The sequence below is a fragment of the Dermacentor silvarum genome, chromosome 11 (genome assembly GCF_013339745.2).
Source record: "Dermacentor silvarum isolate Dsil-2018 chromosome 11, BIME_Dsil_1.4, whole genome shotgun sequence".
Lineage (NCBI taxonomy): Eukaryota > Metazoa > Arthropoda > Arachnida > Ixodida > Ixodidae > Dermacentor > Dermacentor silvarum.
This window is the reverse complement of record NC_051164.1, coordinates 61,417,518-61,489,606: the sequence shown is the minus strand read 5'-3', so window position 1 is coordinate 61,489,606 and position 72,089 is coordinate 61,417,518. Positions and strand designations below refer to the sequence as shown.

The 72,089-nt window shown below is 47.8% G+C and overlaps 1 protein-coding gene across 1 annotated transcript; it reads right to left on the bottom strand.

Moving 5' to 3' along the window:
* Positions 1–16,309: 16,309 nt before the first annotated feature.
* On the bottom strand, positions 16,310–71,060 carry LOC119433507 (vasculin). Its single transcript, XM_037700746.2, has 13 exons — positions 70,870–71,060; positions 64,621–65,297; positions 54,502–54,609; positions 47,904–48,027; positions 47,207–47,397; positions 44,829–44,954; positions 41,137–41,203; positions 37,541–37,669; positions 31,581–31,726; positions 27,149–27,328; positions 21,901–22,025; positions 20,242–20,344; positions 16,310–17,969 (listed from the first exon to the last, which is right to left on the bottom strand). The coding sequence occupies exons 3-13, from the start codon at positions 54,574–54,576 to the stop codon at positions 17,763–17,765; spliced, it is 1,473 nt and encodes a 490-aa protein (XP_037556674.1). The 5' UTR covers positions 54,577–54,609; positions 64,621–65,297; positions 70,870–71,060; the 3' UTR covers positions 16,310–17,762.
* Positions 71,061–72,089: the final 1,029 nt, after the last annotated feature.

The following is a 72,089-nucleotide window of genomic DNA, read 5'->3' as shown; positions in this document are numbered from 1 at the left end:
CACGCCGATTCGTGATTACCGATTCATATTTTGCCATGTCAACGCCAGACATGTGCACAGCTGCAGCTTTGCGCAGACGTCTCGCACAGACATGGTAGATGCGATATCTACTTCAACTAAAACTTAAACCTCTATCAGAACGAAATATGTTGGCCGTATTGCATATAGTATGCCTGGAAGTGCTGCAACACTGATTTGCTTTTGCGATTGGTATATTAAGTACGAAAAAAGCCTTAAATGAACCGCCGACCGGGATGTTGTACGGGCTGTTACTGCCGATTTTGACAGCCGTTTCTTATTCTTCGCGCAAAGGTAATGCAATATTTGCATAGCTCGACAATGCTTTTCAATCGACACGTATGTTTAGTCACATATTTCCTTCAGAGAAGCGGTCGGCTAATGCGGCTGGCAGCCTTCGGCGACACCACATATAGGTATGTTTATAACGCGTCATATCGGCGCTCATCGCTTGTTGTGCTGACACTGTAGACACGAAAGAATAGCCTGTTTAAAAACACCGATAGGAAAGCTGAACTACAGAGTGATTTATTCTCGTAAGACTTGTCGGTTCCTGAGCCCAGACGGGCCGATAGGGTGTAGACGGACTCAGCGGGTACGGCAGGCCTAACGATCTCGGCGCGGGTACCTGATGAATGCGAAAAGGTTTCTATTTTAGCTTCAGAACCTTTTAACTATTATTTTTAGTACACTATAGAGAAAGTGGAAGCGCACGAATCGCCTCAGCTTTGTTGTCGGTGCGATAATATATGTCAGCGGCAGGCTTCCTGAGGTCCGTTCAAACGCGTCTTAACAGCTGCTGGGTTTCGTGTCGTCTGCACAACACTGCGACAACTCGCAGTCATCGGTTGCGTACAAACTACTAGAAAACGAGGCGTTATCTGCGTTTGAGTTTTTTCGTTCACGAGTACAGCTATCCGCACAGTCAAAAGGGAAATGCACAAAGCGAAAGTGATCTTCAGTGTCACATATGGATGGGCCGCTCATCCCTCTTTATTCCAACCTGCAACACCGCCGACATGAAACAGGCATTTATGACCCCAAATTATAGCGCTACTTAGGACAGGAGTCTGTCTTTTGGACAGGACATGCCCAAAAAAGTGTATCAAACATTTAATATTGAACAGCGCCTATACTCCGGCAGTGCGGCACAAACGAAACCAGCGCCGTCTCCAGTACGAGCCAGCGAACTGCAGCGACAACCAGCGCGTGCACAGCGCACACCAGTGCGCCCCAGCGTCATAGCAGTGAAACCAGCGTCTCGACCAGTGCGACCCAGCCAGAGGGGTGAATCTTAGCAGACGCTCAGTCGACGCTCGCGCCAAGGCTAGGGAGCCTCCAACGCGGTACATGGAGGCTCCCTAGCCAAGGCGCACTTCGGTTAGGCCCTAGCGGATGGATGACGGTACTACGGTGGCGAAAAAAAAAAAGAAAAACGGCGCGATCTTATTCTACCCTCCCCCTTTCGCTATAGCACTTTTTTTTACTTTTTTTGTGCTAACGTTATTCCGCTCGTTTCTCCTTTCCCTCGTGACTTTTCTATCCCTCTCCCATGCCTCGCTTCACCCTCCCCTCATGCCCTCACCCAATGCTCTTTTCTTTTTTCTTTAGCTGTCCGCGGAGCGCAGCAGTGTTGCCAGGTCCGACGAGGCGGCGTAGCCAAAAGCTAGAGAAGTTGTAGCCCAAATGTAGCCAAACACAAAAAAGTGAAAAAAAATTTCGTACCCAAATATAGCCATTCTTATTTGCAGTTTCATTTGTGTATACATTTTAACATTCGACGACGGCAATGATTTTTTGCCCAACCCGTCGTAACAAAATGTCCGTGCCGCCATGACGGTCGGCCCTGGACATCAACAACAGCGACATCACGCTTGCACAGAACACTTTTCGGTTGGGTCCGGAAGCAGCGAATAGCTGCAGAGGGCGAAATCGGTGCTTTTATTTTATGACAGATAGTACTAAGTTATTATTTTTAGTTATTTACAGTATCATTAACTACGGACTCTGCTTTTTATCTGTTGTGAACGCTAAATATAGTTTAGCATCATTGATCTTTCACGTCATCTCTGCCTACGGCGTAGAAGTTCAGCTGTCCAACGATATGCGACGTGCACATGGCTTCTTTTTTTTATAAGCTAAAACAAGTATTTCGCGCTATGATGCCTCGTATTATTTGTCTCATCTTGTTCTCTCTTTTTTTTTTCAATTAGCTTGGCCCGAGTTAGATGGTACATTCTTTATAATAAATACTGCGCATTTACATCAACCTGGCCGCCATCTTAGGTATCTAACACGGCAAGAACATGCCGTGCTAGCCCCAAAGAGCTATGCGGGTGTTAGCGTTGGGCCATGCAGGAGTGAAGAGTTTTAGAATAGGCGTCTTGCGTTTGCGGATAGCGTGTTGCGCTTGCAGCGTCAAAGAAAAGCTGTTATAAATATTAAAATAAAATGTGTCATTTTATGATAAGAAGAGTAATTTAGATTTTCGTGTTTTCGCGTTTAATTACAATTTATAACTTATTCTATTAGCAGCAAGCAACTTGTTGTGCTTAGTTTTGAGTAAAGTATAAACCGCATTCACGCGATCTTGCGCGCGACAGCGACAAGCGACGCGATGGAGATAGCTGTCGCGGTCGCTCGTCGCCTACAAGTCGTACGCATACGAGAGACGACTTTGAGCGACGTCTCCCCGGTGTTGCCGGTATGAGGGCAGCAAATACTCGCCGAAACTGGCATGACGCTTGCTTTATTAATTTAAGTTGATGTGTTTTAGTGTAAAGAGCAGCATAAATATTTCTAAAGGTCTTGCACTACGTTATTATCCTTGCACGTATCAAAATCTAGTCATTTGTTCGTTCCGTGCGACAATCGATAGTGCTTGACTGATGTATATCCAGTTCCGGCTTCGCGCTATTGGCTAGTCGCTCATAGCACTTCCGGGCGACGAGCGACGAATTCTAGATTTCTAGAACCGAGCGATTGAGCGAAAGGACCGAGCGATCTGTTCGCGCGACGGCCCGTTTCGTCGCTCGAAGCCGTCGCTCGTCGCCGTCGCGCACAAAATCGCGTGAATGCGGTTTGCGCTTAAACAACTTTAGGTACCTTCACCAGGCCAAGTTGACCCGTGTTAGGCCTACGAGCCATGAAATCGACAATTGAATTTGGAATCAGCGGCGTCTAATGAATCACTCTTCATTACACATGTCAGTTGAGAGAAAGCGATAACTGCAGTCACTTCTCCTAGCTTACTAACTTCACGCGTTACCACGAATCGAGCCCAGTTTGGTGCTAGGTTAGAACTGTCGCTTCGATGGGTGCCGCCATGTTTGTTGACGAAAGCGTTTGGGGCAGCTTTTGGGGCCCCAGCTAAATCGATGAAATAGCGTGCCCAACACAAAACCCAAGCATAGTTCGCGTCTTGCGCAGGCGCAGTGGCTTCGACGCAATTTCTTTGTGACCCCAAAACGTTTGAGGCCCCTATTCTAAAACTCTCTAATAATTGTTAGGGTTTTACGGGCCAAAACCACGATATGACTGGGAGGCATGACGTAGTGGAGGACTCCGGAATAATTTTGGCCACCTCGGGTTCTTTAACGTACACCTAAATCTAAGCACATGAGTGTTCCTGCATTTCGCCTCGATCGAAATGTGGCCGCCGTGGTCGGGAATCAATCCCGCGTCCTCGAGCCAGCAGCGCGACACCTCACAAGCTACGCTAGCACGGTGGGTGAAGCCCATGTGACGTGGTGCACTGATGTCATCGTGGCAAACATGTTTCGATATTAGCAGAACGAGTATCTGCATCCGCGACGTTAGGGGCAAACCAGCTAGAAGTAAAAGCACCAGAACCCACATTGGGCTCGGGGTCTTGCTTCCATTCTTTTTTATACGTTCTCGCATACTTGGCCCACTTCCCCATGCTTGGATTCTCCTCTCTGAGGAGGATCCTATCTTATGTCCAACCTATCGAAATGAATCTCGAATATAAGCACGAACAAAAATTCATCTAGCAGGAGAAGGAAAATCGCAGTAAAGCTTCGCGCGAGAAACGTGGAGTAGGTCGAAAGCTGTACCCGGCATGATACTTCACCCTGAAGACATGGCCATGAACACACTGGAGCGTGTCATCCACCCGTGCTTCCCTTCTTTCCTGTCGGCGCCACGATCGCCCGACGGCCCCGACCCTATGTTATTGCTCTCCCTTCCTGAGCATAGCCATTTCAGTACAGTGTACTGTGAAAAACCCGCTACTCCCAGGTTCATCCCGATGCTCAGGGATCGGGTACATAACGTTCAAGCGGGGTGTAAGTTTAATTGCATCAAAGATCAAAGCCACTTGCTCAGACAACGGCGCAGAGAGGGAAGGGAAGGAGAGTGGGGGTCATTTCGCGCACGCACACACGCACAGCCACGCGGCCGGCTCAGCCAGCTAAAACATAGCCTTCGAAATTTGCTTCTATACGATCAGACCAACCTCTGGAGCGTGGATTATCTACCTAATAAGGAGCGAAACAATTAACCTAATCTAGGCACCTCACTGCAAAAACCAATGGGGTTGCCTTTTAATATATGTACATTATTTAATTTAATAAACGTCCTTCTCTCTCTCTCTGGAGCGTGGATTAGGGCGCCACTTATAGCCCAAACAAAGCCAAGTCGCAGATTTTCAGTAGCCCAAATATAGCCACATAGCCAACTCGTCCAAGTCGACGCCAAAACTTTTGTCCTGTAGCCCAATTTGGCTATATATAGCCAAACCTGGCAACACTGCCAACGAAACCAACCGCAATCGTCACCGCCTCTGTACATCTCTGCAAGCATGCATGACCGCTTTGTGACTGCCGCGCGCTCTCTCTCTCTCTTTTTCTTTTTTTTCGCGGCGGGCGTTATCAGACGCACCGCCAGACCGAAGCGCGCGCTCCGCGCTCCTCTCCTGTCCGGCCGTGCCATTCGTGCATTCGTGCTGCGTGCTTGTGCGCAGTGGATTCTTTTTGCGTTTTCATGCACGCAGTCGCGTTCATTCATACAATCAAGCAAGCATATGCCCAAATTGTACTAAAAAAAAATAATTCGACTTACAACACAACAGTTCTTTCGACACTTATTGTGTTCGTTTGCGAAAATCAGAATTGGAGCAGACAGTGCAACACACTATATGATGGAACAAAACGCGGATGATGTTTCATGTACGCACATGTTAAAAACATGTATTGTAATTGCCCTAATGGCCAATGCGCAGAATAGCTTCTCACGGCCTGCTTCTCGCTCGGTCCATAAAATCCACCTCCGTGAAGTGCGCCGAGCATATTCTGCGGTTGTTGACCTTGTCTCTGGGCAAACCCATTAGGTCATCCTAATGGGTTTCCAGCGCAGGTTAAAAACGCTTCCATCCTGAAGAACAGTGAAGATCTTAAATTATAACATCGCAGTTGGAACATACAAAACTGAGCTCGTTTCGCGTCGCCGCAGAGTACTAGTTGTGATATGTCAACCTTAATACTCAGAAACGCTTTTTTAAACGATGGCGACCAATTAGCTAGAAATAAGTGCAAATCGCACACCTACACTCGTGTTCCTTGCGATACGCACAGGTGGTACTATATTTATAAGGATCTTTATGTTCGCTGCTTATTGACATAACGATTTACTGCATCGTTGCGGTGTTTTCAAATCAGCTAGCTGCTGCCTCACCACCGAACAGCCATGTAGTACGACTGCGCACAATTACTATTACAAATAAAAACTGGAAGTAAACTGCACAGTGCTCACCTGTTGTCTTTAGGGATGCGGTAGAACTTCACGTCGCATGGCTCCCTTCGTCTTGATGTGTTTGCACACCATTGAAACACACACGAACAGCGACAGCTGCGAGACATTGCGGGGAAAAGCCGACAAACGTGCAACGGCAGGGTACCACACGGCCCACACTGCTAGCGCGGAAGGCGAAAACCGCAAAACTGACCGCATAATGCCAGGGGGGGGGGGGGGGGGGGGGGAATGCTGCCGTTTTGACCGTTATCAGCACGGCCGACGACGAGCGCGGGCCGCGCCGCCGATAGTTGAAGGCAAGAGAGAAACGACAAAGTTGAGAGAGGGTTGACAAGAAAAAAGAAGGAAAAGCTATTTTGCTTTCGCATCCATCTCATGGATGGCGCTGCAATTCGCGTGGACAAAAAACCAGCGGAGTTATCCAGCGATCTCAGCGTGCGCCAGCGTCCACAGTGCCATCCAGTGTCAGAAAACGCGCTGGTTACACACTGGAAGGCACTGGAAGCCGCTGGTTTTTGCAATAGAGAAGCTACGTCCAAACGGCGCGAGCAGCGTATATGGTGCTTGCTGTAAAAGCGGGGCTAAATATGTATTCCAAGCTATCCATACTTTCCGCTCGTGAATTGAATCAGGATTATCGTGTTTTGCTCTTCGTTCTTTATTTGGCCAATATTTTGAAGCAGCAGCTTGTCACGTTTCTGATACAGTAAAGTTCCTATAGGTGCGGTCACTATTTGATTACTTTCTGCCTAATCGCCCGCGGGTGTGCTCAATTCCGTTAAATTTGTTCTTGCTGCGCACAAGGCTTGAAACGTAGCTGTTCTGTACATTGCAATACCTTGTAGCAAAGACTTATTATCGCTAGTAACTCGCTCACTCTTGTGGACCGTCACGAAACATTCGGCTTCGACCATTCGTGCGCTGTCGGTGTAGTACCGTCACTTAAGGCCCGTTTATGGTCCGACGTTATCGGCGCGCGGGCCAGCGTCGTTCGCGGCCAGCCACGCTACGCCGGTTGCGCTGCGCCAGCCGAAACGCCATCCGTGCCGTCGGCTGTTATCTTCGGAGCATGCGCAGAATGATCCTAAGCCCGCGCTCCGCTTTGAACGGCTGTCTGCGACCATCGGCGAAGCGGCGTGGGCGCCTTTATTTCTTCGCGCGAAATGCATTGTTGGTTGGCCCAGTCGGCGCGACCAAGGCGCGAACGGGTCAGGATCGCCGGGCGCGTCGGAAGCCGCCGGTTATGTCGGCTGCGCCGTTGCGCTCGAGGTTCGTTTTCGCCAACGTGACAGTGTTGCCAGGTCGGACGAGGCGGTGTAGCCCAAAGTTAGAGAAAGTGTGGCCCAAATGTAGCCGTAAAAAGAGAGCAAAATATTTCGTAGCCAAATATAGCCATTTTTATTTGCAGTTTAATTTGTATATAAATTTTTATAATCAACTACGGCAATCCTTTTTTGCACAACCCGTTGTAACCAAATGTCCTTGTCACCGTGACAGTCACGGAATACTCTTTTTTTGGTTGGCCCCGGAAGCGAATCCAGCGAATCGCTGCAGAGGGCGAAATCATAGTGTATTTTTTTATGACAGATACTACTAAGTTACTATATTTAGTTATATACAGTAATAATCCCTACGAACTCCGCTTTTTAGCTTACGTGGACGCAAAATTATGTTCAGCATCATTGAGCACTCACGTGACATCCCTGCCTACGGCACAGAAAAACTTCAACTGTCCAGCGGTCTGCGACGGTGACGCGCCCACGGCTTCTTTTTTATGAGCCACAACCAGTGTTTCGCGCTATGATATATCGCGTTATTTGTCTCATCGTCCTATCTTGTTTACTTGTTAATTAGCTTGGCCAGGGTTACCGGGAACACACGCTATATAGCTTCCATTTACATCAACCTGGCCGCCATTTTAGCTCTCTAGCACGTCAAGAACATGCGTTAAAAAGAAGTGAAAGACAACAGATGCCACTCTGTGTAAGCGAAGCTTTAAACGGTTGCTGCGCAAACGGGCCGGCACTCCAGTGTAAGAAGCGCGCAGTCGTTTGCAAGCGACGAGCACGTCCCTAACGTAACTCTCTCGAAATGGCAAAAGCCGCGACGGCTCACAAAGGGCAAAGGTAAGCGACAGCAGTGGTAAAACTGTGAAAACCGGTTACTGTTGAAAAGCAAATCATGTTGATATACATACCTCACCTGTTGAGCTAACACACCGGGTGATGTTCATGTGACGTGGCGCACTGATGGCATCGTGGCAAACATGTTTCAATATTAGCACAATAAGTACTTGCATTTGTCTCGTTAAGGGTAAACTATATGTAAGTAAACGCACCAGGACCCACTTTGGGATCGGGGTCTTTCTCCCATTCTTTTTTTATACTTTCTCGCATACTTGACCCACTTTCCCATGGTTAGATTCTCCTCTCGGAGGAGGATTCGATCTTAAGTCTAACCTATGGAAATGAACCTCTAATGTAAGCACTATAAATGTTTTGATCGGGCTCGGGCGGGCAGCTCAACGTAAAAACGGGCCCGGGCCGGGCCCGGGCTGAAAAAATCGGCCCATGCAGTGCTCTAGTAAGCACTAATAAAAACTCATCTCGCAGAAAAAGGAAAATTGCAGTAAAGCTTAGCGTGAGAAACGTGCAGCAGGTCGAAAGCTGTGCCCGGCGCGATAGTTCACCAAAAAGCCATGGCCATGAACACACCGCAGCGTTTCATCTACACGTCATTCTTTCATGTCGGCCGGCACCACGATCGCCCGACCCTATTTTATTGCTATCTGAGCATAGCGATGTTAGTACGGTGTACTGTGAAAAACCCTCTACTCCCAGGATCATCCCGATGCCCTGGGATCGGGTGTCTCACAGTGAAGCGCGATGTAAGTTTAAGTACATCACAGACCAAAGCCACCAGCTCAGACAACGGCGCAGAGAATGGAGGGGGAGGGGCGTGGAGGGCATTTCGCGCACGCACACACGCACAGGCACGCTGCCGGCTGAGCCAGCTAAAACATAGCCTTCGAGATTTGTTTCTACTCGATCAGATCCACTCTGGAGCGTTGATTAGGGCGCCACTTATAGCCCAAACAAAGCCAAGTTGCAGATTTTCAGTAGCCCAAATATAGCCACATAGCCAACTCGTCCAAGTAGACGCCAAAATTTGTTTTCCGTAGCCCAATTTGGCTATATATAGCCAAAGTGCTAGATGAGTGGTAGATGAAAGAGTAGAGGGGTATCTGTTTAACGACTGGTACTCACTTTTGCCGACGTACCGGGGTTGAAGCCATTTCTTTGAAGGTTAGCAATACAACGCTGTCGGATGAGCAAATTTCTGTATCCTCGAGGAAAGCCGTACATCTCGAATTGCCGGAAACACGTACGGACAGTTGCAGCAGCGGTCCGCGAACTTGGCCACACATATTCATTATACTCCTTGATGTGCCAGTCACTATTTTTGCAGCCAACTACTGCACACGTCTTCAGTCCACATGATTCAATCCAGCATGATCGGAGCACAGTGCGTTAGCGATAACTTAGTTGCATTTCCGTCAGCTGATCGCCCTAATCAAGGTAGAAGCGGTAATGGTTTCGTATTCGTGCGCGGTCGCTGAGGCGACGTACGCCCCGCCGCCGAAAGCGCCATCTCGTTTCTCTAAACAAACTGCTCCGCGAAAAGGGTCAATATGCGCAAGTGCGCCGACGTACATGTATGTGCTATGACGTCATACTCAGTGACACGTGATTTCAAGAATTATTCGAGGCAACAGCAGGTTATTTGTTTGATCTATTGTTTCAGTAGACGAATTAAACTTTAGAGAAATAATAAAACCTACAAGTCTGCGTATCATTGTTTTACTTCGAACCGTAGCAAGAGATGTACTTCCGCTTCGTCTGCTTGTTCCCGTCGTCATGCAGTAACGCGCGCTCAGAGCGAAACTGTCATTTTCTACCGTGTTCCAGCGCGCGATCATGCTCTGTGATCCGCTTGCGTTTGCCTTAGTGTTCGTGTAGCACTGACAGTCGTTCTCGTGCAAAGCTCGCAAAATCGTGCGCTGCACGAAATGAGGCAAACGCAACAGCTCGCGCGCGCGACCGTCCTAGCGGAAGTGCACCGCGCAGCACAAAAGCGAAAGACAAAAGAAAAAAAAAGGCGGGGCCCGTGACGTATGCGTCACGCGACCCTTGAGCTCCGGTATGGGAGAACGCAGGGAAGGAATTTCGCGTGCGGAGGATGGACGGGGCAAATGGAGAGAGTGTCCATGATGGCGATGACGCCTGCCTCCTGAAATCATGGGTTCGCGGCACTGAAATATTTCTATCTCGGCTATTAATGAACCAACTTGAAAAATTATTGCGGTAGAACGCTCCCTAGAGGGCACGTAACAACTACCAGCGTATAACCAAAATTTGCTATGTAGCCTAGTGAGCGACCCTTTAAGGTGACCTACCATTCTGAAGGCGCGTTATTTTCCTGACTCGAATGTGGAGCGCCTTGTAATATCCGGCTCGGAGGACTGAATCTAACACCCGAATTTGTCATTAAAGTTGGCAACAAAAAAAAAAAATGTCGTCGTTGGATGGAACATATGTGACGGGAGCTTTCCGCAAAGAAACTGCCGCAAAAGGCCAATCAGTGGGAATTATTATTCAGACTCTGAAGAGGGACGAACTTGGAGTCGAAAGCGAGTGTTATCACGAACAAAGAAAAGTATAAAAAAAAGGAAGCTCGTACGCGCTGTGAAGACTTTGGTATGGCAGTCCTTGTGATATTCGGTTTGTTACTATAGGGCCTTCCTACGTGACCGAATGTGATCTACTACGTCACAGTCGGTTTCGTGACAACTCTCACAGGCCACAGAAGTCGCGTTTGGCATAGTTTCATACAATAATTACTAGAGGGAACCATGGGGCTTCGATCGTTCGGCCACCATGCGAATGATGGGAAGTACTACATGAATTCGTCTGACAGTCGTGCTTGTGGATTCAGACGCTCCTGTGGCTTTGTTTATTGTACGCTTTTTATCTGCCTTCATTGTCCTAAATTTCAGAGCAATGTAGTATATCCTTTTATAAGTACAGAACACTCTGCGAACACACACAATTGTTACTGATTCCAGCGTTTCAGCCTGTCGAGGTGGCCATATGGAAACGCGCCAAGCCTCTCAACGCGCCGACTTGCCCGCGAAATATTCATGAGGGCGTTCTATGCCGCTTATCGATGCATGCGTCCGTGGCATAATGGTTTCACTATCGGGCTTCTGTACTAGAAGTCCTGTGTCCGAATCCTGCCATCGGACAGTTCTAATGACGTTTATTTATTTATTACACAGTACTATATATATGTTGAAAACAAGTTTACAAAGTCACGAAGCCGATTGCAGCTCCCGTTTCAGGGGCTTTAAGCTCCCGTCGACACTAGCGCCAGAGTTCACACCACGGCGCTGCGTCACGAAAATGCGGTGGCGCTGACGTCGGAAGTGACTTTCGCACGGTAGGCACTCCGCCACCGAGTCTACCTCAGCAGCCATTTGGTTTCGCGGGTGCATGTGCGGTCCTTATTATTGCGATATCAATTATATGGACACTCCAAGCGGATTTCTGCCGTTGGCATCGCCGTGAGGTTCCGTATAGCGCGCGAAGGACGCGCGCTTTCACGGAGAGCGAACGCACGGCTACGGTGGCACGGCGGAGAGCAGACGCGACGTCTTCCGTCCTGCGAAGGGCCGTGGGGGGATGGGACGGAGGGAGGGGAGGCGACGTTTAGCTGCGGCACCAAATTCGTATCTTGCGACCGGGCGCAAGGGGAACTGGCAACTCAATCTCCCACGCGAAAGGCGGAAAGGTAGCGTGGGAGGGAGGGGGTGTGGCTTCTACTCTGCCACCAACTGCGTACTTGTACTTTGCGCGGCTACGGGCTGTCGCGGACGCGCGCAGCGCATCTTGAAAGCGATCTCCACACGGGTCTGACCTTTGTATGCGCTGTGCTTTTACCGCTCAGTTTCCGTTGAAGCCATAGACCGCACGAACATTTGCTCGCTGCTGCTCCTGCGCTTGCTCACGCCAGCGTTTTGATAGTGGTTGTCTGCGGTCGTCGAGTGGGATCGTCGAGTGTTTGCTTGTGCGCGCTGACACCATGCTTGTTAATTCAGTTAGCAAGCGAATGTGTCCAAGTTTATGCAGCCGATAAAACTACTATCCTTACTCCGTATAGCTCTCTACTAATTTGCAATCGCAATTGATGCTTCGCCTTTCGGGCGAAACTGCGTCTTTTTTTATGGTTTTTAAACGAAGGAAACACAGTATGCCGACGAGCTCAATTGCGCCAAAATTCGCAAGAGGCTCAATTTTTCATAGGCTTCCAGTTGAAGAAACCCGTAGCTAGCAATGGGCCGCCGTGATAAAAAGCGAAAGTTGGATTCTGATACTAGATCATCGATTATGCGCCAAACATTTCGCAACAGTTACGCTTTGTTATCTTTGCGTGACGTGCATTAGCCGACGTGAGATCGTTAATAGCGTGTCACAGTGGCGCATCGACTGGGGGGGGGGGGGGGGGGGGGCTTTCGGATGTTGTAACCCCCCCCCCCCTGAGGCCGAGTTAACCCCCCTCCGCACGCGTCCAGCCCCACCAGTCCAACGTGTACAATCGGCGTCAAATGAAAGCCGAACAGCGGAGCGCGTGCCACAGCATTAGAAACAGCATAGTGCGCGCCGTCCAGTCATCAGCGCAGACAGGCCCACACATCCGGTTTGGTAGTACAGCGCCACCCCACTGAAGTGCGATTTTTTTTTTTTTTTTTTTTTTGCCCGTGTTCCCGCTCGGATTTTGAAAGGAAGAAAAAAAAAGAAAACAGAAGCGAAAATTTAGCAACACTCAGAAGCTCAGGTTTCGCTTCTGTTTTCTTTTTTCTTCTTCCTTTCAAAAATCCGAGTGGGAACGCAGGCAAAAAAAAAAAAAATCGCACTTCAGTGGGGTGGCGCTGTGCTACCAAACCGGATGTGTGGGCCTGTCTGCGGCGCGCACTATCCTGTTTGCGGCGCGCACTGGACGGCGCGCACTATCCTGTTTCTGATGCTTGTGGCACGCGCTCCGCTGTTCGGCTTTCATTTGACGCCGATTGTACCTTCAGTGCTCTGTTCACATTGTCATTACAATTCAGGAGGTGGCTTGAGGTCGAATTTTCCCGATTAACAAAAACACTCTATCACTGTCTTGTATTTATTCATTCACTCTTAAATTACTTTCAGTAAAACACTTAAGAAATAAACATCGTCATCATCCTCGGTGTCATTATATTATTATAATTATTAGGCATTTTATTTGCTGTTGGATTCCTCTGGCTAAAGCAAGGAAATTGCATATTCAGGGGTGGGACTGGCCAAAGTCATTTCAGAGGAATTTATGGAGCAAGTAAAATTGCATTTTGGAGCAGTTTGGAGCAAATTTTCATTTTGGAGCACCTTGGAGCATACTAAATTTCATTTTGGAGCAATTAGGAGCAGATACAATATCATTCTGAAGCAGTTTGGAGCAGGCCAATCTTAATTTTGGTGGAATAATAGATTGTGGAATATGGCAACGCTCTCCTGAAAACCCCAAAACACTAGTGACACTATGATCGAACTATATAGTCCCGTGCCGATGCTCATGATTATAGCGGAAAGTGTTCTCAAATTATGCGGTCCAGTTGACGCAGTAATATAATTTCTGAATCACCATATGTCACCGCAGACCCAGAGATCCACAATCAACCCTGGGCTAGTAGAACATAAAGCTATTTCAATCTGCATTTATTGCGATAGCAATTATAAGGACCCTCCAGGCGCATTTCTGTCGTCGTCATCGCCGTGATGTTCCGCATAAAGTCCAGGGTCGATAACATCGTCATTGTGCGCTGTATGCTATATGTGCAAGTGAAAGCGTGCGAAGGTGAGCTGACGATGGCAGCTCAATCTCGCGCATACAAGGGAGGCGAGCGGGGATGCCGGATGTCGTGGCGCGTATGCCAACCGGGGGAGGGCGTTTTACTTCCGGCGGCTTCTGCGTATGGCGCGGCAGCGCGGGCCCCATCTTGAAAGCGATCTGCGATCGCGAGTGCTGATAGCTTTGTGTGCACTGTTTTCGCCGCTTAGTTCGCGTTGAAGCGAGAGGCAGCACGAAGTTCAATTTGCTCATTGCCGCAAGCACGCTTCCTCACACCAGCGAGTTTCCGCGGTCATCGAGTGAGGTGTGTTCATGTTTGCTCGTGCGCGTGACACCATGCTTGTTAATTTACTTAGAAAGCGAATGTTTAGAAGTTTATACGGCCGATAAAACTACTATCCTTACTTCGTGTAGCTGTCTACTACTTTGCTATCGCAATCGATGCTTCGCCTTTCGGACGAGACTGCGACATTTTATTGCGATAGCAATTATATGGACACTCAAAAGCAGATTTCTGCCGTCGGCGTCGCCGTGAGGTTCCGTATGACGTCATTTGGAGAAGAAATCGTCGCCGCGCGCCGAACGCTGTATGTGCGAGTGAAAGGGCGCGAGGGGCGCGTCTTTCACGGGGAGTGAACGCACGGCGGAGAACAAACGCGCGTTCTGCGCCGTGCTCGCTTAAGGGCTGCAGAAGTAGGCGTCTTTTTTCTCCTTTACAATCACCATATATGTAGAGCAAACGCGCCTTCTTCCGACGCGCGAGAGGCCGTGGGGGAGGGGGAGGAAAAGGAGGCGACGTTTAGCTGCGGCACGAAGTGCCTATTTATATCAAAGGCTCCGGCAACAGTCACCAACGCCGCACGCATTTTGAGCGAACGCGGGCAAAACGCCGATGGCGTCGACAACAGTTCTGCGTGTTGCCGATGCTGCTGCATGTCCAAGTTTATACAGCTGATAAAGCTAATATCATTACTCCGTATAGCTCTCTACAAGTTTGCTATCGCAATTGATGCTTCGCCTTTCAGGCGAAACTGCGACAACTTTTTTATTCCAAATCTGCCATTAGCACTTCACGGTCGATCAAAATGGCTGAGGCCTCGCCCATATGGGCTTAACACAGACTAGAATAGTTTTAGGCTATACCGGCCTTGGGGACAGAAACACCCGCCCGCTGCGGCGCGCACCTCCCTAATATATAGTTTGCTCGCAGCGACCTCAGCATATATACTTTTCGTTGTTTTGCGCCTCAGTTAGGGTTTTGCCGCGCCGGTCGTCCCACTCAACCGTATTCTAGTATACACTCTAAATACAGCCACCCTGGCCGTGCCGACAGCAGCGACAACAGCCAGGAGTAGCCACGCGCACGCCGGCCACTCGCCAGAAGGGCCTTAAAGTCTTGAGCGTGAAAACTACGAGAAACTGTGCGGGTGGCGCCGTCGCGCGGTGTACGGAATGTGAACGGCTGCATTTTTTTTTCTTTTTTCGGAGAACGAATCCGCTCGCTGTTCGCGGCCACTACTGGAGCGCGCCGTTCTGGTGCATCGTGGCGCAATTTCGGTGAATTTTCCACTTCTCGCGAGCGGAAGCACGGGCGTACCTACCACCAGAGTTGCGTTTTCTTCGGAGGCTCCGCGCTGCCACAGCTGACACCAGCACATGGACATCTTCCACTTCGCTCGAATCAAAATCCATGGCTGTTGCCGGAATGCGAAACCAGCGAACATAGTGGCAGCGAAGTGCGCGCAAACTGTGTATATTCCTAGATTCTCGCTGAGAACGATAATCGCCGGGATTGCGACTTGCATGTCGCGCTCAGCCGAGCTTGCAGGTGTGAGCTTCAGTCGCTTTTTGGTCGCGAGTCACCAATGGTCGCGCAACCTCAAGTCACCGGTGTTTCGATGGCACCACCACCACCGGAGGGCGGAAGGAAGGGAAACTAGATACGCAAGCGCTTGGAACACCGACAAAGAGAGGGCGGTGCGAACGCAGACATGGCCGACGCAGGTCGGCCTTTTGGGCTAAGATCCGATCGTAGAAGTACAAACCCATACAGGAATATCTCTTGCTTTGCTACCAGCGAGTCAGCATTGAGGCAACCACCGTCGATGCACTTGGCTCCTGGGACCCAGGAAACAGGCTCCTGGGACCCAGTCCTGAAACAACTGTGCAGCAGGAGCTGTGCAACAACTGTGCACCTCCGGCTGTTGCAAGAAGCTCGCAATCAAAGAAACGATTGCAGCTTCTCGCGAAGTCTACTCTACACACGTAGCATCCAGGTCAGGGAACACATTCCCCACTGGTTTCACCTGCCACAACGTGAGAAGCCTTCAATAAACAAACACAGCAACCACACAGATACACGCACACACACTGGCTTCCCTTGAATAACAGAAAGTTACAAATAAAGTTATTTTCACCGCATGGAAAATGTAAGCAACATTTTCAGAAACCTCTGTGTTACCCTTGTGCATGGGACCTCTTTGGGCACCAGGTGTGAAAAGGGTAGTTCAAGGAGCAAAGGCACACAACAAGCATGAAATATCTTGGAGCCTTCGGAAAAAGGCAGCCAGAGCAAAAACAACGGATCTTTTCCAAGTTCACATTTTTTATTCAATCTTCTCAACAAGAGCGTGCTCAGTCGAATCACTTTAGAAGGGATGTCATTTACAAGAAGAAATAAAAAGTCACTGTACAAAAGAGAGGGGGAGACATCTCTCAAGAGAAGCGTCGCATCCGTCCAATTCCCCTTGCACCACTGCAAACTTCGTTGCACGCTCAGAAGGGGGAGGGGGGCACCCCTTGACAAATCCCGTTCCTTGCGGGAGAGACCTCAGCAATAGTCTATTTACAAAATCACGCCACGCCCAGTGATCCAGCTTGGCGCCAAAGCAATACGCCAGCAGGCCAAGTTTGCGGAGCTGTGGCCTCATCACCTGCACAATAACACTGCTCTCCCTCACTGCGGTAGTTTCCTCAGAGAAAGCGAGACGAGGGGAAAAAAAGGGGGGGGGGGGGGGGCAAACACTGACAAAACGTGGCTGCACGCTCAGTTGACACTGAATTGCAGTTGAGTAAACTAGCAAGTGCACAATTAATTTCAAGGCAACAGCACCCTCGTGCAAAAGAAGTACGTCCAACACATCTAAAAATTACCAAATTCACGTCGAGAAGCAAAGTTGTGCCAAGCTACAACCTGTCCAATACCCTCTCAGGGCCTGGGCAACACCAACGGGCTGCCGCAAAGCGGATTCAATTGTCGTATTTTTCTTCGAACTCCCAACTAGCGGAACGTGGCAGTAGCAAAACTTGCATACCTGTGCAGTACTTGCATCACAATTTCCAATCTGCCTCAATAAGGGTCACAATTCAAGAAATATTCCCCATGCCCACAATATAACCCTTCGCGTAGTAGCTACCTGCAAGACAATTCAATGAAAACACAAGGAAAAAAATAAAGGTGAAACGGATGAACATGGCACATTGTAGCGCATGAAAGACAAAAGAGAGACTCACAAAGCTGGGCCCATGTCACACAAGGCAGCACGAGCATTGCAGTCGTCAAGGCAGCCAACGCTGGGGTACGAACGAGACAAAGGAACAAATTTGTTTCGGCCGAGCCATGGACAGGCATGTGCACGCGACAAGCACTTTGCCCCCATGAACAGTCGCCAAAATCCATCACGCCGAAAGGTCTCAACGTACTGCTGTCCTTCACGCAGGCGAATCTCTCTCACAGCGGCAGTCACACAATGACATGCTCACACTCTCAGCGCACTAGCAGGGACAGTAAGGGGCAGGCCGCCGCAGCTGTCCCAAAGTCACGACTAAAAACGAGGAGACATAAGCTCCCTGTTGGCTACTCTCGCAGGGGTGAGTGGTGAATAAGAAACTCTTACCACCATCGGACAGTGTTCAGAAAGAAGGCAAAGAAAGCAGGTGGGGGGAGGGCAGAGTCTCTCTCCAGGAATACAGTCCGCAAGTAAACAAAGGGGGCAGGCAAAACTGGCAGAAGCAAGGAAACGGGTCGAAGTGGTGCCTCGTCAGTTGCTGTCGGATTCTGTGTCGGATGAAGATGACGAAGAGCTCCAGCCATTGCCCAGCGGGACCGCCAAGTTGGTGAAGGCCTGGCCGCATGCACGGCGCGGACTCCAGAGGGCAGCACGGTCGGGCAGAGCTGCTGCAGTACGCTGGATGCCATTGCGCTGTGGCTGTTGTTGCTGCTGTTGCTGCTGCTGCTTCTCCTGGCGCTGCGTGGGAGAGACACACCTTTATTTAAACAAAGGTCGGCGGGAAAGGTCTTCGTAACATAACGTAACAATATGGTGGCACATTCTGCAACAATTTACAGCCCTTTTGCGCTACGTGTGACGCTAACCTCCTGCACTAAGCTCCTCAATTTTGACATCATGCGAGAGTCAGTTCTGCACGAGTACTCCTGTACTTGCCGCTTTGAAAGAGCAGACTGAGCAGGTGCTGTGCAAGCTCTCTGCAGCTGACGACATGGCATCATGCTTGCCTAGTGGTGTATAGAGACAAACATCTTTAGCCTTTTGGTGAAAGCATTCATTCTAGCGATTTGACGAGTGGATGCAGTTCTATTCACAGCTGCTGTACGGTTGCCGACCGATTTTCCAGACCTGGCGGGGACGAAAAATAGTCCGAAAAATCGAACAGTCCAAAAAACTAGCGCAGCCAAGAAAACTAAATTTATTAGGCTTAGAGCGGCTTAAAAAAAATCTCGAATAATGCCTTGCCTCATACTACGCTTGGAGGCGATCAGATTTGCTTGGATATGCACAAGAGTGACGTCTCCATATACAGTCAACAAGAACTCCTGCCAACGGAGTTCGCCATGGCGATCAAACAAACGAGCCACATTTATTTGCACCACTCCGCTATCGTGAAGACACAGGAGGTGGCGCCGATCACACAAATGCGAAGCCGCACGAACACACATAAAGATGCGACATCTACGAGACACACCTGCTCAGTGGACACACCACGTGCAAAATAGCAACCAAAACTTTCGAAAAAGAAATACAGATCCTGCATTAAGTGATTATGACGATAGTGCTGCCCCCCCCCCCCCCCCAAAAGAAAGAAATAAAACAGAAAAATTGCCCTCCCCTGGAGCGTTTTGTCAGCCAAGGCTGAGTGGGCATGGCCTCCGAGACAGAAGGAGGGCACGCGCTCTATTCATAGTGTGCGCCTCCCAATGTTGGAGGCTATAGAGCGGGCCACTGGAAGCCATGCCTGGTCAAGCAAGTGGAAAATCCAGCATGGCAGCCTCCAAGATCAGGTAGCGTGGCTCAGAACGAGCGATTTAATCCAGAAAATCAAACTTTGGAGCCTAAATTCGTCCAAAAAAAAAAAAAGCACTCACAAAAATGCATTAGCTCTATGGGAACCCTGATGGTGCATTTATGAAATCCGAAATATCCATCAAGACCAAATTTGAGTCCGAAAAGTCCATCGTCTACTGTGCACTCAATGCGGCTCTCGGAAAGCTGAAAAGCAGCACTGTGAGCAAATCGAGAATACAGGGGACAAATTGAATGGTGCTATTTTACGACATCGTGTGTGCTAATGATGCTAAAAAAATCAAGCAAATCACCGTATGGCATCAATTTCATTTTTGGCTTGTTTTGGCTATGAGCCTTGTCATTGGGAACGAAAACAGTGCTGTTGCTGCTCATCGCAGTGGCAAAATCAACACGCAATCATGCAGATGGAGTCCAAATTATTGAGCGGCGAGCTATGAGGAGTCCGAAATTTTGGTTGTCCTTATGCATTGCATTTACGGGGCACATGACATAATTCTTACGCAGTAAGCATCGGAGATCGGAACCTCTTTCATCACTGAACATGCGGAGTGGCACGTTTCTGCAACAAGTGGCTGCAGAGCAACACTTGTGCTAGCAACCAAGACATAGTACATAGCATAAAGAAAATGCCAAGCTGTACAAATAATGTGTGACTTGATTATACCTTACATCCAGTGGTTATCCCATAGAAGGTGTTGCACACCTAGAACGAAGTGCGCTGCAAAACATACACGAGTAAGACTTCTATGATCACACTAAATGTGTAGCTTTCGCAGTGTTACCTGCTATGTACAAAATGAAGCACAGTCACAACCCCCTCATGTGACAATTGTTGCACACTACTCACACTACGCATGTGCACACCCCAGGGGACGGTTTCTCGGACGATCACTTTCCAAGATAGTTCCGGCTCCCGCGAGATGCTGCACTGGATGCATGCGCCCAAGGGTCGGACAAACGCTAGAAAGAAGCTCACTGGTGATTGTGGAGTGAGTTTCGCGAAAGTGAAGTCACCGTTCGAAGTGATCGGTCGAGAATACCGCCCCAGGCTGGCAGACCTAAAACAACAGCACTGCAAAACACTCGGAGTGTGCTTCCACAGCATTGCCTGCTAAGTAGGTAACGGAGCACGGAGTCATGCGTGACGATTGCTGCACTCTCTCCTACATGCAGGCAGAATGGAGCCTGTACCCACCATCTTGGTCAGGTACTGGAACTCGCGGAGCTCGTCCTCGGTGAGTGGTGCGTAGGCGTCGTCATCCGAGGCCTCCTCCTTCCAGCCCATCTCCCGCAGCAGCCTGCAAAGGTGCACAAAGAGCAGAGCAGCTATAGGAGGCAGTGTTGCCAGATGATATAAAGGAATCTAAGAGTTGAAATATCTAAGGAATCTAACAGTTCAAAGGACTTTCTAAAGAAAATTTAATTACAGGAGACTTCCGTTCATTTGACTCTGGTTGATTCAATTTTTCTGTCAATTCGATCCCGGCCGAAGATCCCGCCAGGCGGCGCCCATACATTTGTATGGGCCCAAACTGTGATTATTTTGATTCTAAAATTGGCCTATGCTGGATAATCCGAACTTGACCAGTCAGTACACTCCACCTGACCTCTATGGTGACCAGAATAGCAACCCCTTTAGTGGTAGCATCTGTCTCAGTGAAGCTTTGGGGTCAGTGAATGTGTTGAACACAAGTTGCCTCCTGTCGAGAACATCTACTTTTGGCCTGCCCAGGAAGATTTTCAAGCAATAACCATAGCTCACAATGTCTTATTACGGTATTTACCCGATTCTAAGAAGCACCTTTTTTTCCAAGAAAACTGGACCGAAAATAGCCTGAGAAGTGCAATCGGATGCAATACCAAAATCATCCTTGTGGCGTACGTATGCTTTGCTGCACAACACAGTGTGGAATAAGCAACCAAAGTTGCACAAGTGAGGCGCTGCATAAGCATATCGGGAGAAAAAGGGCACAGTGCAGCTGGCAATGCACACTTCGTGTGGATCGGTTAAAATGAGTTACATAATCGTCAGTTCTCTTTCGTCAGTTTCGCCGTAATAGAGCCATGTTATGCGGTGAAGCATATCGAAAGTTGAAAGGATCCACTGCCACGAAATATTGTACGTGTCCCTTAATTATACATGTATGCATCCACCGTCCGCAGTGACAGTACGAGTGCTGACAGGTCTAATTGTACTGACACCACTCAGAGCTGTTTCTGACGTTGCTGTGGCGACTTGCGACCTTCCTTGTGGTTACGTTTCTTTCCCAGGGTCCCTTGAAAACCTTATCAACGACGTTCTACTGCATGCGGTTTTCCACAAATTGAGCTTTTGACATTTTTTTTTTATTTGGCTTTCAAAGGCCACGTCCCCCTTTAAATGCAGTCTCACACAAGGGCATACCAGCCTTGGCAGTAACGTACGAAGATGGTGTCCCTTGTGCACAGGCAGGTATAAATGTCAAAAACGACAGGGAAACGAGCAAGAAACGAAGCTGCTGCGTAAGGGTAGAACTTCGTGCCTATGTGTTGTCACAAAGCTGTGCCGCAATCAAGTTTCACTAAGTCAGATCAATTCACCCAAATGACTGCTGTGGTGAACTGGCACATAATCCTCAGCGGAAAGCAAGACAGCCTGGCATGAGATGGCTTTCTCTGGCACCTGATAACTCGCCTCCAATGACAAAACGTTTTCCACTCTCTCGCTGTTATGCACGCATAGCGTATTCTGCAGTGAATGGTCACTCAGTAATTGGCATAATATTCTGTATCTGAGTCGCCTTTTACACTACTTGTTAAGGAGCTTGCAGCCAGCTGCCCGGAACTGTTGCTTTTTCTGCGAAGTGATGCTCACCTCTGCTCCGCTTCCAGCGAACTAGACAGTGGCGTATGTTCGGGTGTCTCGAGCGACAGCTTTTCCACGTCGCACGTTGGAGGCTCCAAGTCACTGCCTTCATCACCCCTCGGGCCATTCTGCACCTGCACAGAATCGGTATTAGGTTCATAGCAGGAAACAGTACACAAATAACCATACAGAATGCGATGTTAGGCTAGTTGGTACATGCTTGAAATGTGGTTCTGGTGCAACAAAACTAAGAGGAAAGAAGAAGGGACAGAGAGAGCGCCAACTTGCAACTTGTTTCCTCTTAGTTTTGTTCCGCCAGAACCACATTTCAACCATACAGGAGGAGGTCTGAGAGCATTAGGCTGTAGGGGGACCTCCTGTCAAAGGTTACAATTATAGAGTAAATGCTAAAAGCCCATATTCAGCATGGGGTCTCCCCTTCATCTGAAGAGCGGCTTCAACAATTACAGTCAACGTCCGATTTATCGGACTCCCTAAGGGCCGTGAAAATGTCCAAAAAAGTGAATGCATGCCTTTTACTGCCTCCAAGGGCTCAAATCGCCACGGGCACGTCCAAAATAACTCTAAAGGCCTGCCAGTACACTCATTAGGTGTGTCGGTGCTCGTACTGTGATAAGAAGCGGCAGGCGCACGCATGTAAAATTAAGGAATACACACCATGCCCCGTAACAATTGCCCCTTCCCACTCTTGGCATGCTTCACCGCAGTACTGTAAAAACCGGAATATAGGTCGAACTTTTTTTTTTCAAAAATCCAGCAACGCAACTTCATTCTGTCACCATTGTGCAACCGGCTGAGTCACATTTGTTTAAAGGTAAGGGTAGAGCATACAGTCCATTTTTAGGTTGTTTCGCTACTTTTGCCATTGAAAAAGATTTTTTTCATTTTTAGATTTCGTTAGTTGGGGGGGTCGACCTATATTCCGGTTCGACCTATAGTCCGGTTTTTACGGTACTTACCATATGCTTCCCTGCGTAACACAATTGTATTGAGGCGAAGCTGACTTTCAGGAACCATGCAACGCGTTGTCTTTTCTAAGCTTCGAAGCAACTGGTGAGGATTACAAAGGCGGAGTCAGCGCCATTGCTGACAGCGGCGAATTCTTTCATTGATAATCACGGCACCGAACAGCAAGAAACTTGGCAGCGTAAGTGGAAGCAGGTAGGCCTAGCTTTGCCGTGGTGGTGGCTACGGCTGCCAGTAGGTCTGCGTGCGAGAGCGCCAGTTCGAGGCAGCGAGATAATCAAAATGGCGGCAGTGGTGGCTTTTATTAATGCCGTTTCAGACCTGCGGTCATGGCAAAAAGTCCAGAAAATCGGACGCCGAAGGTTTTTTTGCATTCAAAATTTCAGACGTTCTTATGCATTGACGTGGTGGTGCCGCAAAGGCGTCCGAAAGATCGGGCATCCAGAAAATCAGTCGTTGACTGCAATAGCTAGAATCCTTAAGGCCAAACTACACGTACGCATGCCGGCGCGCAAAAGCTCCCGCCCGTTTTTTGCACCACACGAGGAATGGCGGTTTGAATCTACAAGACGCACACCAGCGCGCATCCACTTAGCTCACATTTTCGCCTTGGTAGACATCGTTACACGATGACAATCTCCACAAGCACCGGCACAGAAATCCTGATGTCATAATTTGCGCAGGGTTCATTCGCAGATCTTGCTCTGATCTCACCGAGGGTTTCAGGTCATAATAACGCTCTTATTTTCTCGGGCATCATATTATAGAGAAAGAGTGGAAGCAGCATATTATTACGACTTGGGTAAACTTTTCTTAGTCGACATCATGGGTGAAATCGCACTTGAGGAACTGCTCCTAAAGGCCTCCTCTGCCCTCCAGAGGTGTGCGCTGCTGCTCTTGTCGGCGCTGAGAACAATGCTGCTATAGGCCCCCTTCATTTATAGTTCAGAGCAAAGAAACAAGTGTGCTTGTTGATCTTCTCTGAAGCAGAAATACTGCCACTATTAAGTGCGGACTTTGTTTATTTGCCATCGGAGATGAGCTTTGGCTAACCATACCGCTCACCTTTCCAACGTAGAATATTTCAGGAACTTGCAAGCATGTAATAATAGAAACCTGCATCTCCTTGTTGCACAAGCTGACAGCTACAGATGACAGCTTTTCACTCTGTGTGCTTTATTTATTGCCCTGTCTGTCACTAGTACCAGATGACATGTGCCGCTGAGCACCGTTGTACTGAGCGCAGCACCATTTTTGCGTCATGATGCGGAGAAGTGACGAACTATGCTCCAGACAGGTCGGTTCGCACGCCTACTCCTCTAGCCCATGAACGTGCTCTAGCAAACATAATCCTGAAGCTATGCGGACGTGTCTTGTTAGGCCTATGGGCACCGGAATCAGAGAACGATCTCAGAAATTGTATGCACTAAGCGCGCATAACTAACGTTTCAGGCGAGTTTAGAGAAAGCGAGAGCTCATTTCAATACAGTAGAACCCCGCTGATACGTTTTTCACGGGACCATAAAAAAAAACGTAAGAGCCGAGAAACGGGAAAAATTGAAAAATGAGAGCAGTGGTGATCGGCACACAATTTTATTTCAGTGCTAGCGCTTGAAAAAATCGTGAAGCGTTGCCTGGCGCATTTTCTCACGCCCCAACAGCACGAGGCGTTTTTCGAGAAGCTGCAGTGCCGTGTGGCACTCAACATCGTCGCTTGAGCTCACGTACTTTCTGAGCAAATCTAGTGCCGTTACGGCCGACGAGGAGGTTGGATCCCGCAGCTGCTCCCTTTCTCCCTCCTCCTCAACTTCGTCTTCACTGCTGCACACATCGGCACGCTCGGCCACAATTTCGTCGACAGATAAAACCTCGGAGGTGACAACGGCGTCATCAATAGAAATGTAATCACTGTACGCGATTCCGTCACCAACAGTTTGCATCGCTGTGCAGAGTTCGTCGAAATCGGCGAAGGCTTCACCTCCAACGGCTTTTTCGGTGCCGTCTGCACGCGCGCTGAAGCAATTCGCAAAGCAATGTTGAACCGTACTTGCAGTGACAGCGCTGCATGCCGAAGCTAAATAGTGCATGGCACCTATGATTGTAATGCCTGTCGGCTGCTTGCCACACTCCACATTGGCCAGAGATCGCTTTACAATGCATTTCCGGTAGAAGTGCTTTATGTTTTTGATCATGCCAGCGTCCAAGGACTGAAGGTGGCTTGTGGTGTTGGCGGGGAGAAAAACCACCTTGATATTTCCTAGCGACTTGGTGTCTTTCGGATGCGCGGAGCAGTTGTCCAGAAAAAGAATTACTTTCTGTCCTGGCAGCCCATCTTCGAGTGCATATAAACCAAAAACTCTTCAAAAAGCGAGCATGTCATCCAGGCCTTGCTATTGTTCCTGTAGTGGCAAGGCAGGTGGCGGATATTCTTAAAGCAGCGTGGGTTCCGAAATTTGCCGATAACCCAGGGTTTCATCAATTCGGGGCCATCCGAGTTGCAGCACAGCAGCACTGTTAAGCGCTCCTTGCTGTATTTTCCTCCGTGGCAAGCCTCACCTTTTAGGCTCAGTGTCTTGGATGGCTGCACCTTGAAGAAAAAACCTGCTTCATCGGCATTTAAGATATCCCTGGGTGCGTAGCCGCTGATAACGGACGTCACGGTGTCTTTCCAGGTGTCGACGGTTGCCATGTCGACGCTTGCAGCCTCTCCGTTGACCGTCCGGTAGCATATCCCATGCCTCTTTTTAAAGCGGTCGATCCATCCGTTTGACGCACAAAAACTCTCGATGCCCAGCTTGTCAGCAATCTCAACTGCTTTTTCTCGCAAGATGGTGCCGCCGAAGTTGACTCCTGCAGCTCTCGCTTGTTTAAACCACTTGAATACGGCCTCATCAAACTGTGTGTGCTCCGAACCCCGGGCTTGCTTACATCCGCCGGCGAAGTTTCTGGCGTTTTCTTCAATTTCGTTCCTTCTTGCGACAATGGTGTTGAGAGTTGAAGGCGTTAGTCCTAGTTCCTTCGCTATACACACCCTCTTCCGCATTGGATTTTCTTCCACAGCGCGGAGGATATTCAACTTCTCTTGCAGCGAAAATTCTTTTCATTTGCTTGATTCCATCCTGGTGGTAGACTATGCTTCCACGGCAGTCAAACCAAGACGGCTCAGACTGGAGCCAAAAACTTGTTTCTGCACGTCCGTGCGGCCTTAACCGAAGGAGATGACGAGCGATGGAGCAAGGGAGCCGTGACACAGAGTCAGCCACATTGACAAGCAGGAGCGTTTGGCGCAGCGGCAGGCAGACAACTTGGAGCTTATAATGTCGAAGCGGAAGAACGAAGCTTGCACCTTCGTGCGACGACTCGCAACACAAAGACAGCGCGAGATAACTGCAGGAAGCATGAACGGACCACTTGGACGCGACAACGATAACGATGATGATGAGTCCACGCCAACGCGACGGCTCTCTGGGCAACGGAAACGGATCTTGAAGGCCCTGCTTTTACTACATGCGTGCGCCGAAACAAATTTAAAAACTAAAAACTCGTCACAGACGCCAACTATAAATCGTAAATACTGATCTCAAAGGCCATAATTTTGCTGGCGGGAGCCGGAAACGCAATGGTCGTCGCCCATTGTGCGGCTAACCCTACAGTCAAGTCAATGCTACGTGAAAAGTCAAAATGGTCGTCGGCACTGGCCGCTTAGAGTGTCGATTCGCGACTTAACAAGCGGGAACGTTACCACACTTGCTACGTAACAGCGGGGTTCCTAATGCATTGGGTAATCATAATCACGTCGACGGCGGCCATGGTTTCCTCCGCAGCGGTTGCAGCAAACAGTTGTTTCGGTTTGACTCGGTGCAAAGCTGCCAAGGATGAAGAGCACCGGCTACATCGTGATGAACGGACGATCTGTTGGCGATCAGCCCACTGGCGAAAAAATAATGGGGATGTGGGGGCAGTAGTGCAAATGAAGGCGTGCGCTGCGAAGGAAGTCGCGAGGCCTCGATCGCCGGTGCGAGAGCTAATGAGTCTCGAGATGATCAGAATTGCTGCTTCCGCACTGCTTTTGTAAAAAAATAGCAACAGGATTTGATCATTCCTTCACTAAATAAAAGCGCGTTGACCTAGTAAACACTTGCTTATTGTTATCTTGGTACCCTAATTCAATATTCGGTTAATTCGGGCATTTATTCCGGTCCCGTAAATTCTGAATTAACAAAGTTTTACAGTACACATAAATAGCTGTAAGATGGGGGGGAGCAGTTACCTCGGCGTGACCATTGGTACGGTCATGCAGGTCCATGGTGTCACCACCTGCATCCTTGGCCGTCGCTGTCTCATCGTCCTTGCCGTCAGCGGAGCGCAGTGCTTTGAGGAAGTCCCCCTTGTTGCCCTTGGTCTTGGGGTGCTTCACCAGGATCTCCATGGCGTGCACCAGCTGGCCCTTCTGCACATCCATCATCATCATTATCAGCCTATATTTATGTCCACTGCAGGACGAAGGCCCCTCCCTACGATCTCCAATTACCCGTCTTGTGCTAGCTGATTCCAGCTTGCGCCTGCAAATTTCCTAACTTCATCACCTCACTTCGTTTTCTGCCGTCCTCGACTGTGCTTCCCTTCTCTTGGTATCCCTTCTGCAACTCTAATAGTCCACCGGTTATCTACCCTACGTGTTACATGGCCTGCCCAGCTCCCATTTTTTTTTCTCTTAATGTCAACTAGAAGATCGGCTATACCCGTTTGTTCACTGATCCACACTGCTCTGTTCCTGTCTCCTACCGTTACCATCGCTCTTACATCCACACACCCCCAATGCTTGGAGCAGCTGCCTTTCCAACAGAATGCACTTTCCAACCTGTAAACATAAAAATCCATAATATCCCACGGACACATCAAGGAGGAAGAGCGGGGTAAAAAGGGAATAGCGCACATGTTCTTAAAGCATGCTTAAAGCATGTTCTTAAATTTCCAGCCTTGCAATGCGCCTGGTTATCGGGTACGTGACAATATATACAGATATATATATATATATATATATACAGTGAAATCTCAATGATATGAATCTCACGGGGTCATGAAAATATTCGTATTAGCCGAAACTCGTATCATCGAAACACAATTAAAACTAGCTAAATTAAAGAGTCGGAGGTAAACTCACTCAGGCATGCGCACGTAAAAAGCATTTACAGTATAGATCACTTATAACGTCACACGTAAAAAGCATTTACAGTATAGATCACTTATAACGTAACTGTTTATAGCGCAGAACTGGCTACAACGCGGCCTTTCCCGACTCCTGTTTACCCTCCCATGGAACTCCATGTATACGCATGCCGCTTACAGTGCAGCCGCGTGAGACGAAATACTGGTTATAATGCGGCTTCCGCTGGAAAATCTCGCCAACAAGGGCGGTAGCGAGCACGCTTCTCAACGAGGCGCGCCCACCGACGGGAGAGGAGATCAACGAAGGCGATGCGGAGGAGGAGCATGAGACGTGGAGCATGAGTCCAAGGGCGATAAAATCTTCACCACGCGCCGTATGTGCGAGTGAAAGCGCGCCTTTCCCTTTACGCACGGAGAGCGAACGCACAGGGGAGAGCAAACGCGACTTCCGTCACGGCCGGGCGCGCCAGTCGAGCCCGGCCCTGCTTCCGTCGCGCGAAAGGCCGGGGGGGGGGGGGGGGGGGATTATGGGAGGGAGGGGGAGGGGGGGGGCAACGCTGTGCTGCGGGGCACCAAATGCGTATCTTGCAACTGAGCGCAAGGGTAACTGGTGACGCAATATCCCACCGAAAGGAGCAATGCGGGAAGGCAATGCAGGAGGGAGGGAAGGAGGGAGGGGGCGTCGTCTACTCTGCCAACAAATGCGTTTTTGTACTTTGCACCTGTGCCAGCTGTCGGGGTTGTCGCGCGCACCGTATCTTGAAAGCGATCTCCACACGGCTCTGACCTTTGTATGCGCTGTGCTTACTCCGCTCAGTTTCCGTTGAAGCGATAGACTGCACGAACCTTCGCTCGCTGCGGCGGCCGCGCGCAAATGCAAGAAAAGCGCCACCGCGTCAGCGTCAAACTCTTCACGCCCAGTCGCGGCCTCCGCGATGTCCGGCGCCACATCCGTGCCTCCACACCAAAAGAGAAAGGGAGAAAGCGCGTGACTGCGCGCTGTTCTTTTTCGCGGCCGTCGGTGGGGCGGCGTTTATTCGTATCAACTGACGCGGGTCGAAAATCGATTCATAACAACCGTTCTCTAGCACGTTGCAAAGTAATGGGGCTCAGCCGGGACCACAGAAAAATTCGTATCATCCGGAAATTCGTGTTAGCCGTGATCGTATCATCGAGATTCCACTGTATACAGGGTGTTTCAGCAAACACTTTCACAATTTATTTAAGGTTGCCTATGGCAGATAGCCCAATTCTAGTTAATGAGCTGGTCTACTCGAAGATGCGGACATAACGTGCACAAAAGATTGAAATGCATAATTGGCTAATTAACAAAAATTCACTAATTATATTTTTAACTAATTACCTGATGGGCCATATTGTAATTTACAAATTGTAGCTGTGGAGTTCGCAAGGCGGATCCACTTAGAATTAATTCACAAGATGGCACCAGTTTCGAGATATTAATTCCCGAACTTTGCGGAGAAATGCATTGGCGTCCCAGTTAGGTTCTTAACAAAATGTTGCTTCATGCATTGAAGCACAACATTAACTGGAACGCCAATGCATTTCTCCGCAAAGTTCGGGAATTAATATCTCGAAACTGGTGTCATCCCGAGAATTCGTTCCAAGTGGCCTTGCGAACTCCACGGCTACAATTTGTAAATTGCAATATGCCCGGGCCATCAGGTAATTAGTAAAAAACTTAATTATTGAATTTCTGTTAATTATTCGATTATGCATTTTAATTGCTTGTGCAAGTAATGTCCGCCTCTTCGAGTAGACCAGCTCATGAACTAGAATTGTGTATCTGCCACAGGCAACCTTTAAGAATTTTTGAAAGTGTTCGCTAAAACACCCTGTGTATATATATATATATATATATATATATATATATTATTTATTTATTTATTTATTTAAAAATATCTTACAGGCCCAAAGGGCATTGAGTAAGGGGGGGTTTACTTAATACAATGAAAGCACATGCAAACTAGTATAGAACAGGGTTACAATGCAAGTGAACATCAAAACGCAACGCAACAGAGTAAATTGCAAAATGTAAAAGAAGTTTCCAACGCAAGTGAAGAAAAAAATATATATGCTGCACAACAGAATACATTTCCGAAATAAGCACTAAAAGAGCATTTGAGTGCAAGTGAAGAAAAAAAAACTAACAAAAACGCAACACATCGCAAAATAAACAAAAGAACTTAAACGACGAGACCATGTTACAGCACTATTTAACAGAAAATATGTACCTCAAGCTTCTGGCGAAATGTGTTAAGGTTATTATCAGAGGCGATATGATCGGGAAGATCATTCCACATGCGGATGGCTTGTGGAAGTGCGGATGTGTTAAAAGCGTTCGTATTGCCAAAGATGCGCGTGAAGCTGAGGTGATTATGTAGCCTGCGTGACGTGAAAAGGGGGCGTTCAAGGTGTAACGAGGCTATTTTATTGCTGTAGACGTACTTGTGAAACAGGCATAGGAGAGATATCTGACGGCGGATGGCCAATGGTTGAAGGGAATGATCAAGTTTAAGTTGAGTCACACTTGAATGATTGTCATAGTTCCTTGAAATGTAACGGGCGGCTCTGTTCTGAACTGCTTCAAGCATGTTAATTTGATAATGAGCGGAAGGGGACCAAACAGATGAGGCATATTCAAGTTGTGGGCGGACGAAAGTTAAATAGGATAATTTGCGAACGTTTGAGGGGCAATGACGGAGGTTTCGTCGTAGATACCCTAAAGATACCCTAGATACCCTAAAGATATATATATACACATTTTTTTCTCCTTTTATGTTCACATTTACACAGAGGAAGGCAGGTTAACTCGCTAGCCCCACCATTGCTGAGTGCGGCAGTTGGCTGCGCGTTGCGGCCGAGTTCCGCCACGAGCACCCTATCTGCAGTAGGTACAAAGCCTACACGAGCCGAGATGGCTTATGGCTTCGTGTGCGCTATGTTCTCGCGTGCTGTGTGTTGGAGGTCGGGTATTGTCAAATTAGAAAAACGCGTTGAAGGTAGAGGCAGCGCCAAGCGTTCGCTCGCCACCTGCTGCCGCTCTTCATCGCGGCAGCCTTCTTACAGCGACTGCCTGCGGTCACCGAATGAGATCTGTTTATGTTTGCTTGTGCATGCATGACACCACAGTTTTCAATTTAGCTAGTGGGCGAATGTTACCTTTGTGTAGCTGTCCGATAATTTCAGACAAAACTGGGACTTTTTGTTTTGGCCAAGAATGCGTGTCTAATTTCTTTTTTCACTCTACTTTCACTTTTTTTGCATTATGCATTGTTTCTACTATGAATAATAGGAATGGGACTATCACGATAGGCACTATCATGTTGCTTACAATATCTTGTTCTATATATATATATTTATTTATTTATTATAGTAACCCCTTTTTTTGTTCCTCTTCTGTGTGGTTACAGGCGTACCATGCTGCTAAGATCTTGCATAAGATCGCACTATTTATAAATAAATAAATAAATACAAAAAGAATATTCCACAAGGTGATGCCTACGACTCACCTTATTTGACGGCAGCAGAGCCTTGTAAAGGGAGTTCTGCGAGGCCGACACACTCTTGATGGCTGGCAAAGGGGCAGTCAGGCTGGCGGGGCGACCCAGCTTGGGGCTGAGGGCGCCGGCCGCTGACACGACAGAAGGTGATGCACCTGCATGACAAGAAATCTATGCTAAGTTCTGCAATGACAACATTCCAAGATAAGTTTAGACCCTTTGAGGCTTATCTTGCCCCAAACATTAATCGCCATCTACCTTGCGTGGCTTTGCTTTAACGCTATGCACCCGGTACTTCCAGGCCACGAATGGCATGCAGATTTTCAGCTTGACATAGCATTCTTGACCGGAGAGTTGCAAAGGCATAGCTTTCAAAAAAAAAAAAAAAGGCAACACAAGCAAGACCGATGACAATTATTGTTTGGCAACAAGACTGTACCCCAAAGGGTGTAACCTTCCTTATAGCCTGAACACCTACAAATGCAATAGGGCTGACAGAATTTCATATACAGAATCCAGCACAACGACACCCAACTGGGAGCTTTCTTGCTTTGGAGGGCAGCGCTAAGCACGTTGTGAGGGAAATGCTGCTGACTTGGCAGGGTTCAACGCACATAATCCAAGCCAAGCGGCGTTGCAACAAGAAGGATGGCTGAGTAGGTGTTTGCTGGACCTCGATAAGTTGGCTGAGAAGGGTCCCGAGCTCTTAAATGCGGCAAGAGCTCGAGGCTATAGACACGGTCACCTGACCACGGACGGGTATGGCCTACTTATACTCAGTTTCAGATAGAGCGAGCAATGGTGTAGAAGTTACGCAAGCAGTGCGACCACAGTGCAGTTGCTTTTTATCTGCGACACAGTCTAAAGAATACCACTACTTCACATATGAATTGCAACATGCGAACTGGACAAAAAGTTGCATCCAATCACATTCTTTGTGCATCTTTGTGCTTCCAGTACACAATGTACTGTTTTGGTCATGAGCACAACTGTAACACTATGGCCTCCACATGTCATTCCGCTCAATCAATGGTAAACAGGTTTACATCCGCAATTACAGTCAAACCTCGATATAATGAACGTCAATTTAACGAAACTCGTGATGTCACAAACTATTTTTATTTCCGGAACTAAGTTTCATTGAAAACCGGCTTTTTTTTTTTTTCTCGAGATTTAACAAAGTAATTTTGCGATACGATTTCGATTTAACGAAGTTTTTGGCCATTTCAAGCATGTACTTGGAGCCTGTATGGCTGGTAAATCTACGAAAAAGCTATAAAAATGTGGGCCAAGGAATAAGTTATTTGCAAGCGTCCTTCCATATGAAAAGTTTGAGCGACAAAAACGCCGTTGAAGTGCACATAGGGATGCAGTATGCAGGAAACAGGGCTGTGCCATTTGTCGCGTAACAACTTAAAGAGGCCGCAGGGTGCGTGACAGCTCGGAGCACTCGGAAATACAGAAGAGCTGACGATTCCTTCAGTGCAAGGGGATTGGGGAAGGGGCGAGCATGGGGTAGCGCGATAAAGCATGCGCTAGAGAGGGGAGGGGGGCCGGGGACATATGCTATCTGGCCTCTCCCACTAATGCACACGTCTCCTCTCCTCTACCCTTGCTGTAGCTGCGCATGGCTGTTCATATGCAGGCCAGGCAATTTATCTTGGAGGTAACCTTCGGAGAGTGAAAAGGCCGAGCCGAGATGTTTGGCGCCGTCATGCGCATTTTGATCCCGTGCATCTAGTGTTGGCGGTCGCGTAATCTCAAGCTACCGAGGCACGGTGTGAAGCGTTCGCTCGCACCGCGACAGCAGGTGTTCTTGCTGATTGAGTGATCTTTGCCTGAGCGTGCGTGACACCGATAAAAGTAAGAATCTTACTTTGTGAACTTGTCTCCTTGCTATCACCATCTTCCACCTTTCAGGCAAAACTGCGACATTTCTTCGTTTTTTTCCTCAGCACGAATATCTGTATCATTATGCACTTTTGTTTTAGCAGCAAAGCTGTTCTAGCTAATCGTAAAAAGTGCCGCCTGCTGCCGCAAAACCTCGCCAAGCTATGACGCCACTGCGTTGCCTAGCAACCACCTTGCGGAGCGGCATGTGCCTTGCCTCCTCTCCATGCCGTGCACATGTTGCCTTGACATGGGACGTTAAGGAGAGGAAAGGAGAGCATGCGTGCGGCGCGCAATGCTCGGGAGAGGAAAAGAGAAAATAAGAGTGAGATAGAGAAACAAATTGTAGCAGCACCAAAGAGGCAACACGCAGAGCTGCTGCCAACGCCACCTGCATTTCCCCATTTCCTGCGTTCGTGCCAGGGAAACGCGGGCGGCGTTGGCAGCAGCTCGGCAGCAGCTCGGAGACACTGCACGCAACCGGTTTCTACCGCGACGCCGAGATCTGCGCATGCGCCGTGATAACGATTGGATCTGCGCATGCGCTGACCTTGAGGCAATAGCTATGTAAGCGTGTGCGCGGTGGTGCTCGATCAGTAGACGCCATGGGACGCCCAAAGATAGTTTGTACTCCCGAAGAAGAGGACGCGCTTTGCGATAAATTCCACAAAATGCAGGGGATGACTTGGCAGTGGTTAGCCTAGCCCAAAAGCCAGGAATAGCTAGGTGCCCATCAGCTCCGCTGTCTCTTTAGCATTGCCCCTACAATGCAAGTTATGCTAATTTTTTAAGTTTCAGGGTGCCATCTGATGATGGCTGCAGGCAATAAGCGCGGTCAGCCATGGTGTCCGAAATTTACGGTGCCGTGAGCCATGCGATGCATTGCTCTCGTCGCGTTCTGCACCGCGTGCACTTGCGCTCATAACCATGCTATTATGGCCCGACCTCCTTGCAATTTGTCTATAAGTGATTACTGACAAAACACTATCCACCATCAGTGGTGCAACAGCAAAAATAGGATCTGGAGCAATTTTTGGAGCAAGAAAATCTTGCTTTTGGAGCAGGAGAATCAAAATTTGGAGCAGGTTATAGAAAAAAAAACTCCGTTTTGGAGCACTAAATCCCAAATTTGGAGCAGTTCCACAAAGAACACTTACTCATAAAACGCCATAAAATTTACCCCGCATAATAAACGCACCCGCCAACTTTGCATTAGATTTCTGGGAAAAAAAGTATGTTCATTACGCGAGTAGTATATACAGTAATTCACATTAGCAGCGCAGGTGATGGCAGGGGCGTGATCGGAGATGGTTGTTCGGAGCGCGCGTTCAGTTTCGCCGTGCACGGTGGACCTAGGCGGCGCCCAGCGAACTTGAACGGGCTGCGAACAACGTCCGCAATTCCGGCCCAGCAGTGCACTGCACGCAACTTTTTCCGGCAAAAATATGGAAAGTACACATGCATTTCTTCGCGAGTGGTTTCCTTTCTCTTTTTTTTTTTTTTCTGGCGATGTGTCACGACATTCTGGCGGTAGTCGAAACATGCAGCAACTGTGACAATCTATTGGCATTTCGGCGGTGTACTGCAAAAATCGGCACCGTTTCATTAACGATGTGCTTGTTGCCGCATGGAACCAAACCCTTGCTAGTTTTATGCATTGCGTCGCCTACCAAGCTCACGCCGTCAGTGCCGGGTCGCTTTCTGTACCGTACAAGCGATTTTCCCGTGGAGCATTCGTAACCGCTCCGTTCGTAACCGCGTGCACGGATGATCTTGTTGAGTCAACGCAGCAATGGCGAACTGCTTTCGTTACTGCAAGCAACGCGCACTCCTTGTCTCCGTGAGATTTTACTGCATATACAACACGCCGCACTGCAACCAGCAGCAAAAATATTCTTCGGCACCCACCACCAAACACGACAACGTCTCGTTTGGGCATGTGTTTAGATACGGTGGCTAGCGTAGTTTAGACCTCGTCTGCGCTACTCAATCGGACTGGATTTGATGGCGATGTCCAAGCTGCAGATTGCCAATGCAGCCTTTGTTTCCCGCTAAAACTGGCGTAACAGAGAAATTTAGTGGTTGGTCCGGTGTTTTGGTGCAGCGTGGCGCAATTTCAACACATATCACGGTTTTTGCGCAGCTCAGCACAAAAATACGAAATTGTATCAAAATGGCGCAATTGGCGCAGCTGTTGCACCCCTGCACCATGAATAATCTGGGAACTTGTGAAATTATTTTTACTGCTGAAACTTCAAAACCTCAAATTAACGAAATTCACGACTTAACATAGTTTTCCGCTGCAAGTACATCTTTGTTATACCAAGGTCTAACCCTTAAACGATCGCAAAAAATTATAAAACATCAAAATTAAAATAAATAACCATAGATAAACTGGGTTTACACAGTAATTGTACAACCACGCGGCACGGCGTCTTCCTGTTCACCATTGTGCGCACGCTCATTGCTCACAAATGGCATTTGCCTCGCACTAGAGCACATATACACCTACAAAGCGGCAAGATTAACGTCCGGCACAACGGCAGGAAGCCAGCCGGCTAGCGCTGCCAAGCCAGTTGCCCTGCCCTAGCACGTTATCACCACCAATGACGAACATATGCTACACATTGTTCTTTACACAAAACAGTGACTGGCTGTACATCTTAATTTTTATTTTTCGTGACAAGTGATGACCACTGTCAAATGTGTTGCACGAACGAGAGCTGCAGCATGGGGAAAGTTAAACTCGGAGCCTACATATGGCTGCCACTGCATTGCATGCGAGATGGCTATACCGCATCACGTGCCTGGCAGTTTAAACGCAGTGAATAGCAGCATATCTTCTTGTTTGTATGAATTGATGTGATGACAAGTAAAGCGTTCTCGAAACGATGCATTTTGCGATCGTTAGAAATTGTGTTTGAAGTGCCGTATGCTACGGCTTTGCTTCAAAGGGAGGCCGAGCGGAGCGGAGTTACGAGGAGGGGTGGGAGGGAAGCGGATATGGCCCCACTGCAACTCTGCCGCATCGGTGTCAGTGGCTCCGGTGGCTCCCCTCCCCCTCCCTCTCAACTCCCTCGTAACTCCCTCACCTTCGACTGTCTCTGCATGCGCCCGCCGGCTTAGCCCGCTCCCTGAAGTTTCGTTTTCTGCCCCTATCGGGAAGCAAGCGTTGGCCGGCGTGGGCAGTTTCATTGGCCAGACTTGGCCTCCCCTGCTGCTTCCCTCTGCGCCGCAGCCGCAGCATTCAAGGTAAACACGTGACCAGAAAATAGAAGAAGCAGAAAGAAGGATTCACGGCCATTTTCTCCGCGTGGCTGAGACATAGGCACGTACACGCGTGTTTCAGCACGCTGCAGCAACGGCAATCTTGCCATTTGAGAGGGGGTGACATTTCTGCCCCAGTTTCTTTTTTTCTTTGAACGCGACGCTTAGGGGTCCCTCCTAAGCTTTTGCTCTGTGGCGGGGTCAGAGCAATGCTGGTAGGAGCCACCGCCACGTGATTTTGCGCACTGCTGAGAGCATTGTTGAAGCGCGGCATGTTAGAATTAACCGTTACAAATGCTTGCGCATTCGAATTCCCCTGATTTTATTTTAATTTTATTCGAGCATTCGAATGTTCACCCATTGGAATACACATAATTTTGACGGGACTACAGCATCAGTTCAAATAAAACGGAAGTTCGAATTAAGCATGTTCGAATTTACAAGAAACAAGAATTAACAAAATAACCATCTAGACAAAATTTGCCAGGCAATTTGTCTTTTGCAGCCGATAGTCTGTTAAAGCAGAAATGCAGAATTGGTTGCATTGATAATATAGGCAGACCAAACTAAGTGAAAATAGTCTGGTATATCAGAAAGTATGTTGTATTCGTTGCAATAGGTGTGGACTATATTTAGAAATGAAAACGACACAAAAATGTTCACTACTCTTAAGCCCACCACGAAATTCAAGGGTATTCAAGAACTGCTACGAACCCTGGAAAGATGCTAGCAGGTACAAAGTGAAGAAATGCATCGGTGTTCTGGCAACAAGTGTGTCACTAACCACCTGCCACAACAAAGCTAGTGCTTACCTGAGGTGGAGTTGGGGCTTTTGGAGCGCACTTCAAGCAGACTGGCAGCCTCCGTCCGAGTCGAGGGCCGCTGTGCCAGGTGCACCTTCTTCAGCACCGTCCCATGCACCTTGGAGTTGCGTGGGTTCTCTGAAACACACAACAGTGGAAGACTTGCTGGCGAGGCAAAGGAGGGCACAAAACTGTCGCACATAAGGTAATGAGTAGGAGTGCTTGAAAAAATTCTGCCTTGAAAAATACAGCCAGCCTTTATTATTGTGAGATTGTCTTGACTGTGACGAATAAGGCCCTGCCAAAGGTGTGAGGCAAGAAGTTTATTGGCGAACTTGCGTCCAGAACAAGTCAACACCAAGTCAAGTTCTACAGACTTTTTATCAGCGTTTTTCTGGCACTGACTGGTGATTGTCCTTCGTATCTTTGAAGGAAGGATTATCTTCCTTGGGGCCCCACTCGCATGCAGCACAGAAATTGCTCAAGAGACCACTGTCTATAACAAATTCCGCAAACAGTTCAATCACGGTGCTGACGCCAATGTGCGTCCAAGGGTCATCCACGATCCTTCGTACGACACTGCGATGCTCCCAGGGTTGCTCAGGCACAATTCAGAGTTGAGTCCGCGCGATCAGCTGCAGGCGCCAGCATTGCCTTGACGTAGGTTTGCCATGTCTTTGTGTGGAGTCACCGACAGGTAATGTTCATCAGTGAGAACACATCATTGAGGGCTGTTTGGCTATTTCCAGCTGCATGCATGGGCATGGTGTGAGCAATGAGAACCTTTACAGCAAACGGGTTCACTTTTTGTGCACCGCAGACGTGCGGCGAGCTCCACTTCGACAGCCCCACACCACAGTTCACGCCTGTGAGAACCAACTTGACAGTGAGTCCGTATTGTCACTCCTGTCTGCCTATTTTTAAGTGCCCACTGCATGTTTTGCACTTGGCCAGCACAAGCAGAGTGTTCACCACATCTAAACTGACAATGGTAAACACAGTCCCGTCAATGGGGGGGGTGACGCGGCATCAGTGCCATCTGCTAATAAATCTCGCTTCCTCTCCGTCACGGGAGTTGATGACAGGCGGTGCAGCTTTTCTTGCCTTTTCCTTTTGCCCTCTTCCAATTCTGCAGGCTGCAAAAACTTTGTCTCGTGGCGCACACTACCTTCGGTGCCTCCGGCAAGCGAAGAGGGCAAAGGGCTCATTAGGCCTAGGCCTACACCGGAGTTATCGGCAATCGTACCGACAATAGCGTTGGCGGACGCTATGACTTCGACATTTTGTTGGGTTGCGGAGCACATCTTGCAGCTCTCATTCAGTGTGTGGCACCTTTTTTGCACTAAACATTGTTCGTCATGTGGAATTTCCTTCCCAAACGAGCCATCGCGCAGCACTGCATCATTTATGCGGGGACAATAGGGCGGACGGCGCACAGCCGACTGAGGACTGAGGGGAGCTGAGCAGACGAGAAAGGAATTCCGCCAATCGTATGGGGCCCTCAAGTTATGTGCGATCAACAATTCATAAGCAGGGTGCTGGGACCTCTTCTGGTGCAGTAATTGAAGAAAGCCAATAGCCACGCAGAGCCTGCATTGGCAGGATGAAGATAAATGGCCTCTCTTTGAAATGAGATGAAGATTTCTGCGCTATGATGCATGAAACGGCAACTGCATTTCACAGGAGAAGTGCTATTTTAGTATAAATTTCAGCTCAAGTTTTTGCTAATATCAATAAAATGAAGCAATGCTACAGCTAAAATACCGATCCAATGGTTAAGAATTCGGCCTAGTTGTGTAAAAATGACTAGATTTCGAAAATATTATTTTCAAAAAGTCAATTTCTTTTCAGGATTTTTTTTTCATCCCAAGTATCCATGTCCCCCCTTAAATAATACATACGCCTGCTGGGACCAGAGGACATGTCTGAATTATCTGATTTTTCAAACTAACGAGGGTCAAATTAACAAGGTTTTACTGTACTGCCCTTCAGTCTCAATGCCTTGTTTGTCAGTTTCTGCCAAAACAGTACCGTTACATCGGCATGAATATTTCCGTTCATGCAAAAAGTGATCGTTTCCCGTTAAAAGTGCACTTGGAAAAATGCAGAGTGGCGCAGCGAATGTAGTTGTGAACGGGAGTTTTTTACATGCGCAGTAGTGCTATACTTTTGCATGGGATTTCTAAGGGGATCTTACAACTGTTCGATATAGACAATAATTCTATATGTCCGGGTTTGACATATCCAGGATCGACTGTGTTACCGCATTTATTAAAATCTAGGCCGAGTTCTTTTCAAATAATCATATACCAAACTCTAGGGCTGGCTTATATTTGAGGACTTTAACAAACACGCCAGTTTTTAATTGAATTTTATAAACACGGTGCATAGCTAGCGCCATCTAGAAAAGTCAGTATCGCAGCCGCTACTAGCTGCACCAGTAGCCAAATGAAGTACACGAGCGATATCGCCCTTTTGGCCTGTGTCGTATCGGTATAATGGTATCGGCGTACAGCGTGGCATTATCGTAATGGCACCAAACAGGTGATGCCACTATAGTGCCGCTTTCAAACGAAAAATTGTGCTAGCCATAGAGGCAGTGTCAAGGTTCAAGTCAGGCGGGACTTCGGCATCGATGAGAAAAATGTCCGTCGTTGGTGGGGGCAACGGGAAACGCTTTTTGCGTACGCCACAACGAGAATGACATTTACCGGACCACAGAAAGATAGTGCACTGTTTGAAGATGACAGCGATAACGAACATGGCAACCAGGCTAGCAGCGATGATGACGTGAAATGACCTCAGCATGTTCATATTCAATAAATTCTGTTTTCATTTAGTGAATGCTGTCCTCACTTTTTTGTTTGGCCTACATTCGAGGTGATTCCCCCCTCCCCCCTTTTTTTTCTTTCTTTTTGGCTCTGGACTTCTGGAGGTCGGCTTACAATCGGGGCCAGCCTAGATTCGAGTAAATATGGTATACTGGACGTTATAGTGCAATGTCTACAAAGGATATTACTACAAGAAGTTTTTAAACTGGCTCTTTATTATAGAAGACAAGAGAAATTGAAATGTCACTATGCCACACTACCAGGAGGCAAGCTTCACTGCTAACACTGAAACTCTCTTCTGCCTAGACTAGCGTCCGCAAGCGACTTTTGTTCTCTGCCTTTTCCTTTAAAGGAGCCAAGTGACCGTGTCACGCTTACGTAACAAGCCCTGCGTTCTTTCTCTTCCTTTCCTTGCTTCACAACGCACTTCCAGTGACAGTTTTGCGCTTATGCATTGGATAAGAGACCGACATCACGTGCCATAATCAGTGACATTGCAGGCAGTGCATTTGACGTAGAGACCTTGACTTGCCAGAACAAAGTGGGGCTCCCTCGAGAGGAAGGGCTCACAGGCAGGCTTTTGTTCGAAATTTCAACTCTTCTTGCACCGTGCAGCGATTTGCTACTTTGCAGACACGATCGTCAGCACATGATCTATGCGTTCTGCTTGACTATTATGGAATGCCCAAACCTGGCGAGGGGCCCTCTAAATGCCATGCGCCCACGATTCCACAGAGAAACACCAACAAGATCTCTAGCAGAAAGAGCACTCACCCCAAACACTGCCGTTGACGACTGGTGGCTGTTGCACAGGAGCTTCAGCTGCACCCAGCAACGTGGGCTGCACGAAAAAAGGCACGTGACTTCACTCCGAAAATTGAGACAAGAATTAGTGACATGTAAATCAATCTTACGTCCTGCGCTCGAGTATGCTTCTGTTGCGTGGTGCCCCTATAAGCAATGCGACATTAATAAAACTGAATTAGTGCAAAAGAACAACGCCCTCGTTGTTTGGCACCACTATGATTGCAACCTCTCACCGTCCTCAATGCTACATTTATATGTAACACCGCTCCTTTTCTCATCATGGTAAATCACTTAAATTTCTGTATTTTATTGTCAATTCTAACTATTCATAAAATTGCCACTACAGTCAACGTCCGATTTTTTGGACTCCCTAGGGGCCACAAAAACGTCCGGAAAATCCGGCAGTCCGAAAAAAATGAATGCATGCCTTTTACTGCCACGAGGGCCTCAAATCGCCAAAGCCACGTCCGAAATGGCTCTAAAGTTCTACCAGTACATTTATTAGGCGTATCAGTGTTCGTACTGTGATAGGAAACGGCGATTGCATGCGTGTATAATTCAGAAATACACACCGTGTCTCGTGGCAATTGCCCCTTACCGCTCATGATATGCTTCCCCGCATGACACTAGTGTATCGAGAGGAAGCTGACTTTTGGAAACCAGCATTATGCTATTGGCGAGGATTACAAAGGCGGACTTGGCGCCATTGCTAGCAGCGGCAAATTGTTTCAATGAAAAACACGGCACCGAACAGGAAGAAGCTTGGTAGCAAACGTCAAGTAGCTAGGCCTAGTGTTGCCGCGGTGGTGGCTATGGCAGCCAGCGGATCAGCATGCGAGAGCGCCGGTTCAAGGTGGTAAGATAATTGAAATGGCGGCGATGATGGCTTTGATTAATGCCGTTTCAGACCTGCGGTCATGGGGAAAGTCCGTAAAAACGGACGGCGAAGGTTTTCAGACGTTCTTATACATTGACTCTATGGGGTACATGGCGGTGCTACGAATGCATCCGAATTATCGGGCATATCCGAAAAATCAGGCGTCCGGAAAGTCGGCCATTGACTGTACTTAAATCATGCTAAGCAAACCAACTCAACAATATCACACACTGAACCAAGCACCCTATCACACTAATACATTAATACATTATAATACAATATTAATACTAATACAGTGAAACCCTAATTATACGACTTTGAGGGGACCACGCAAAACTGTCATATAATCCGGGCGACATATAGTCGAAAAACGAAGAATTTCGGCAGTGATGCTGTCTTGCCCAAAAAAACGGGTACAGACCGCCTGAATAAGCCCACGGCACGAACCTGCATTGCTTCCAAGGAAGGTAGATTAAACTATTAAAAAATTACCGTATTTATTCATTTGTAAAGCAAGTTTTTTCTTTTTATGATTTTCGTTGCTTGAACTCGACCGTCGCATTACATTCAAATAACGGCAAAATTTACCATTTTAAAACAAATAATCTAAATCCCGCAATCTTTAGCGTTACGTTGACAACCTGTAACTTTCCCTCTCGATCCAATCCGTAGACAAGTCGCCCGAAGTCAGAACTTGTTTTTGGTTGGAATCGACGCTGTTTTCACTGTGCTTGTGACTAGTTACGATGCTGCAATACCCTACGGCCTTTTGCGGTTCAACTCCGTTTTATTCACAGCGTTATGATGACGCAGCGCATTCGGTATGATGGTCGCTTCGAGAGACGAGCAATTTTGATGGCCGAGGGGCTGGGAAAGTCCACCAAGACTCGGCGTCTCGACGTCCAGGAGTCGATTATTTGCGCATGGCGGGACCAGCGGCAGCCCACTTTAAATGCGAGGACAGTCAGGAAGGCTCTGTGCAACATGAAGTGGCCTAGTACTGAGCCCGAATGAAATGATTGTGCGCTCTTTTAAGAAGTACTTAAATCTCAAACAAGCTCGACAGCCCAAAAGATGACAATTCTCGGGTGATCACTTTTGGAGATAGTTTCGCTATCGCGAGACTCGGCTCGTCCCGGTACCCTCGAAGTATACTGCCAACACCTCTCTTGGCGCTGATTACGAGCTTAGGACAGCACCAGAAACACTTCTCAGGAACGCTTTCACTGCAGAGTCACACGAAATTTCGCGAATGTGATCGCCCGAGAAGACCGCCCAAGGAAAGCTCCATCTCCTCTTCAGACGACCATGATGAGTGAAGAGAACATTTCTGAACTGCGATTCCTTGAATAAAGGTACCATTTCTTTTTTCGTTCGTCTCGCGTTACATTAACGGTTTTATTTTCTTAATTTCGCGTAACTGGAAAGTCGCCCCTCGCGTTACAATCGCGGTCGCGATACATTCGGGTAAATACAGTATTGCACACCCGTTATCAGCCGCCTGCCTGCATTGTGCTTACGACCCAGCCTGCCTCTGCTTAGAATTTTTTTTTTTTTTCGTACGGTACCAAAGAGGTGTCGTACGAGGCGGGTTGGTGTAAAACTTGTGTCGTATAATCAAGGTTATTAATACACTATTTCTATGAGGGTTTTGCCGGGACCAAACCAATTCGTCGTAAAATGTAGGTCGTCACATTGCCGCGGGACGTATAATTGAGGTTCCACTGTATATTAAAAGCCAACTGCAACAAAATTTTGGGTTGCGTAAAAAGCAGGGGTGCTGTGAATACCGAATAGTTGACTTCACATCGAATATCGAATGGAATCAAGAAATAAAAGCCAAATATCGAATATCAGAACATTTTTCACAAAATCTAATGCACAAATTTTGGGCAAGAAAACACAGTGCTGCACATGCTCGGGAGTCTCCTTCCTAGCATTGCATGACTGGAATGTAGCAAGCTATCAAACTCTTAGGTACCTAGAAATCAAGATATATACAGTAAGGTCCACCCTTATTAAAGGGAACACCAAACTAGTATGCTAGCGCTGATTACAGCTCAGTTCTGGTATATGAAGGTCTGGAAAATATTATGATTGTTTATCAACAGCATTTCTGCTGAACAGAATTAAGTGCTTTTCTTTTTCTCTGAAGCTAATGAATCGCGTGTGTTCCGGTGCTACTAAACGGCGACCTTGCCATTTGAAAGTGAAATTTCCGCCACGTTTTTTTTTTCTTTCTTCTTCTTTTTCGCCGCACGGCGTTGAGGGGTCTCTTCAAAGCTTTTGCTCTATGGCGGTGTCGGAGAAATGCCGGTCGGAGGCGCCGCCGCGTTATTTGGCGCGCTGTTAAGGGCATTGTCGGTGTGCCGTATGTTCGAATTAACCGTCGCAAATGCTTTCGCGTTCAAATTACCGGGCGTTTTCGCCCATAGGAATACACGTAACTTTGACGGGACCACAGCGCCAGTTCGAATAAACCGGAAGTTCGAATTAAGCATGTTTGAATTAACGAGATTCGACTGTAGAATGGTGTGGCATACCTAAACAAGGTTGGGGGATAATTTTCTCGGCCGCGGGCGCCAATGCCGACGCCGGATTTTCTGCGACACGGGGCCCTAAACGCTATCGAGTTAAAACTTGTCCATAAAGGGTTAACGTGCACCTAAATCTAAGCACACAAGCGTTTTGGCCTTTTACCCCTAATCGAAACATGGCCTCCACAGGCGGAAATCAAACCTGCAACCTGGGAAACAAAGCAAGTATGCAGAGCTGCACTCACAAATTCCTGGTTGAAGTTGTTGCCAGGTAGATCCTTCTTACTGCGCTGGGAGACGGCAGCAGACCCCACCTGGGTGCCCGTGGCATTGGCACAGTTGTCACTGCTCTGCACAGCGCTGGGACTCATCTGCGCAAAGCAGAAAGGAGCAGGTTAGCATGCACTTGACTATTACGGACGACTCCCACTTCTGCACACATACACAAATAACCAACAAAGTTAACAGGAGGAAAGCCGACCGATAGCCAAATTGGTAAAGCAGCGAATGTGTACGTGTTGGAGGGACACTACAGAGCAAAATTATTGCAGCTGTATTAGCAAATCAGCCTTCTACAATACCCCAAAATCTACTCTTACCGTGAGGTGATGCTATTTGTAAACAAGGAAAGATGGAAAAAGGAAAGACGGGTGGCAACGCCACATTGAAGTTCCCGCGTCAGCAATTCTAATAAAAGTAAAAAAATTTCGCAATACAGTTTAACACCGCAATAACAAAATCAGCAAGGAAAGTGGAATATTCTCTTTCACGAGAATTTCATTGTTGCGAAATGAGACTGCACAGACTCCATTGCAAAACAAAATTGTCCAAATTCTGTTAGCCTACTTTGGCAAGCCTTCTTCAAGGCTGTAGAAACAAATTGCTAACAGAACAAATTGCGCCCTATGCATCGGTCAGCGATGATGGCACTGCCATGAAGCGGTATTCTCAGTCAATTGCTTTCGGAGATACGATCACTTTCCCTACATTTCGTGTAACTCGGCACCAGACGCGATGCAACAGCGTTCTTTCAATGCCTGTAGACACACCGTGTTTTGAAGCAGGAGACATGTATTCTCGGATTATCACTCTATCAAGGCAAAAGGTTTGGCAGCCAACAGAGCAGCCACCATCTCAAGCACCATAACAAGCCCACGTCAGTTGGACATGAATTTCTTTGTTTTCTCGATGCACCTTCCTCACCAAGCCGCAGGTACTAACTGCACTAAGTATGCAAAAACTGCCGTCACATTTCAGTAGAGACATGCGGCCATGCCATTTGAAACAGGTGATCAACAAACAAGATGGCGACCATGATGTGTTTCAGGCACGTGCAATCACTTCCAGTACTTTGCTGTTTTCGTAAACAAAGAATTCACTGCCAATTACGGTAATCCCTAACGCGAATTTCGAGCGCAGCTGTTAAGGTGTTTCAAATTCGCGATATATTGTGGCAAAGAATTTGATTCTGAACGACAGGATCCTCTCGGCGACAGCGCTGAGCCGCTGCTTGGGCAGCTCGTTTAGCAGCAGCGGCAGACGAAGCATTTCCACCAGTTTCATCGCTCATTGATCAGAAAGAAAGTGTAAACATGGAACACGTGGCTTGCGCACTCTCTAGCGGAGGTGATGGAGGCGAAGTAGCGCATGCGCAGTGGGTCCGAAGCTCAAGGTAGCGCTTTGTTTCCATATATGGTATCCATGGACGCGCTGCTGCATGCCTGGTCATCACTGTGGAGAAGGTCTCGTGCAGCACTCCGCTTTCTTCCTCTCCTCACCCTTTCCCAACACTCTCCTCCTCCGCGGCGAGAGCGGAGCACGCACAAAGCTACGGGCCGCTGATGCACCTACACTGCCTAGACTATGCCCCCAATGCAGATGGCTTTCTAGATAGGCCCGTGCGTGGCTGCACAGTACGCTGTTTATGCCGAAGTACAATGCTGCTCCCTACCACCCACCTCCCCGGTGCCTCAAGCGCGACAGAAGAAGACGGGCTTCCTCCCTACTTTTTATTCTTGCACGCACAAGATTTAGCCATGGTCGTCGGCTCCCCTCGCACGCTTTCCCTCGCACATACAGCATGCGGCACGCGGCGACATTATCGCCCTTGGACTTTATACACAACATCTATGCACCAAAACCAATTTTAGGGCCCCAACGCTCATAGACAACATCTTTAGATAGCAAATACAGAACTCAAAGGCCATGCTTCTGCTGGCAGAAACTGAAAATACATCATAGGTGTCGCCTCCGGCACTTTGGGCGGTCAATCCCATCATCAAGCCACCAAGCCAAGTAGCATGAAAAGTCAACATGGCTGCTCAGACCGGCGCAGGGTGGCAATTCGCAATGCATGATGCGAGAATTATCCCTCAGTTGCGGCGCAACAACAGGGCTACCAATGCATGGGGTCCTATGGGAGCTATGCCGGGACCGGCCGAAAACGACATAACAGCCAGGAAAACGCAGCACCCGGGAATGTAACAGCGGGGTTCTACTGTATTTGCCTTTTAACGTCCCTTTCAGGCGCAGTTTAGAAACACCCGAGTCCAGAGTGATCTTTCTCGTGGAAGACCCATGCTACTGTAGCCGGTGCAACTAGCAGAGATGCCTGGCCTCTCACCTTGTGGTACGCAGGCTGGAGGAAGTCACGGAAATCGTGCCGACTGTGGGGGCGGCGCGGTGGCTGCGTCGCCTTATGTGCACCGCTGCTCGGCACCGAGTGGTGGAAGAGCCGGTCCTCAGCATCTGCTGAAGCATGCCGCGCCGAGAACGGCAGGCCCCGACCATCACCCAGTGGGGACTGGCGACCACCTGTCCTCATTACGGGTTCGGGTGAAAGAAAAAGAATGCAAGTGTGAGGTGGCTGCATACATATGCATACACAGAGCAGAATACAGCACAGGGGCACCTGCTGATTTTGTTGTGGTAAATAGACACAGCTTTTTAATGGATCGACAGCAGCGTTTGAGAAAGATGATGGGTGACAATCACAATGGGCAGATGTCAACTAACATGCCTCTGGCTGTTTATTATCGCTCCACGAAGACAGCAGACAACGGAAAGCACGGGAGTATGCGCATTACAAAAATGGTGAAACTGTCGGCACTCTTTTTCTCGGGAACGTCCCACATTAGCACCACAGCTCGCATGTTGCAGCTCCTACTAAATGCGATAGTACATGCAAGGCATATCCAAAACTTTTCGCAGGAAAGGTTTAAGAGGCTTTCAGTACCGAGCACATTCCACAAAAGGTTTATAAGGCCCCTCTAAATTGCTACAGCACTCTTGTCTCCAATAATGCAGCATTCATCACTCACCTGGGTCTCTCTCCCGGTAGCCATCACTGTGGAAACCAGACCGCAAGCTTCCTCCTGATCGACGATGGAAGCCAAGCCGATGTTCATCAGACCGAGCGTTGTGGTGGGAGGCATCTGAGTTCTTCTGCAAAGTTTATTAGCAAAAAAAAAAAAAGAAGACAATATTAGAAAATAAGCATTAGCAAACACAAATTTTCTCTCATAGCCCTCTTGACCCCTGCTAACACACTTTCCCTCTTTTCCACCCTACACCCCCAAGCAGGTGTGGCAATGGGCACAATTTCAGACCTGGCTAGGTTAGAATACGAAAAATACTAAATCTTGATGAAATATACAATTGTTTGGTTCCTCATTGTGCACACTCCAGCATGTTCTCAAGCTTAAAGAAACGGTGTTGCAGGGCCACTTTGATAAAACTCGTTCACCTTGGAAGTTCTGTTCACTTGCATACCTGCCAACCTGTGAAATTCAGAATTCATAAAATTCCTGTGAGCAGGAAGGATAGCACGCATGTAGAAGGATAGCACGCATTTAAGACTGCTCTTTTGTTGGTACCAACACCTTTTGTTGGGTGCGTGCACACTTTATTAACGATAATTTACCTTTAGACACAGCACACAAGCTGCAGCAAACTTTTTCGCGAACAGAATTGTTGCAACAGTCGTGAAATCACAGAAGCCCAAATTAATAAAAAATGACAAAAAATTTTTGGGCATTGGGAGGTATGCACATAGGAATCGTTTCACGACCTCAACACAAGCTAGCCAATTTATGTGATAACTGTCAGCAGAAGGATGACCGTGGAGACGAAAAGCAAAAGTTACTACAGTGCACGGCTCATTAAGACTTGCTGGCACACTTGTCCTTCATGACCCCCACCGCTTCTGCTGCATCAGCCAATTAGACGGCTCTCCTTTAGGTGTGCGGGAATATTCACAACTTTCGGATAACAAATCCGATATTTCCCTATTTGATTTTGTCCTCAAATCGTATAGTCAGCATTCATCGCAAACTATTCACTATACGTCGTATCACTATTACATTCGTATAGTTACTACTCAAAATACAAATATTGCTTAATGGTATTAACCCCTTTCAGGGTAAGAGAAATCTATGGTGCCACATACAAGTCCCGAATGGTCGAAGCCACATATTTACGCCGCCACCTGTGCATTTGAAAAACGCACCCATTTTTCAACTCTGTGTTGCCCAGCAAGTACTGCTACCCCTGTGTGAAAACAATAAATTTTTTTTGCACTTCGTAGCCTCTTGGTTTTAATTCCACAGCATCTTTACACCGTCGCGTCAACGACCACTCGCGCATCTGCGCGTGCGGCGGTTGATTTTCGTTTCGTCTTGTGGGCAGTTTCCGTTTGTCGTGCTGGCAAAAACTGATGTCCATCTGTCTTCTAATCTCTTGATGTTCTTTTTTTTATTGCTCACAGGGGTGGGATTACCACCTGTTCACAGGCAGACCAATGGTATATACAAACAATCCCGCCGTATACGAACGATGCTGCCATGCCTGCGTTTCTCTTCTTGAGACTCACGAAAACTGATTGCCCCTCCTTGGAGATGGGACTGCAAGTTTCTGACTCGTTCAGCTTTTCCGACGGGCGCACAACCATAGAGTTTTCTTGCATGCACTTACATACACAGTTCTATTACGCTAAGGACGTGTGCTCCAGTTGCTCTTCTGCAAGTGAGTGGAACGGCGATTCATTCGATGCGTACTGCCTAAGTGCCAAATTGGAAGATAATATATTCCAGTGTATCCACTTTTTTATGCAAGCACATCTCAATTCATGAATAAACAATGCATGTTTACCTAAGGAAAATATTTTTTTGTAACTTTATGGTCACTCTAATAAAAATTGCAGTAAAATTTCTTCAAAACAGGTCACTCTGAAGATTTCAAATCTGCCATAAAAGAAACCAACCCTAGGAGGTCGCATTAAACAAAAAAATTGACCCCTGAAAGGTTTCAAATATTCAGTTCATGGTGGCTGCGAGCAAAATGCAAAAATGCTCGTGTACTTATATTTAGGTGCATGTTAGGGAACCCCACGGAGGTGGTCAAAATTATACCAGAGCCCTCGACAATAACATTCCTCACAACACACTGCACAGAGTCAAGACGTAACGCTCCGCAACTTAATTTTCTTTACTGCCATCTATGCACAATCAGGCATAAAGTGGAGCAAAAGTGCAATGAATTTCATCCTGGTGGCCATCCTGAATTTCATCCTGCTTATCTACTCCTAATGCTCCATGGTATGGTATGATAACTTTATTCAGGCCTAATGCTCCATGTTATATATATATTTTTTTAAGTGCTTCATAACGCGCTCCGTAACAACAGAAACTTGCTAACATTGTGAATATACTAGATTGTGAAGACCAAATTACATTAAGGTGAAAATGGCAGTTTATTATGCTGAAATTATTGTAACAGTATTCAATATTTGGTTCGGTTTGTTAAAACACTATTTAATACACACTTGATTCGGTCTTGAAAATTACTATTTGCACACCTCTAGAACTTTTAGATAGGGAGCTGCCCTTATTTGCTTTATTTTTCTTTTATATAGATCACTGAGGCTCACAATTCTATGTATTGCACACTATTTTCCTTTTTTTCTTCTTTTCTTTCCTTGTTGTGGGTTTTTATTTTTGCCAATGCTAAAGATTATGTGGCTGTATTTAGTTAATATTACAGTGCCATTTGTATGCTGTTCTGCAGTTGCTCACTGTGCTCGTGATGCTAAGAGCCCGGTGAGACAATATTTTGCTTTTTGTGCCAGTTCTATACACGTAGAGCGTGCTGACAGAAACACTACTGGTCCAGGCAGCCATGCACTGTAAATTTCTACATCGCATGTCTTGCGCGTCTGTTTGATTCACGTTTTCAGAGCGAAATAAGCAACACCCGTCACGCGTATGTGGTGGCCGAATCTTCAAGGCATGTCTAAAGACGGTTCTTGTGTGGTGGGGTGCTCAAGTACCTACAAAAACTCGCCGGCAACGTGGTTCTACACATTCCCGGCGAGTCCTCCTGTGCGTAGCGACGGAAGCAATGGCGTGCGGTGATCCATTGCTCCGCGTTTGTTGAGCTCGATGCTTACACGCGTAAGCGACAAAGTTGATCACGTCGTACCTATGTTTTGGTTCGGCTTGTCCGCCGTGCGGCATACAGGCCAAAGGCATTTCTTTTAGGTTCCGAATGCCCCTTGCCGCTTCTATCGTTTGTTGTCGCTTCTTTGCTATGTTGTGTGCTGCTGAGGCTTGCAAGCACTGCTTTTGTTGGTTTTATGTGGCCCGTTATATTGTTGCACCAGCCAACACGCAGTTCATGTCTATGCAATCTATTTTATGCGTGGTTTTTTGCCATGTTGAGCTGTTGCTAGTTGCTTCATGCAGAAACGTTGATTTTTTTAAGTACAAGGTTTTAGTCCTCGTCTCATTTGTAGCACGATTAAAACACGCTGTGTTTTATCAGAATGATTACAGACAAGTGCCTGTTTAACAGCTTGATTCTTTTCACCTGAGGACACCTTCGATATTGTGGTTAATTGGAAAATGTTTAGAAAAGACGTAGCTCAGGGCATCGATTGCTGTTAGCTGCTGCATAAGGTACTGCTGTCTGATTTTCGTAGAAAAATTTGCATCACGTTTGTCAAGTCAATAAAGCTTGCTGCTGTCTGAGCAGACTTACCACGTAGCGTGCTTTGCTTGTTTCACAGCTGTGTGCCTTTTTCTGTGCATTATGTAATCATACTAATTTTTTATTACAGTAAAATCTCAGTGATATGAATCTCGCAGGGTCACGTGAAATATTCGTATCACCCAAAATTCACATCATCAAAGCACACACAAAATCAAGAAAACATGCATTTATTTTTAGCAGAAAAAATTCCTAATAGTGGAACACCATTGATACGTTCCTCGCTGCTGTGTTTCCCGGCTGCTACGTTGCATTTTCGCGGTCTCGACCTAAATCCTACATTGACTTCCATGTATTAAGTTCCCCTTGATACGTCGCCAATCTACAATTTTCCTGCATCTTGCGTTGCATTTGAATGTGGCGGTCACTTGAATTTATCGGTGAAGCCAGCTTATACGTTGCAACATGTGACCGGTGCATTGCAACAAGCGACCGGCACGTTGCGGATACGGCGCGCCCGCCGCGAGCCTCATCTTCAAAACGATCTGCGATGTTCACAAATTGCACCTAGTGCCGGATAGCTTAGTATGCGCTGTACTTTCGGCATTTAGTTCACTTTGAAGCGAAAGACAGCACAAAGGTCAATTCGCTCGCTGCTGTTGCCACGTTTCCTTACTCCAACGTTATGACAGTGAGTTTCCGCGGTCATCGAGTGAGAAGTGTTACTGTTTACCTGCACGCGCGTGACACCGTGCTTGTTAATTTAGTTAGTAATCGAATGTTTACAAGTTTATATGACCGATAAAACTACTATCCTTACTTCGTACAGCTGTCTACTAATTTGCTATCGCAATCATTGCTTCACCTTTCAGGTGAAACTGACTTTTTATTGCTGTTTTTTTCATGGGCCCTTGAAAAACGTATCAACACCCCGAGGTTCTACTATACGTGTGTGTTTTCTTCTTGCTCAAATCGTCAAAGATCGCCTTTGGAAGGCGTAAAAGTGCGCGCACGTGATCTTGCGAATGTTTTCGCACGCAACTGAACGACACAGCTTATCGAGTGGAGAGAGCGCTTTGGCCATCGTGGCTGCTGCAGCGGTCGTCTTCTTTCTCGCTTAGGCTGTGATGTGGTACAGTCCACTCGACGGGGGAACCAATGAGAGATTGCGCAGCCGTGTGATGTAGCTGGTTGCATGGCAACTATGTTACCACTCAGATCCCACTGTGCCGGCTTGTCTGTGCTGGTTGCTCCGCTGGCTCGGCCGCCGCCGTCACTGTTGCTCACGTGTTCGTATGATCTGCAGTGGTGCGGCAACGCGTTTCTAACAGCCGATGTTTTTCGTATTGTGAGCAATGTATTTCGGCAGTGGAATTGCGTTGGCGGTACAGCGCTAACTCACACTAGTATTTCCCCATGCTGTTGGCAACTTCGTTGACGATGACCTGCATTTCCATTGACAATTTCCCAATTGCTCATTACGAGGTGATTTTCACAGCGGTTACTCAATTACGCCATGTGTATTCAGCGGTAGCAGGATCACTAGAATGTGTACCGGCATCACTCCATGCTGAGTCGTTTGAGATAAGAGCCTGCACCAACAGTGTGCTCATTATTGAGGTACAGAAACCGTAATGTGGCAAGAGTAGAACTTACAAACAAAAACAAAAAAACTATTGTGACAGAGTCAACAAAATGAAACAGCAACTTAACACGAGCTCCACTTTGTAACTGGGCTTCATTGCAGCTTTTCTGTGGCATGCACATGGCATGTGTGCCCGGACTGGGTTGTCCCAAACTCAGGTAACATAGTGTACATGACCGCTCTCATGGAGGCCCGCACCTTCCCTGCAGCTGTCACCGCAGAACAAGCAGTCTGGCACCCAAACAAAGGAGAAATCGCAGCCGTGAACTTCAGCCATCCTTGCTGAAGTTCCAGCTACTGCTTTCAAGTGCGCTTTCGAAAGCGCCTGCTAGGTGGCCATCAGTGGTGCCTCTCTCTATAAGCAGTGCACTACGCATATTACAATCATACTTTCTAGTGTATTGCCAGTACTGTAACTAAACACAGCTTTAGCACCCACCAAGCTTGTCAGAGATGCTTTCGGTGCTGAAAAATGCTTATCGGGGACGATTTTGATGCTGAATCACGCACAAAAGTGAAACTATCTCCGAAAGGGATCGCCCAAGATACCGCCAAAGGAAAGCTGTCTCCACCTCAGATGACAATAAGTTAAGAGAAAGTGTTTCCGAATTGTAATTTCTTGAATAAAGATACCATTTCTTTTTCTGTTCATCTCTCTCTACATTCACGGTTTTACATTTTTATTTCGCGTGACTGGAAAGTAGACCCTCGTGCTACAATGGCGGTCGCGTTACATTCGAGTAAATACGGTAGTACTATATGTGGCTATGCACATAAGGCAATTCATCGTGTTCATTTCTAGTGGCAGGAACGCTGGCGTGGAAGCCAACTGACATCCTTTTTTTTTTCCTGCTGCCAAAGCTCCCTCAGCCAGTCGCCAAAGGGAGAGGGAGGAGGGCTGTCCTTCCCAAGCACTCAACCACAGCATCTTAGCCTTCAAATGCCTCAGAGCTCATGCGACAGGGTGTGCGTCTCGAACTATAACAGTTAGCATGCAGTGGCAAACACGCAGCATAACTCGATTACGCAAGAACATGTGCCCTTTGCATTGGCACCTTTGTATCAGCGATGAGAGCTCGACCACCCTGAAAACGAACAAAAGAGCCAAACAAAGCAATTCGCTTTAAAACAACCACATCAAAAACCATCAAAACTCATGAAATAATTGATGTCACGAAGATCACAGTGCAGAACCTGAAGATCTGGCATTCGATGATAAAATGCTAACTTGACAGCTGTGTGTCATAACACAGGAGAGCAACTGCGTGGTGTTCCAAGGCCTCACTCACCGCTGTGTCATAGGTGGGTATCTTGAGCCAGGAAGGTGCGAAGTCATGCGCTGGCTGTTGCTGGTGGTTCGCCATTAGATGCACCCCCTTCCAGAGACCATGACAGGCCTGCAAATCAGAGGACAAGGCAAGTTAGGATAACCGGCAGCACAAAACAAGGCTTTCACGATGGGCATTAAGAGGAACTGTAAACGGGGTCAGCTGCTACCAATTCATGTTTGCAGATTCTACACAGGACGAAAGAAGGACCCAGCACTTTGTCCAGTTGTTCTGTCTCTTTCTTTAGTCGTCATAGGTTTTCTCGCTATCCTTCAAACATGATGGGCATGGGACACCAGGAAATCCACAGAAACACTTGGCACTTGCAGAAGAGCGAACGTCTACGTCACAAAGCCTGTGCAGATAGATCTGCTGAGCTTCTGGGGATTGTGACGTACCCTTTCCCCTTTTTGCAGCTCCATCCCTGTTCCTCCTCTCCCTTTCCACCTGTAGCACGACAGAGCGGCGGCCCAGCAACCACTTACAGTGGTGCCACTGACGAACAGAGATTTGGAGCAATTTTTGGAGCAGTTTGGAGCATCCAGATACAGATTTCAGAGCACTTTGGAGCTAATAAATGCCAGCTACTGGATACATCCTAAGCTATTTCAAATAGTTAAAAGTGAAAAGCGTTATTCCAGAAAGTATTTGCTTGCTGTAAAACAATGTTGCTCTGCCTCAAAATACATGAGTTTCCCTTTAATTTAAATGAAGACAACAAACCTGTTCACACAGTGTGCTGTAATTAGTTTATTTCAAGTTGAGCGAAGCAGCTCAGATCTTGCCTTTTACATCGTATGATCTTTTCGTTGACAGCTGACACTATGTTTTCAGCAAGGCTCTAGCATCAGTCAGAAACACGTGGCCAAACTCAATGTCAATGCTTTTCTGAGCCAGGCCATCCTTGATGAGCCCTTCATAATGCTCAGTCATTGCTTCAGACGACACCAGGTACTTTTCAACGGTCTGTTTTTCCTCGTAAAGCTGAAGCCTCTGTTCAGCAACTGGCCAATTCACAATTGGCGTCGACCGATTATTTCGACACCAGCAATTACAAACAAGCTCGATTATTTGGACTACTTTGAAGCACCATCACTGCCCATAAATTTAAAGTATAAGTACGACCGAAATTTCGGACACCTTAAGGTACGCCATTCTATATAATTCAGACTCCGCCAGCATGACTGCGTGCTAATTGGACCATGCGGAAATAGCAATATTTTGGCGTTGATACGTCGCTGGCATCGCCGCAGCATGGTGGTCGGCGATGTTGCCGACACATCCTGGAAACCGAAACTAGCGAAGCCTAGTTAATCCAGCACCGACCGCGCCCGAACCATCGGGCAAGCGAACTCCGGCAAGCCATTCTGGAGTGCATTCGGGTTGGCTCCGCGCGTCCAGTGTTTATTCATTGACGTGTTAACTAGCGACACGGTTGCGGCGACTTCAGTTGTTTAAGCAGCACCGACTACACCCTCCATGTCTCCGCCAACGAGGACAGTGAAAAAAATTTTAAAATGCTGTCATTCGGTTATGATAGCGCGGCCCATTCCTGCGTGGCATTTTGTAGTGATGCATTCCACTCGATTCTACATGCCGCCCTTATCATCCACCGTTCTCTACCGGCTGATACCATATAACACAGGCAGAGCGCCGCTCTTAAACCACTGACGAAGCGCAAGGAGTGGCAGCGGAAAAGGCATCGCTACAAAATCGTGGTCCTGTTGCCAAAGGTTGAAGATTCAATGCATGCGTTAATTGTGCTTTCGTGTTTTTGTGGCAACAGCATAACAATGGTAGAGATACGGACTGACCAGATCGTAGGCAAGCGTACGTGCACCGCAGGACGATCGCGTTGAGAAACTTCGGCTTAATTTTTGGACGATCCCCCTTTCCGGGATACTTTCACTTTCGCGACATTCCGCGCGACTAGCACTGGACACGTCGATGGATGATAGCGTTCCTAGTACACTATACCAAGTATGCCGACGCTGACGGTAGTGACGTGAAATCCCGTGAAAGTGAATGTATCCCCGAAAGTGGTCAACCGAGAACAACGTACTTTTTTAGCCACTGGCGGAATAAATTCAGTTATTTTTTAGAGAATTTGGATATTTCCAACTCCCAATCATTCGGACTTTTACGGCGGTCCCCATCGAGCCCGAATTATCGGTCGGCGTTCGATTTATGAAGCCGCTTTAGTCATGCACGCTACGCACGTCTGCGGGCCACTGCGGCCACACACGTAATGCACAGGCGCATAATTATGGCGCACTTCGGCGCAAAAATGAGTATTTTTACCAGGATGGCGCAGGAAATCTCGTATGGCACAATCTGGCGCATTTGGCGCAGGAGTGGGAGCACTGCACTTATCGGTCATTCCGCCCCAGAAGGTCCAGTAGGCAGTTTCCACCAACCCTTTGCAGACAGTAATCCCACCCTCAATATGATGGCCTGCACGTTTTTTGAGCTGTGCAGGAATTCAATAACATTTTCAGAACTCTGATCCAGAGGACTTCAATGTTAACTTCAATGGTGTCTCCAAGAAGCAATGGCACCAATGAAGAGGCCATAATTTTAATTAGCATGTCTCCATTATTGTTTGATTTTCACATTTAAAGCCAAATGTATACATTTTTGTCAATAAATATCATTTACATTTAAAGCTTGCTAATGTGTTACTTAGACAGAAATTGAATTCGTTGTACTTCAGAAAAAGACGTCTGGCACCTAGAGGGTTAAAGGAGCACAACACTTTTCTTCAAATCTGAGAACACGCTGAACCAAGTGTGATGCCTTTTAATATAAATATGTTCCAAGAGAAAACTTCGAAAAGAGCCCACCAATAACGGAGATATGAAAAGCACAATGTTTGCCTTCCCCATTCCTCCTCAACACATTTCCGCCCAGCTGGGGCAGCACTGGTAGTAATGCCCTGGCCCGACTTTTAAAGCAAAGCTTTCTTTGCCTTGGTCGCCGGTGCCAATTCACTGTGGAGCAGACGATGAGCAAAGCGCATGACGACGATAGTTAAGGGCCTCCTCTTATCGCAACCGCACGGCATGAGGAGTGTGTGTGCCCCTGTTCGATGCGAGACTGGTGGCCACTGGTCGGACTGGACACCATGGCTGCCGAGCTCTCCTCTTGCAACGCAGAGCAGACCACTGCAGCTAAAGTTGGCCATGTCTTGTCCTCAATACAGGCAATTCACTTGTGGCCCGCCTCCATCATCGCTCGGCTTTTGCCACAACAGCCTCTTCACCCACTTCACAGGTGCCGGCTACAGGCTGCCTGCTGCCTTGCCGATTATACAACTTGGGTTGCACGGTTTCTGCCCAAATAGACAAACAACTTGGGCCACTGGGCATGAGCAAGCGGACATGCCGCACTGGATATGTAGACATTCTTGGCCAATCCCCGAGAAGAAAATGGGCGTGTGCAACTAACTGGATAGATGCCCGAATGGACGAGCAGAACAAGAGACAAGAAGGGAAGAAATTGTAACAGAAAATTGAAAAGGTCGCCAACAGAGAAGTGAAGAAGTCGGCATCAAAGGCAGCCGAGTGTGCAGAAAGAAGGGAACAAAATTGGATCCAGAGCGTGCATTAAGCGAGGAGCATTGAGATACATAGTGGTGAAGGAGAAATGACACTTCAGTAAACACCAAGCTGCTTATACCAATTCCTACATATGTGTGAGATCTGACAATTTTTTCTTCTTTCTGAGGTGCACTTATGGTAACCCTACAGGAGGGCGTGTGAAATGAAGCACCCAAGAGTGGCAAAGGAGCCCAATGGCTGGCTTCTATGGGCTGTCGCACATCATAGCCAAGGCATAATACAGGGGGGCCTCTTTTATGCAAGATTGTAGGATCCCTGCTGCCCGGAGTGGAATAATAATTGGCTTGCATATTCATGACAGCATTGTTTGTGAATAGGGAACTTTTTTCATGTCAAAACATTTATGCCGTCTCTTTCAAAACAGCTTTGCGAGATGTTTGCAGAAGCATTGCTTCTCCAGTGCAGACAATCACTAACTGCAAGCACAGGGTGGCTAGTAGACGGCCCTCTGTACAAAAGAGGAACCTGGAGTACATCATGCCAATCTTGCAATTTTATTTGCGACAAAACTGCACTTCTCTCAACCGCATTGCCTGGAACGCATAACTAAAGTGTCTAGAATGCACTATACAAATTTCACCGAGGTCCTCATGCCTAAACAAATTGTTGGTGTTGCCTGTTCTTTAAAGGGGCACTGGAACACATTTAAGGAGAAACTTTACTTTGCCTACTCTTCGTGACTTTCGAATCGCTGGCTGCTGCTGGCTGGCTATCTTCCAGTATAGCTCAATAGTGGGCAGCACGAGTGAGAGAGGTGTGGGTAAAGGTGTGGAAGGGTGTTGAGGGAAACACGTTCGTAAAACAGGTGTGTTTCAAGAGAGAGAGGCAAAGGAAAGACAGGGAGGTTAACCAGAGATTATCTCTGATTGGATACCCTGTTTCAAGGTAGCCAGTGAACTAATGGGCCCCACAGGGAAGCTCTTAATGCATCGAGTAAGCACAACTTCAGTATGCCACGAAACATCGTGTTCAGGGTGAGCATACGTTGCAAGCAAAATGTGAAGCCTTTCATCGCAGAACACTGGTTGTGGATAAAGAACATGAAGCAGAACTTAATCACAACGAAACGTTGTTTGGAGTAAATGTTTAGCAATGGACCAGCAAGTACGAAGCTCGACTCGTGAGCACGATATAAGGCAGAGTGGCACAGAACATTCGTAATACATCAGGAACTACTTCATACGAAGACACAGGCTAAGCAGCAGGAACAAGCAGTGCAACGGCAGTCATACACATCTGCCAATCGCTACTCTGCGACACACTTCACAGAGAAACAGTTCGCTAGTACATGTAGCGCATGCAATCGACTGTGGTCTCGTTCAAACGTAGCTGTGGTCTCCGATTGTCAACTGGGTTTACTCAGAGAAGCGTTTTCTGAAGAACCAGCCAACAATTTCATGATTTGCTCAACCTATAAAATTTTGTTGGAGTCTGGCTAGAATTCCACATATGCCTGGCAGAAATGAATTCTGCTACCCTTACCAGCCCAAAAACCTTCCTCTTTCTTAAAGTTCTCAGGATGCCTGATGTCTTCTTGCATCTCATTCATGTAAATCATGTCTCGTGCATGGGGGCAGTCTAGCATCAGTCCTGCAGATTGTCAACAATTTATAACGCTAAACTTCACTTTACTTAGATCCTAAAGACTATGTTGGGTCTGTCATAAATGTTTTAACTTGAAAAGGAAACATTCGTTCAGTGCACAATGCTGCCATGAACATAGGAACTCAAATATCATTCCGCGGCAAGCTGTGGGGAACCCACATTTGTTCGTAATAGATCTCGCGCTTTCTCATGCATCTTTTAAGGCTCCAGCAGCTTTTGCACGGCACTTGAACCTCTGATGTGCGACGATGTTGACCGAACGCTTCTAATGGTCCGACAGCATGAAAACTGCAGGGTTGTACACAGGTTCATAAAGCAGTGATGTATTCTTCCGTCTCATCATGTTGAGCCTGGCCACCAAACCGCTGACGTCTTACCACAGTGATGTTGACCGAATACAGTATAGACCACTTATAACGTAACCGCTTATAGTGCAGGACCGGATATAGTGCGGTCTTTTCAGACTCCCGTTAATTTTCCCATAGCACTCCATGTATACACGTATCGCTTATAGCGCAGTCACGGGAAACGAAACACCGGTTACAGTGCGGCTGCCTGGGAGTAGGGAAGTCGGTGGAGACGGCGAACGCTCCCCTCAATCAGGCGCCCCAAGGTGTGCTCGAGGAAGAAAGAGAGACGAAGTGGAGGAGAAGGGCACGTGGCACGAACGAACAGCCAGTGAGGCTGAAACCAGAATCGTGAGTGGAGTCGAAATATCAGCGGCGCGCATAGCGAGCGAGGGCCACGAAACTGCCAACGCCGGCCAACGCTCGCTTCACAATAACGGCAGTAAACGAAACTTCAGGGAGCGGGCAGGTGCTCGCACGGCACGGCGAAGGGTGCACGCGGAGACCGTGGAATGTGAGGGAGGAGGGCGGCAGGGAAGCAGATTTCGCCTCGGCAACTCCGCCGCTTCGGTGGCTCCCCTCGCCCTCCCTCGTAGCTCCCTCACTTTCGACTGTCACCGAGCGTGCCCGCCGCCATGCAGGCGCCGCCGCTCCAGCCAACCCGGCGCCAATTCCCCGAAGTTTCGTTTTCTGCCGTTATCGGGAAGCGGGCGTTTGCCGGCGTGGGCAGTTTCATTGGCCGGCCTGGGACAGCGCCGCTGCTTCCCGTTGCACCGTAGCCGCAGCGTGCAAGGTCAACACGCGACTAGAATGTAGAGGAAGCATAAACGAGAAAGAAGGGTTCACTTCAATTTTCTACGCGTGGCTACGTTAGCGTGGCTGAGACATCGGCACGTACACGCATGTTCCGGCGCAATGCAGAATCGGCGACCTTGCCATTTGAGAGAGGGTGAAATTTCCGCCGCAGTTTTTCTTCTTTTTTTTTTTTTTTTTGTTCACACGCGACATTGAGGGGTGTTGCGTCCCGAATCGGCCGGGCGCATTCTTTGATTGTTTCCCATAGAGGCAGGCCCTTTCATTAGCGTCGCTCATACGTCGACAGTGCCAGACACCGACGAGACGGGCAAACAGGCGCCCCAACTCGGCAGTGCCCATTCTTTGGGTGCTTTACCCGATGCCACCCCTTGTTAGACGCGGGGATTAGTGCGAACGCCATTCTCCCAACCCTGGCAAGATGACCGTCGGAGGGCAAGAAATAGGTCACCAACTTTCGTGGAAGGAGTGTCAACCCCCTGTTTCCGGATTGCCTCGTCCTTGCTTCGAAGGTGCAACATTAGAGGCGGAGTTCGGTGAACAATACGACCCCTCTGATTGGTCGCAGAAAGGTCATCTGATTCCCTAGCCGGGTCAACTAGGGAAGACCGATGTTTTATAAGGAGACACCTTACGTGCAGTGGGGTGTCCTGACGTGTTCTGATATGAACTCAGACATGTAGTGAGCTGAGACTTTCAAAGTGCTCTCCCATGGAGTGGGCTTCCATAATTAGAGCCACTGTAAATATGTAGAATAAACCCTTTATTCTCTCGCTCTTACTCCCGGACGAACTCATTCCTTTGGCTGAAGGATCACCGGCCTAAACACAACCCGTTCCCAACAGGGGTCACTCCTAGGCTTTTACTCTATGGCGGTGCCGGAGCAATGCCGCGCCGCCGCGCGATTTGGTTCGAATTAACGAGATTCGACTGTAAATTGAATGCAAACATTCTAGCCGCATTCCTCGACTGTCGCATACGCGTGGTGGCTCTGTGCACATGTTTTGCATATGTGCGGGCCTTGAAAATTGTTACTTTGGTTATAGTACGGTACTGCTTATAGTGCGGATATTCGCGACTCCGGTGACACGTTATAAGCGGTCGACACTGTACTTGTAATGGTCGGATAGTACGGAAATTGCGGTGTCATATGTAGGTTTGTAGGGCAGTGGTTTACTCTTCCACCATCTAATCATGTTGAGCATGGCACTATGATGTCGACCTAACACTTGTCAGCATGAAAACTGCAGTGTCGTACGCAGGTTCATAAAGCAGTGATGTATTCCGTCTCATCATGTTGAGCCTGGCCACCAAACCACTGACGTCTTACCACAGTGATGTTGACCGAATACTTGTAATGGTCGGACAGTATGGAAATTGCAGTGTCCTATGAGGTTTGTAGAGCAGTGATGTGTTCTTCCACCATCTAATCATGCTGAGCACGGCACTATGATGTCCACCTAACACTTGTAATAATCAGACAGCATGAAAACTGCAGTGTCATACACAGGTTCATAAAGCAGTGATGTATTTTTCCGTCTCATCATCTTGAGCCTGGCCACCAAACCGCTGACATCTTACCACGGAGATGTTGACCGAATACTCGTAATGGTCGGACAGTATGGAAATTGCAGTGTCATATGTAGGTTTGTAGGGCCGTGGTTTACTCTTCCATCTAATCGTGTTGAGCACGGCACTATGACGTTGACCGAACACTTGCAATGGTCAGACAGCTTGAAAACTCCCGTGTCGTACACAAGTTCATAATGTAGTGATATGTTCTTCCGTCTCATCATGTTGAACCTGGCTACCAAACCGCTGATGTCTTCCCATCGTGATGTTGACTGAATACTTGTAATGGTCGGACAGTATGGAAATTAGTGTCATGTGTAGGTTTGTAGGGCAGTGGTTTACTCTTCGACCATCTAATCATGTTGAGCACGGCACTATGATGTTGACCGAACACTTGTAATGGTCAGACAGCTTGAAAACTCCCGTGCCATACACAAGTTCATAAAACAGTGATGTATTCTTCCGTCTCATCATGTTGAGCATGGCCACCAAACTGCTGATGTCTTACCACGGTGATGTTGACCAAATACTTGTAATGGTCGGATAGTATCGAAATTGCAGTGTCATATGTAGGTTTGTAGGGCAGTAGTTTACTCTTCCACCATCTAATCGTGTTGAGCACGGCACTATGATGTCGACCTAACACTTATAATAGTCGGACAGCATAAAAACTCCCGTGCCGTACACAAGTTCATAAAGCAGTGATGTATTCTTCTGTCTCACCATGTTGAGCCTGGCCACCAAACCGCTGACGTCTTACCACGGTGATGTTCACCGAATACTTGTAATGGTCGGACAGTATGGAAATTAGTGTCACATGAGGTTTGTAGAGCAGTGATGTGTTCTTCCACCATCTACCGATGTTAATCAAGGCACTATGATGTCGACCTAACACTTGTAATAGTCAGACAGCATGAAAACTGCAGTGTCGCACACAGGTTCATAGAGCAGTGATGTATTCTTCCGTCTCATCATGTTGAGCCTGGCCACCAAACCGCTGACGTCTTAGCATGGTGATGTTGACCGAATACTTGTAATGGTCGGACTGTATGGAAATTGCAGTGTCATATGCAGGTTTGTAAAGCAGTGATGTGTTCTTCCACCGTCTCATGATGTTGAGCAAATGACAGAACCGCTGATGTGCCACGATGCTGTTGACCGAACACTTGTAATGGTCGGTCAGCATGGATATTGCATCGCATGTTGAAGTTGTGTAACCTCTGGTTAACACAGCTTTGAGGTTAACGTTTCTGTCCCCTTGCTTTTATCTCTCTATTTTACATTTCCGCGTCAGTTAGACACTTACTCATTGCTTTTGCAAATTATGCTCACACAGTTGCATGCTGATAATTTCAAACAATTGGATCATCTATTAGTGCTGTAGATCACTTGGCAGTGTTCCCTTCAAGAGTTTCATTCCACAACTCGGCATGCCAACTATACATTATCCTGACATAGATGTCACAAACGTCACGAGTGCCTCTGCTGCTGCAGCTCTACTTGTGCTCTGCTCTGTGCAGAGGTTGGCAGTCATGAGTATGAAGCATTCTGGGTAACGCAAGCATCAGAGTCAAGTGCACGATAGAAGATGTTCTATCTCAACGTCACCAGCGCTGGCACGCTCTAACGGATGATAAATTGCTCACCTCGGCCCAATGTAACCTAACATTTAGACTATCACTGTTGACCGGAAAACTTAGCACCAAAACTTCGGACACAGACACAGTGAACAGAAAAGGACGACTGCTTCTAACACAACTATCAATTATGTTGCGCAAGGCCAAGCTTGAGGTTTTGAACGCTTATATCTGACTTGTGCAGTAGTTCTTGCTGATATGCCTTTGCGCTTTCATGTGAAATGGCGGCCTGACGCATGCGCTTGAACAAGCTTATAAATCAGTGGTGTTTATATAAATAAGCTGTTGGTAATAGCATTCATCCTTGTCTATTCTCTGGGTCTGTGTCCAGATTTTTTGCACAAAGTTTTCTAGTCAGCATGACAGACCAACTAGCCCAACAGTAAGTCCTTCTGGACTATGAACCAGCCTTAGGGAACAGAGCTTCTGAAGTGCTCCTACAATTTATGGTGAACAAGTGTGCAACCACGCACCCCACACACTCACCTCCGGGATCCACGACGTTCAGGCGTTGTAGACCCCGCCTTTGCCAGAGACCCAGCAGGGGACGCAGCTGTCACAGTTTCGCCGTCTTTGCAGAGTATCCGGTGGATAGAGGCAGGGCAGGCAGGCAGAAGTGAAGCAGCAGCTGAAGCTCCCACAGCAGCAGCCGTGCGCACACCGTCGCAGCAACACTCACACCACACGGAACACAGTGGCAGGCACGGCCAGTCATCACAATGTCACCTTTCAAGTCTTGCCATTGCTGCACCTCGCATAATGAAGGCAGGCCTATGGCTCAAACGTACGACGAAGGCACACAGCCACAACACACACTGCTGCTTCAATGCTGGAATGCGAAACGAAGAGCTGGCCACTCGTGCGTCGGCACACGTTCTGGAAACCCACGAAAACGCCTACATGATGTCAAAGCACTAACGAGATCACTTAAACAACGAGCATCAATGGTCAAAGGCAGTGACTGTTGTGGCAAAATGGGGCAACCACCACTCGCTGCTTGCTGTATAGGCTCCGTCGCCTCTGCCAAGCGCACACTTCAGTCGGGCTCCCACTGCTACCTTAACATCTTGCTTGCGTCGAGGTCACGTGTGCAGGCATTTCCCCATCTTCTCTTGAAGTCAATTGGGTCCCAGTAAGTCACAGCAGCCGCAACTCCAACACAACTGCACACACACAGAAAAAGATGGAGCAATGAGCACGAGAGTACGAAATTGGGCTAGTTATTTGTGAATAGCATGGTGAACGTTCCAGACAACACATGCACTTAGACTGTCTTTGCAAAGGTTCCTTTTTTTTTGTCATTGTTCTGGTTTTACCTTTTCGTAATTACATGTTTACAAAGCTTTTTCTGTTGAGTCTTGGTAATGAATAGCGTGGGTGTTCCCTGCTTACATGTCCCTGGAGACCAATGACCACATTTCGCCGTTAACCGCTTTATTGGCAGGCAGCCGTGGAGATGTCAATCATGCCTGTCAAGTAACGTTGCGCCTTTTTACCATCAATTGCCTCGATGCCCCGCCTTGTACTTTCTCTTAAGCCCTGTTCTTTCAGATAACTCAACCAGTGCAAGTGTTCCGTCTTTATTTCTTGTCCCGTCATCTGCGCTGTTCACCATGCCACTCAATGAGGTACACACTGTTCAAGAAATGCAGGCAGAGGTGGACACAGCACGGCAGTGACACTATTGCAGTTCAGCCCCTGCCATCTCGGGCAGCATTTGCATTGCCTTTTCGACCGTCAAAAGAACTTCAGATTGTGCCAATGAATAGAATGCAAGGAAGAGATATGAACTACACTGCGTTTGTCCTGATATATTTCATTTTGAGAGCAGGCAACTGCGCTCGTGTCAGCTGAAGGTCACTGCATTTGCATCAGCAGCGCTCCACAAACAATAGACTTGGTTCCAAACATGTTCAGCATGACTACAGCATTGCAAAAGCACACAGTGGCTAAAAGCACACAAACTGGCACTTTAGAAGCAGAACCTCACAGCACTCACTCAGTCGTCTGCTAGGTTGCTACATCAAGCCGCAATATGAGTAGTAGAACAGCAGAGAGCTAAGCAAGCCAGAGTATCACAATATTCTATTTCCGTGTGGCCTTAACTCTTCAGCAGGAAGCGGGGCTCCCTCAAGGGGAATTGCGTGCTGCCTTTTGTTCGAAGTTTCAGCCACTTTAGCGTCGTGCAGCCGTTTTATACCTTGCAGACACGACTGCCACCACGTGATGTACGTGCCACGCTTGTCTAATTGAAATGTCCGAACTTGGCGAGGGGCCCTTAAAATCTAAGTAAACGAATGCTACTGCATTCCGCTCCCATAAGAATGTTACGACCACAGCTGGTAATGAAACCTGCAACCTTACGCTCAGTAACAAAATGCCATAACCACTGAGCTGATGTGATGAGCCCTTTTTTCTTCCTTTTTCCATAGACTAATACAGCCTAGGCGGTAGCACGAGTTTTGGTTATAGTTTACTGGTGCAGCAGCCAGTTCTATGAGCAGTGAAAAGTTTAGCGGTGACCTCTTGCAAATAACTACCCGGCGGGTACGGCACTTGCCCTAGCTGGTTCTTGTGGGGACTCCCCGAGTCTCGTCCCCCTACTCACGCGTGGTGTTTAGCTCGATCTGTCTGTTGGCAATTTGATTCCAGAACCTTCTCTGTGCTGTGTGGGAGAGTCAACAAACCCTGCAGTAGCACCTTTGTGCGTTGCGGAGTGGAGGAGTGCCATGCCCTTTCCTGACCATCGCCCATAGGGTAAGCCTCATTCAAACCCATCTTCACACTCTGCAGCTTTTTGCACCATTGGTATGGCAAGCTAAGTAGACTCGAAGAGGCCTACTGCTCCGCAATGCAGAGGCGCCCTCTGTCTGCGATAAAAGGGAGCGAGAAGTAAAGAAAAAAGCCGGGAGGTTAACTCGACGAGAATACCACGTTTGCTACCCTGGTGGTAAATGAGACGGTATTCTCGGACGATCACTTTTCGAGATAGTTTCACTTCTGCGAAATTCGACACTGCACGCATTGAAGTATACGGCCGACAGCACTCTTAACAATGTGCATAGATAGCATGCTTGTACAGCAGTAGAAACGCTGTCGGCTGTATTACGTGGACAAGTCCGGTGCAGAGTCCTGCGAAACCTTGTGGTAAGTGATCACCAGAGAATATCACCCGTGATGTATGCCACTGAAAAAAATTAGCTGTGGATTCAACATTCAAAAACTTCACATAGATTTTTTGCTTTAAATAATTCCTTTACAATTTAGTCATTGCGGACACCACCCTTGGTACAGAATAGCAACCACACTCTTAGGTCTCAATGTTTGCAATCATGTGTACATAAAATAGCTACTGCCTACAATTCTTTCATCAAGCTCCTATTCCTTTATTCAGTTCCAGTGAAAAGTGGGCGTTGCAATAATGCATAAAACCAAGACTTCAGTACACATTTTCTATGAATAACTCGCAGCTACTGTGGCAAGATAGCGATTCCAGCTAGTTAGCCGATGTTCAAGTTGAAGTGTTTTGAAGCACAACTACAAATATTGGATGGCTAGAAGATGAGAACACCTTGTTCTGTTTTACTATCACGTTCTCACTTTCCTGTATTTGTATTCACACTTTTCCCAATCCATTACAACCTCGAATTCACCTTTACAGTTCAACCGTAGTGCCTTGAATATGCGCTCTTGACACAAGGTTGAGGCATATCCTGTGTTTAAAAGGTTAAGTACCTCAAGCAAGGCCATGTTTCGAACATTCATGGTTTGTGCAGAAACAGGGCATCATTAATCCAGAAAGCATCACTGCATGTATCTGACTCGTAAGACTACTAATGTACGAGGTTTTAACATTTTGCTAGCTGCAGCGGCATGGCCATCTTAAGGGCATGTTTCACGCAAGCATTCCGTGCGGGTTTGGAGAGTCAGACCGCTCATACGTCCTCCTTAAGCAATATTTATAGCTGTAGATTACTCAACAACTGCACCGAACATGTCATATTAAACATAGCCAACAATTGCAGTTTCCAAGTTGCATATTAAAAAACAAACGAAAGCCTCAATTTACTTCAAATTGCTTCCTTATTAAGAAACACACAGCAAACAGCTTACTTCTTGAGAAGTTGTTCACAGGGAAACACTTTCTGTGATAGGTACTCGAAATGGCCAAGTGACTGTCTCAGATACGACAAGTGATGTTTCAGGGATTCTTCGAACTCCCTATCTGGCTCAGTGCACAGTTGCCCTTTCTTTCGCCTGTGTGTGATTAAATAAACTTTGCTAATCAATCACACAAAACCATTTCTTGCGATGGCATGTCTTCCCACAAAGGGAAGTTAAATGGTTACCACTGTCCCCAGTAAGCAATGAGAATGTACTGCAGGAAAAGCTTTGAGTTCTCGAACTCGTACAGTACACAAGAAAAATAAAGACAACATAGCTATTCGTCTTCTTACACAAGCCCACACAGCTACGTGCAAGGTTGCCAGAGCTGACATCTCGCTATGCAAACTGACATAACTGAATGCATTATCCAGACTTACCTAAAGGTTTTAACCAAGACAACATATGCAAGAGATGCCATGCACTTTTGAGAAAACAAAACAGTACTACAGGGAATAGGAAATAGTCGGTAGCAGTACTTTGGATTGTGCAGCATTCAAATATGGGCGATTGTCAGATATATGGCAGTGTTTGCAAGTAAATGCGCTAAAATTTGTTTCGGAAGCCATACGTACTACGAAGAACTGCCAAAGTGTCAGCGTTTAACACAGGCAGCTCAGCTTGTTGTACAATTTGAAAAAGAAACCGCTGTTTCCTTTGTCCTGTTTCCTTGTTCCCCAGAGTGTAGGAAATATCCAAAAAAGGCATCAGGCTGCCGAAGCAACGTTCATTTAGCATTCTGGCAACTGATAACAGCTACTCGTAGCCAAACTAACTCGTTCTTCTAGTGAACTATACGATCTAGCCATCTCAATGTTCACGATTATTCAAGGAGTACCGCAGGTACCCCGCAAGATATTCAAAGCGTACGCAAATCAACGGCCAGACGAGCGATCATGCGCATGCATCGTTTTCGTCTCGCGTGCTCAATTTTGCAGCCCGCCGCACGAAACGCGACTCCCACGCGATACCGGCAGCGCTGGGCGAAGTAACAGCGACAAGTGAAACATCAGCCGGGAAGACCCAATTTCGCGCCGGGTACGCAAGTTCGCCTCCCTTCGCTCAGCACTACACGCGCGCCGCTGGTCGTTCGATTTCGTTTTCTTTTTTCTTTTTTTTTTTTTTTTTTCTCGCTCGGGATTTAGCAGTCCTGCGTGGTCAGCGCTCCGCCAGCAGGAACCTTAAATAAACAAAGTGAAAAGGATAGAATAAAAAATACGAAACGCGCTAGCGCGGATTATCGCCAAACGAAAGCGCTTGCGACAACGAGAATGCCCCCCCTCCCACATCTGCCGCATCCTTCGTTACGCATTTCCTACCGCAAATCCAGCCGAGCTTCGTTAAGCTCGCACGTCTACTCGTAACACACGCGCCTCGGAAGGAGACGGCGCGATAACAGCGTTACGCGGGCATGCGTGTTGTAAGGCGCGCCTGTTTGAACAAATCCGGAAAAAAAAAATAACACTATAGACAAAAATTTAACGGAGGGGGTCACTGTGGCTACACGTATCAACTCCCTCCCTCTACAGTTCCCGATGGAAATAAGGCGCTCGACATCGCTCGATCGTTCGCCGCGTACAGATGCAACCGCACCGTCAACCAAGCAGTTGGCCAGCGTGACGTGGAAACGAATTTTGATCGCGACGCGATCGGTGCCAAATTGACGGACGGAAAAATCAGCACGTTCTTCCGTTTTCGCGACTTCGACGAGAGAGGAGGAGGGCGGGGGGAAAAAGAAAGAAAAAAAAGTATAGGGAGAAGTGACCGAGCCCATTCTGGTATACATTCTAGGCCCCGAGCTCAAGAAATAAGGCCGGCGCGAGGGACGATGCAGAGACCGCCAGCTCAACTGCCGAGAGGTGTCGGCAGTCGCATCCGATCCGATTTCGGCGTGCACGCATCGTCGGCACCGAAAGTCAAAGAACCCGACAGTGAAGAACCCGACAGTGCACCAACAAAAAAGAGCGCGCGGAACGAGCCAAACAAGGCGACGGACCACACTTAGCTGACGCGGGAAAAAAAAAACGTCACCGAAAAAGAGAGACCACGCACGAATACGGTTAACAATTGAGTCTACGGCAAGTAAACAAACAAACAAAAAATCCCTTCAATCGTTGCGGCGCCGCTCGAGCCACTGTTTTTTTCCACAAAAAGTGGTTCGCGGCGAAACGCGCACTGCCATATCAGAACCGGGGCAGCGCGCCGCGACAACACATAACCAAAAACAAAAACGGTCGCGACAGCAGCATCGCTCGAGGCAGCAACAATAACGGATACTTAAAAAGAAAACTGCAGCCAAAGCTAGCATCTGCATGCGGCTTCCGCGAAAAAAACAAAAACCCGCCCGGAGCAGCCGTTCATTCTCGAGGATTTCGCGGAGTCGAACGGATGCGACAGTTTTTCTCGAGCACAGCCGACACTGCACCAATGCCAGCCGGTCGCGTTGACAGGGCCGCCGGAAGACGGCAAAGAACACACGGGAGCAGAGCATGGCTGTGTTTTCGTCTCGGCGTGCTAGGCCCGTGTGTCGGGCACACGGCGCGGCCAGGAACGGACTCGACGGTTACGCACCTTCGGTGGACGACGCAGTCGAAGGGGCAGATTTAAGGCACACTAATGTCGGCGATAACATCCCAATTTCGAGCGCGGATCGAGGCACACACACACTGCACGCAAAGCCCACATTGCCACACGCCGAGTTGAAAAATAGTGTTCACGAAAACATGGCGGCTCCTACACTCACGCCGCGATCAACTCGCGCGCGAGATACCACGCGAAACACGACTGACAGCGAGGGACGCTTCGAACGCGCTTGGAAAGGAGCCACGTTTTGAAATAATCAGTAAATTAGCGTGATTCGTGTACTTATTACTGGCAACAAAATTACTCGACACCGAGGTCCAGAACGGTCGTTCGCCCAACGACCACCAGGGAGATCCTCGGAGCACGTAGCCCATGATGGCGGACGATTTGAAACTTGGAATCAGACTTGTTCTTGAAGTGCCGATGGAAAATTATTCACGTGCCAGTGGAAACTAAATTGCGGCTTACTTTGGCACCGTCCATTGCCGCTCGTACTCTGGAACACACACAATCGTACGCAGTCCTCATTCGATCACAATGGCACTCATTTGGCCACATCGCCTGTGTATAATGTGGCTATTCATCAATTTTCGGTCGAACACCCGCTTTTAACTTTTCAGTGTTGCCTCGTGCCATCAAGCTGGGGAATAGCCTCCCAGAATAGCCTCTCTGTGTTTTGCCCTGCTTTTTTTTTTTTTTCGCGTGCAAGGTGTCAAAACGGATGTTGGCTTAAAGAATATGAGGCAATTTTTTTTTTTTTTCGATAGTTCGCCCAACAGCATAAACCATTAAATATAGAAATGTAGGCCGGTTTCGGCGATGAACAGCAATAGTGCTCGATGGTTGCTTCCATAGAGCCATGAATCATAATCCGGTGGTCGCGTAGGATGAAGGCCCACTGTTTGCAGGTAGCGCCGTCGTACCTGGTTTAGGACCAGGGCATGTCCACAACAGGTGTTTGATTGTTGCCGCGGACACTTGAGCTGGGCAATATGGGCAGGTATCCGCAAATGATCCACGGAGGTGTTGTGGCCAGGCATAGGTGACCAATGAGGTAAGTGCCACCCCCACACGGATCGAGTCTCCGCAACGCCACCTCCTCCTGGCGTGTAAGGCCGCCTGGGAGGTTTGAACCACACGGTGGAATTAAATCTCGTGTGGTGCGGCGGAGAATCTCCTTGCGGTGGACGAAATCGCCCTGGCGGTCA

What these genes read in the sequence shown, in the direction of transcription:
- LOC119433507 (XM_037700746.2), bottom strand. Translation starts at nt 54,576, where the DNA reads ATGGCGAACCACCAGCAACAGCCAGCGCATGACTTCGCACCTTCCTGG. An exon ending in TCCAGCCTGCGTACCACAAG is followed by an intron (nt 44,955 to 47,206) that starts GTGAGAGGCCAG and finishes TGCTTTGCGCAG; the next exon opens with ATGAGTCCCAGCGCTGTGCA. An exon ending in CTCTGCTGCCGTCAAATAAG is followed by an intron (nt 27,329 to 31,580) that starts GTGAGTCGTAGG and finishes ATGGATGTGCAG; the next exon opens with AAGGGCCAGCTGGTGCACGC.